General features: G+C 41.4%; 1 protein-coding gene and 1 long non-coding RNA gene across 7 annotated transcripts; one reads left to right on the top strand and one right to left on the bottom strand.

Annotated features, from left to right (window-relative positions):
• The first annotated feature begins 25,395 nt into the window (after window positions 1-25,395).
• IL7R (interleukin 7 receptor) lies at window positions 25,396-62,816 on the top strand. 6 transcript variants are annotated; one of them, XM_089779418.1, is made up of 9 exons: window positions 38,704-40,127; window positions 40,500-40,654; window positions 46,185-46,308; window positions 49,865-50,016; window positions 52,633-52,787; window positions 53,768-53,966; window positions 55,686-55,770; window positions 59,340-59,415; window positions 61,152-62,816. In XM_089779418.1, exons 3-9 carry the CDS (start codon window positions 46,265-46,267, stop codon window positions 61,647-61,649), a joined length of 1,209 nt encoding a protein of 402 aa, XP_089635544.1. In that variant the 5' UTR covers window positions 38,704-40,127; window positions 40,500-40,654; window positions 46,185-46,264; the 3' UTR covers window positions 61,650-62,816. The 6 variants fall into 6 exon arrangements, with proteins under 6 accessions (XP_089635546.1, XP_075788654.2, XP_075788655.2 ...); XM_089779420.1 differs by lacking the exons at window positions 38,704-40,127; window positions 40,500-40,654 and adding an exon at window positions 25,396-25,538; XM_075932539.2 differs by lacking the exons at window positions 38,704-40,127; window positions 40,500-40,654 and adding an exon at window positions 29,014-29,171.
• Window positions 62,817-63,429: 613 nt separating this feature from the next.
• Window positions 63,430-69,454, bottom strand: LOC149524201 (uncharacterized). Its single transcript, XR_016349946.1, has 3 exons — window positions 67,466-69,454; window positions 65,515-65,637; window positions 63,430-63,569 (listed from the first exon to the last, which is right to left on the bottom strand). It is a non-coding gene; the product is annotated as an uncharacterized LOC149524201 (long non-coding RNA).
• Window positions 69,455-72,089: the final 2,635 nt, after the last annotated feature.

Below are 72,089 nucleotides of genomic sequence, written 5' to 3'. Positions count from 1 at the left end.
GGGGAGCGCGGGGCCCAAATGGCTGCTTGCGCCACTTGCTCCCCACAGTGGCTCAGCTGAGCGGCACAGAAATCAGCTGAGTGCCACGGCGCAAGGGGAAAGTGGGCGGGGCAGAGACGTACATGCCCAGGGGATGGGGCCTGGCCATGTACGTCATTGCCTCGCCCCCTTCACCTCCTGCCGTGGTGCTCGGCTGACTTCTGTGCCGCTCAGCCAGGCCACCGCAGGGGAGCAAGTGGTGCAGGCAGCAGTTTGGGCTCTGCGCTCCCCATGCGGCATGGGGAGTGCGGAGCCCAAAGGGCCATTTGGGCTCTGCGGTCCCCAGAGTGAAAGGCAGGAGGGGAAGGAGAAGAGAAAGAGAGAGGCAGGAAGCAGAGGAGAGCTGAAAGAGAGGGGGGGGAGGCAGTAGGAGGAGGAAAGAAAGAGAGAGCTAGAGAGATGGAGCAAGAGACCGGAGGCTCAGGAGAGAAGACCGACATGGAGGAGAGACATGAAAATCCCGTCTTATGATGGACTAATTGTCTAGTCATATACATAATAGCCCAGTGTCTGTGAGTATGTAACGCTGAAATGCTGGCTGTTCCCTCTGGGCAGTCCATGCTGCATGGGGAGTGTGGGGCCCAAACGGCTGCTTATGCTGCTTGCTCCCCCGCGGCAGCCCGGCTGAGCAACACAGAAGTCAGCCGAGCGCCACGGTGGGAGGCGAAGGGGGGTGGAGCAGTGACGTGCAGTGTGACAGCGGCACCAGGCCACGCCCCCTGGCTGTGAACATCATCGCCCCACCCCCCTTCGCCTCCCGCCGTGGCGCTCGGCTGACTTCTGCGCTGCTCAGCCAGGCCGCCGTGTGGGAGCAAGAGGCGCAAGCGACCGTTTGGGCTCCGCGCCCCCCATGCAGCATGGGTAGTGCGGAGCCCAAACAACCATTTGTGCTCCCCGGTCCCCCGAGTGAGAGGCAGGAGGGGGAGGAGAAGTGAAAGAGAGAGAGAGAGAGACGGAACAAGAGACTGAAGGCTCAGGAGAGAAGACCGACGTGGAGGAGAGACCTGAAAATCCTGTCTTATGACGGGCTAATTGCCTAGTTTCTAAATAAGAATGAAATACCACATTGGCAGACCCCACATTGGGGTATATAGCAAATGGCAAAGACTTCTTCTGTCTAACCTTTCTCCACATTGTTGGACTGCACCTTCGGCAACTTGACACAATAGTCTGTTTTCTTTTTGGATATAAAATTAACAACAGTAATTAGAAACATGAGATGGATGGATGAAGCCATTATTGAGTAATTTCTCCTGTTTGATCAAAAATCTTGTAAGTGTTCAGTTGTTTCAATGGCATAACCAAGATGTGGGTTTGTAACTTTAAATTTGTCTGCAGAAGTATGCCTACGGTGAAATGAGGCAATCTTTTCTTTACATGATGTTGTACTTCTTTGAAAGTGATGTTGTCAACGTAAAAGGAAGCTGAAGCTTTCTCAGTTCCAGTCTTTGCATTTCAGTTGTTTTATGGCTTAACCACCCATTGATCTTCACCATTTTTGGATGACAAAGATGAAAAAGGCTACTTCTGTAGGAGGCTGATGTTAAAGAGACACTCAGGGTACATTTACAATGGAATAAAAGGCCCATGGCATGGTTGCAGCTGACCAGAGTGAGGTGACTAAGACACATTGGGCTCATGCAGCGGGGTTAAAAATTGTGAAGTTGAGATTCTGGCTAAGACTGGAGCTTGAGCTCTGGGAGGGGTCTGAGCCAGAACATCTACACAGCAATTTTACAGCTCCCCGTGTCAGCTGACCAGGGCCAAGAGTAGACATTTAATTGCTGTGTAGATGTACCCTAAGGCTACATACATCTAGACAGTGGGGCTATTTCAGGATACTGAAGTATCATGAATAGCAATTCCGCAACTTTAAACATGCCTGTTATTTCAAAATATATTTCGGAATAATGGGCACACTATTCTGGCATCCCTGTAACCCTGATTTCATGATGGTTAAGGGATTTGTCAGACTAGTGCTTTATTTCAAAATTAAATTTTGAAATAAGCTATTTCAAAATTACCTCAAAATAAGCTACACAATTTGAATAGTTGTGTAGAACACCCTAAAAGACCTTGAACAAGAAATAGGTACCTTGTCTAAAGTCTATTGAAATCCTGATTTTCAGAAGTGCTGAACATCCAAAAGCTCCGATTGAGGCTAACGGAGGACTCAGTACTTTTGAAAATCAGGACTTTGCCATGCCTAAATAAGGATGCAGAATAGTAATCTAAGATTTCCTTTTTATGGATATTCTGATCAAAGTTTATTTCAGCGGCCCATTTGATCTTGAACAATCCATAGAAAATGGTTTACTGCACTTTTTGTCATGAGCACAAATCTTTTCTAAATCTTACTACTTGGCACTCTTGATAATAATCACCTTTTACCTTACAAGAAATGTGTTTTCATTACATCCGTCTATTCAATAGTTTGTTTCCTAGCACTTGCCTCAACTTTAGGTTTGTTGATTCGGACAAATTCATACACTGATGCTTGATAATCACTAAACACTACTGTCTGATTGGCAGTATTGTCTAGCAGATTTCACATTTTCTATAGTTAGAATAAGATGCTACTGAATCATGAATACTAAAAAATTAGGGGTGTGTCTACATTGCACCCTTACCTCAAAATAAGCTATGCAATTTGCGCTATGCAAATTGTGTAGTTTATTTCAAGGTAATTTCAAAATAACTTATTTTGAAATTTGGCACTGTCTACATAGCGCCAAATTTAGAAATAAAGTGCTATTCTGACAAGTCCTGTAACCCTTGTGGAATGAGGATTACAGGGATGCTGTATGCATTTAAAGATGTGGAATAGCTATTTTGGGATACTTCCAGTACCCCTAAATAGCGCTGCTGTCTAGACAGAGCCAAGATGCGCTATAACCAGCTTTATGTAAATTATCAGAACCCTGGCTACCTTTTCAGAAGTTTCTGTATTTTAGCAAATCAAGTTCTTCTAATATTTCACGATCACAGCTATCCCCCTTTCTCAGTATCCAATGGCAACTGATTCTATGCTCTAGCCTTGTCTTCCTCACTAATCAACCCATCCCTCTAGTTCAGTGTGCCTCAACCTTTTTTAATAAAGTAGCCCTTTAAAAAAATTATAAGTACCCCCAGGACCTATAGTTTTCAGACACACACAAAAAATTTCTACCATTGCAACACATTTTTTTAAACAACTTAATCATAGCTGGACGGGCGATGAAATTTTTGGATTTAAAAATTACAAAAATAATAAAGCACTAAAACTTAAAACAAAAATTCACTTTTCTCCAAATTTCAGGGGTGTCGACATACCCTCCCAGACTTCTCTTGAGTACCACTAAGGGTATTCGTACCACTGGTAGGGAAATACTGCTCTAGGCCCATTCCACTTTAGATTTTTAATTATTTATATAACTTACTGAATGTATCCTTAATCTTGATGTTCTTATTACTTGCTGTTTAACTTTTTAGAATGGTTAAAGTTTCTATTCACAGACTAACAGAACTTAATGTCTAGTACTGAAAAAAAAATCAAATATATACACCTTCAGAAGGGTAGCCAAATTAGTCTGTAACAAGAAAAACTTAAAAAACAACAATAGATTAGTAGCACCTTAAAGAGCTTTCGTGCGCATAGCCCATTTCTACAGATGACAGGAATGGACTTCTGACACTTCTGTCATCTGAAGAAGTGGGCTGTGCCCAAGAAAGCTCATGATACCATCTACATGATTTGTTAGTCTTTAAGGTGATACTAGTCTATTGTTGTTTTTTAAGTTTTTCAAATATATATATATATATACACACATACTGTGAGGGACTCCAAGAAGATCTCACCAAACTGAGTGATTGGGCAACAAAATGGCAAATGAAATTTAATGTGGATAAGTGTAAAGTAATGCACATTGGGAAAAATAACCCCAACTACAGTATGATGGGGGCTAATTTGGCTACAACAAATCAGGAAAGAGATCTTGGAGTTATCATGGACAGTTCTCTGAAAACTTCCACTCAGAGTGCAGCGGCGGTCAAAAAGGCAAATAGGATGCTAGGAATTATTAGGAAAGGGATAGAAAATAAGACCCAGAATATCTTACTGCCCCTGTATAAAACTATGGTACGCCCACATCTTGAATACTGTATACAGATGTGGTCTCCTCACCTCAAAAAAGATATTTTGGCCTTGGAAAGGCTTCAGAAAAGGGCAACTAAAATGATTAGGGGTTTGGAACAGGTCCCATATGAGGAGAGGCTAAAGAGACTGGGACTTTTCAGTTTAGAAAAGAGGAGACTGAGGGGGGATATGATAGAGGTCTATAAAATCATGAGTGGTGTTGAGAGGGCTGATAAAGAAAAGTTATTTATTAGTTCCCATAATAGAAGAACTAGAGGACACCAAATGAAATTAATGGGTAGCAGGTTTTAAACTAATAAAAGGAAGTTCTTCTTCACACAGCGTGTTGTCAACCTGTGGAACTCCTTGCCAGAGGAGGCTGTGAAGGCTAGGACTATAATAGAGTTTAAAGAGAAGCTGGATAAATTCATGGAGGTTAGGTCCATACAAGGCTATTAGCCAGGGGATAAAATGGTGTCCTTGGCCTCTGTTTGTCAGAGGCTGGAGAGGGATGGCAGGAGACAAATCGCTTGATCATTGTCTTCGGTCCACCCTCTCTGGGGCACCTGGTGCTGGCCACCGTCGGTAGACAGGATACTGGGCTAGATGGATCTTTGGTCTGACCCAGTACGGCAGTTCTTATGTTCTTATATATTCATATTTTTGTTCAGAGTGACATATAAAATAAACCAAACTAAAAAGCCCATGTATCACCTAAAAGTCTCCAGCGGACCATTTTCATAGAATCATAGAATCTTAGAGTTGACAGAGACCTAAGGAGGTCATTGAGTTCAACCCCCTGCCGAAAGCTGGACCTACCCCCAAATAAATCACCCCATCCAGGACTTTGTCAAGCTGGGAATTAAAAACCTCTAGGGATGGAGATTCTACCACCTCCCTAGATAACCTATTCCAGTGCTTCACTACCCGCCTAGTGAAATAGTTTCTCCTAACATTCAACCTAGACCTCCCCTACTACAACTTGAAGAAAAATAAAAAGGGAGTGGGGAGGAGTATTTCACAGTATAACACCTCTGTTCTCATCTGTAACATTTGAAACTTTTCCAGGAGACACAAACCATTTCTCTTATGCAATTAAGAGAAACTTGAGTCCTGATCTACGTGAGAAACATTCAGACCACAGTAATTCATTCTCAAGCCATAAAACCAACAACACATTCTGACTGTATACCAGTGGCTCGCTAGACAAAGCACTTTTAACACATGTAAACCACAGGCAAAAGTGTCACATAAAACCACACCAAAATGGACCCACTCTCACATCTCTAGGGTAGCTAAGATCTGCATTGGTCAGTGTCTCTTCAGCACTATACCTTTATATGTTTTATACAATCAAATAGTCTACAATGTGGCAGGTTGAAAGGAAACGCAAAAATTACCTAATGTTAGCACTGCTTTTCTAAGATAGGAAAGCACTATATAAGATTTTAGATGTAATGAACCTAGAGCTTGTGACAGATTTAGGAAAAATCCAAACTAAATAGTATTGGCCAACTTTTCAGCTGCTGTGAATAGCCGTAGCTTCTTTGAAGTTTCATGGGGCTTTGTGGATTTATGCCAGTTGTGGAGCAGAATAAATTAAGTGCTAAACATTATTACCATGCTTCTGAAATCCATTAATACAGTTACAGTTATTCAATATATTAATAAAAAATACATCTAACAACAAACTTTAGATGGTTTTCCTGCTTGCAAGTCATTCACAAAATGAATTTGCAATTCACAAGAGTTTGCTTAAAAATTTAGACTAACAATTTTCAGTTTATGTGTGGTTCTCAAATTGTGCACATTAATCACATACGTTTGTGACTATTTGCATTGGCTGCATAAATCAGATGAAACTATTTCTAATTAGATAACAGAAAATTTTCAAACAATAATGAATAACAAATGCTCCAATTCATTCAAGAGTACCCCTCTTCGCATACAAACAATGGTCTTTGTACAAACAATGAAAATGCCATGCTTCAAATACTCATACAAGCAAAGCCCTATCTCTGCAAATGTTAGGAAAGGCAGGAAAATAAAGTGGGTTTGAATTGAACTTTTTCAATACTGGGTGAAATCTTAACCCCACTGAAGTCAATGGCAAAATTTTCATTGATTGCAATGGGGCCAAGATTTAATCTCCTGTATCAGTGGTATTCAGCCAGATCTACATATAAATGAAGCAACCTTTATTTCCCCCAGCCAGTAAAATCAGTTCACATTATTACATTTCCTCTGTTCCTGATACCTTCATACCAGATCTTCTGCTGCCGTGAATCAAAATAGCACCGCATGCTGATGTGCCACCTAAAGGTTCTGATGCCCTTCATAGTCAACTGAGGTCTGTTATCCTGAAGCAGGAAGTCTTGGGTATGCAACACAAAAAAACTGGCTAAGTAGATATTAGAAAAAATAGCTTTGGGTTGTTCAAAGCTAAAATAAACTTGGCAAGCCTTAACTGTTGACTCAACTGTGTAAACAGGAAAACACAGTTTTTGTAAAGTTCCCTACCTGAACACCATTTTCTCGTTTGTGTATGCATGTGAATAAATCATCAGGAAACTTCAAGATGCTGTATGTGTTGGTTAAAATACCACTTCTATGACAGTGTAAACCACTGCAAGATAACAAAGATGACTGGGATAGTTTCAGCAGACCTATATGAGAAAAAGTTTAATGTTAGTGGCAAAAGCGTAATGAGACTATGTCATGTTTTGATGCCAAATGGTTTTTCCACTTCACATTGTTTAATGTTGTGGATTGTTACATATTCAAATTAAATTCAGATGCTGTGTTGTAGTTTAAAATGGATGAACTGGTTTAGAGAAAAGAGAAATGTGAACTTCAGTTAAAAACGCAAACCAAACTTTGAGATGCAAAAAACAGTCTAGTTAATTTTTGTTGCAGTTATGTGAACTTCTGTACTTTTTTATTTAGTTTCTCCAGACCAGTCATGATTTTATTGACCTCTATCATGTCTCTCCTTAGTCATCTCTTTTCGAAGCTGAAAAGTCCATCTCATTCTTCTCTCTGCATATGGAAGCTGTGTGAGGAAATGGAAACAAAAGGGTTTTTTTTTTTAACATATTTTATTAAGCACAAAAAGTTTGCTCAGGACTGTCTGAAATATGGAAGAGATCATGAGATAAAATCCTGGCCCTACTGAAATGAATAGCAAAAGTCATGGGACTGGCATTTCATCCATGCTCTCTGCAGCAATGGCATTACTGCTAAAACAACTGATTTTCTGGAATTTCCAGCCTGAACAAAAGTACCACATACTAGAAATTTTCTGTAAAATCTGTCTGAGATTTCTATCCTGATTTCTAAACCAAAGATATTCAGACTCATTCAGACTAAGGGTGGGGAAATACCAGCCTGTAGGCTGGATCCAGGGTTAGCTCCTGGAGGTAAATTACCTGCATAGCTGCAGGTTCCAGCAATTGTAGCTCCCATTGGCCACAGATCGCCAATGGGAGTGGCAGGAAGTGGTGTCCCAGTCTGTGCCACATCCATTGGCTGGGAATCAAAGAATTGTAACCCCCTCTTTCCTCCATGGATTACTCAGGAGCAGGCCACACTCACATCTGTGCCTGGGCACCTGATGTTTTTAACAAGATGAGATCCTGAGTACCCCAGTGGTGATGATGTATAGCTGGAGATTCCCTATCTACCCCCTTTACTCCTAAAGGAATATACAATGGTGGTACCTCCATCTGGCTGGCCCTGTACACACTTAATGGTGTGCCTTGGGAGCCTCCAGGAATAAACTTATTCCAGTAATAATTTGGATTTAACTCCAAAACGACTATAAATAATATATATCTAATTGACTGAATTAAAATTAACACACCTTTACTTAACAACCTAAAGAAATGGGGTTTAACAGATTAAAAGTGAATACAATCAACTAGCAAAGTACACAAAAATAACGGAAACTTATCTAACTGGCATTTACACTGCCACCATTTAACCCACTCCAGCGTGTACATTCCTCTGGATTCACTTACTTGCTGGGTGCTCGCTTGAAGATGTGTAGCTGGAGAGGAGACAGTACTGTGCAGGTTTTGTGTGTGTCAGTCCAGGCAGGCAGCCAGCTGGGAAATCGCTCTGCCACTGGAGCAGGCCCCATCAAATGCCAGCAGCTCTGGTTCACTGGAAAGATCACTCTTGCTCTCTTTGGACCTACAGTCAGTTTGTCTTTTGTGCTCCGTCCCAGGCAGCACTTTCCCAAAGAGCCACAGTTACACATAGTTACTTCTATGCATGATTATGCAAGCCCTTCTCAGCTACAGTTACAGCCAGGGTCTCTTTCCTCCAGGAACAATCACCAACAGCCCCTCAAGCAGCCTGCTAGATCCACGCTCTCAGTAACAGGCTCTAGCTCCAACATAACAGCTCCTGGCCTAGAAAAGGCTCCACACCAGCAATCTGGCTCCTTTCTCCAAAATAGACCCTTCCCCTCCCCCTCTCCCTCTCTCCTTGGAAGAAAGCAAGAGTTTTTCTCTCTTTTTTCCTCCCAAGGGCTCATGGGAGTTACAGTCTCTAGTGCTGGATCCTCCCAGTAAAAGTCAGAGCCTCCTATAGTAAAGGGACCCTCTGGAATCATAAAATCATAGAACACTAGAACTGAAAGGGACTTTGAGACATCATCAAGCCCAGTCCCCTGGCCTCATGGCAGGACCAAGCACAGTCTAGATCATCCCTGAAAGATGTCTATCTAACTTTCTCTTAAATATCTCCAGTGATGGAGATATCACAACCTCCCTGGGCAATTTATTCCAGAATCTAACCACCCAGACAGAAAGTTTCTCCTAATGTCCAAACTAAACCTCCCTTACTGCAGTTTAAGCCCATTGCTTAATGAGAGCTGCGATCACAGTACCTGTGGCTTTGCAGGTAAACATAGTGCAGAGGCCTACCAAGGGATAACCCTGGTGAAATGCCACTGTGTTGTTGCACCCACCTCTGATTCAGACCCTCATCCATATTGTTGGAACTGAACTGAATGCCAGGGTGTTTGGTCCTTCTCCAGATTCTGAGTTTATGTCTCTGTGACTCAGTTCTCTGTGTCTGAAAATGGGGCTATCGATACTTACCTATCTCACATGGGGTTCTGTATTTAATCAATGAGCCTAAATAGGTGGCTTAATTTTCAAAAGTATGGAGTACCCAAGAACTCTTCATCCAGAAGTGCAGGGTGCTCAGCAGTTTTGAAAAGTGTAGAGGGCTAAATATGGAATTAATGTGGGGTTTTCAAAGCATTCAAGTGACCTAGGTGACTTTCAATGCTCCTAAATCACTTGAACATGCTTGATACTCACACCCTCAGATTTCAGAGCCTAACTTTAAATACGCTCACTTATGAAACTCCTGGCGTACAATAACCATAAAATACAGGTAAGAAAATAAAAGTTTATACATGAGGAAATTCAGTTATAACTTAGCTCTGTCTACCTGCACAGAGCTTCCCTCTGTCTTTTAGGGGACAATAAGGCAAGTGGCATGGCAAAATATTATGCTTGTGGAAGAAAGGAGGCAAGACACTGAGGAACATGGAGACTATTAAGCTTTTACATGTGATTTTGTATGTAGGCAGACACTTTTCATAATCATGGTACCTTAGCTCTATAGAACAGAAACCAGCATGTGCAGCATTACTGCTGCTACTCTTTCATCATATAGTCACGTCTTCTAGTGTTTAGCACATTCGGTGGAATCACTTTTTAAGCTACAATTGCTCATGCTTCTTTTTAATACAAGAGTGAAAGTTGGGGAAAGTTTGGTAAATTCTGTGCAACATGAGACAACTGGAAAAAATGTAAAAAGGAGAAAATATGCAAATACTAAAGGAAGTTACTAGCATGAACGTATTTGGATCTCTCTAAACAACGCAATTTACTGGAGCAGAAGTGGGGGCGAGGAAGCAATAGTTTAATATGGGGAATGCCTGAGCTCTACTAAAATATGTTAAGTCTTGCCTATATGAATGGAACCATTTAGGTTATCACCACATTACCAAGCCATGATCCAAACCTGTAATGTCCCATATACACACACTTCGGTCATTCTCTTTAGACTAGGCTGGACCATAATTTGCCCTGAGGGAGGAGCAGCCTGCAACTGAGTGGACCTGGGAACATACTATGGCGCCGACTCCGAGTCACAGTTCATTACCTGGATACTCCCATTCTCTGAAAGAGACGTAATCTGCTATTGAACTACAACAGGTACAGAATACTTCCCTTTCAGTGCTGGTCCAGCTCAGCTTCACTGGTCAGAATGCTGTGTGGACAGAGCCAGGGCTCTGCACAGCCCTCCCCTCTGCTTGCTCACTCTATCCCTCCCTACTTGGGAAGGGCAGTAGCAGCTCCATGGTGTCTGCTCTCCACTCTGCTGTGTTGGTAGCTACATAGATACGGAGACCATATTTCCTGAACCTAAAATAGGAACACATTGGTCACACCCTCAGCCTCATTAACCACACCACATTAACCCAGACTCATTAACAGGTGCCCACCTGTTACAAAGTCCCACCCCTGGAGGTAATACTTCCAGGGTTAAGATGGACATGTGACCGGTAATAAAGGGTGTTGTGTGACCCCTCTGAAAACTCCTCCCACTGTCCTCTGCCAATGGGAATGGGTCCAATAAAACTGCCCTGAGAGCAGATTTGACCTATCAAGGGGAGTTCCGGGGCAGATAATTGGTCCAGAAGTAGGTTGTGTGACCCCTCTAAGAACTCCTCCCACCATCCTTTACCAATCAGGATGAGTTTGGGCCCCATAGGATGTGCTGGTGTATTGTGTGGAGGTGATGTGTTGTGTGGGGGGGGGGGGGGCAGGGTTTATATGATAGTGCTGTGCCTGTGTGTAGTGTGTGTATGCATGAGTGTGGAGATGCTGGTGGCACTGGGAGAGGGTGTGTGGAGATGGTGAAGCATGTAGAGGCAGGGAGGTGGGTGTACTAGTGGTGCTGTGTCTGACGGTGCTGTGCCTAAGGGAATGGAGTCAGTGTGCTGGAGAAGCTGTGTGTAGTGGCAGTTTGTGTGGAAGTGGCACTTTGGGCAGGATACGTGTGGTAGTGTTGTGCACAGGGACAGGATACGTAAGTAGGCTCTGGTGGAATAACAGGATGTGGGAAGGATTGGGTGTGGCACTGAGGGGAAGGGGCAGAGGGTGTGGAGGTAGTGCTGTGCCCAGGGGCAAGGTGTGTGGTGATGCTGAGTGCAGGGGCAGAGTATGTGCTGGTGCTGGTGGCACTGTGCATAGGGGCAAGGAGCTGTCATGGGGAGCTGGTGCTGGCGCCTGGGGTAACTGTGCCCTATGAGTGGGGCTAGTGCCAGCAGCTTAGAAAGGAAGGCTCTGCTCACTCACTTGGGCTGGCAGCAGCTCCTAGCAGGTGGCCGCGGGCAGGAGCTGAGCAATGCAGAGCCAGGGCAGGGGCCAAGCTCCTGATGCTTGGAAGGACACCCATCCTCGTCACCTTGTGGTGAGCTTTTCCCTCCTCCTTTTCATCACTGTGGATGTGCCACTGTCTGTTAATCATTCTATTAAAATTGTATCGTTTCATATACATTTTAACTGTGATTTCAAATACAGTGAAACCTTTGTTATCCGGCACTCTGTTAAGTAGAAAACCATTAACCAGCATTGCCCCCAGCCACAATACTGTCACATCTTCAGGCACACAGGCTTGGCTTGGCTTACCATGATTGGCTTAATTTTTTATTTAAGAATTACTAATAATCTTTAACTCAAAATATAAATGTGAGACCAACTGCCTCACACTACAAAAACTACTAATACTAAAATCTTGAGTTTTACTATTATTGTCCATTGGTTTTTCCTAGGTTGATGGGACCCTCAGATAACCGGAATTTTTAGTTAACTGGAATGCCCTAATTACCGAGTGTGCCAGATAACACAGGTTTTACTGTACCAAGATTATCAAGAATTTACTCCCCTCAAAATTAGTAATGGCTTTCAAATTAATAGAAGTTTTATGGGAAGACAGCTGACATTATGACTATAGTTTAATACTGGTTAATTTCTCATAGCTACTCCCGCCTTGCACTCTGGCAAAGGGTTTTCCATGTAAAGCATATATCAACTTCTTAAAATATCTGATCTCTGTTTGGTGTACACACACAATAGCTAGAGCTTGTAGTTACATGGCCCAAGGAATTAAGTTAAATTTTATTGCCTTTTAACCAAAATACGTTTTGGTTTCTGCCTAATTAGTCTAATGATTTTGAGTAGGAAATAAAAAAGCTTAAAATCCAGTTGACCCACCCATCATTTGTGTATGCAAATGTTGCAGAAATTGTTCTGAGTTTTCCAGCACTTGTTTCATTATTGATTTGGGTCAAGCAACTAACTGGACACTCGGTTGTTCCTAATCCCAACAATAACATGTTGAGGGTTCAGTTTACCACATACAGAGCAGACCCACTGATCAGATGCTTAGTAGCTCCTGCAGATGGCTAAGGCCAAATCCTACCAACCCACAGCCCCTAGTTACAGGCTGGTTACAGTCCAGGCAGCCCAGAGGGTCCTTAGCCTTGGGGCCACTCACCTCACATAGGTGTTGGGCATAGGGTGCCTCTTGGCAGGTGGCAGCTCTCTGGCCCTCCGGAGCACGCCAGGGGCTTGTGCTGCAGCCATAACTCCTGTCGCCACACACTCCCTGTCGCTGCCCTGCCCACGCGTCACTGGGCCCTGTGGGATGAGCCAGCTCCAGCCCCGCCCCTCTGCCCAGGCTCAGTCGCACTGCCCCCAGAACCCACAGCAACCACAACCTCTCAGGGATGTCCTGGAGGCTTTCCCCTTTGCTCCCATTGGTCAGAATCTGACCAATGGGAGCAAAGGTAAATGCCTCTAGGAAGTACTGCAAGGCTGTCCCAGCTAGGGAAAGAGAAATGGCTGCGTGCGCAAGCCACATCTGGTGGGGAGCCATGGGGCTTTCTCCCCTACCTGCCATTTTCCAGGACATTTCAATACCCTATAGGGACACCGGGACAAGAGAATTAAAATCTGTCCCAGAGGTCAGCATACATATAGGGAATCAGGGTGCACTGTCTGCCTCCTGCATCCTTCACATAGGCATATAAGACAAGAAAAAACATTGCTATTTGTCCTTCTTTTTGTTTGCACATCTTTGAATTCTTCTTGACTGTTTTCCCAGCTGTGTCTCACACTGTAATGCATATGCTCATTTCAACAACTCAGCATCTGCTACAGAGAGAGTGTGTGTGTGTGTGTGTGTGTGTGTGTGTGTGTGTGTGTGTGTGTGTGTGTGTGTGTGTGTGTGTGCGCGCGCGCACGATGTTGTGGGGGGTTTTGTTAGCTGCTCACGTTTTATTTGTTATTTCCTCACTTTCTCTTTTCTTAGGCTAAGGTAACACAGTGTAAAGTATTAGAACATGATGGTTGCAAATAGAAGTACAGAACCATAGCTTCTGCAAAAACTGTAACTTGGCTACACTGACAGAGCCTTGTGCACGTAGTGTTTGCAGTAAAAAGTGAAACCAGGTGAAACTTGCCTCTTCTCATGTTTTGTTACACTTTCCAACTCAGACCAAGGTCACCAAAGGGTTGGCTAAATACCACAAACAGTCTGAGCCAACTTGTGCTTATTGTTTTGCATGAACATTGCTCCCATTTGAAATTAACCGTGGCCCAGATTTGAATGTCCTGTATCAGTTTATGGGTATGCTTTGAGATTTTTCTCCTTCATTTGAAATGTAAAGCAAAACTCAGGGCACTCAAACTACCATGGATCAAAAGCAGAGTTAATATTCTTTCCCCCAAAAAACCTCATTGATATTCAAAACTCCACTGAATAGCCTGTGCAGTATTACAAGATTCTGTACCTGAACCTCCTGCAAGATTTGTAGGGAAGCAAAAGAGACTTTCCTGTGTACAGGAAACAACTGTAGACCTCAAGCTCAGGGGAGAACAGAAAAATGTTTCCTCCATGTGTCCTTATTGATATACCTTGCATCAGACAGGGTGGGGAAGGACTGGTGCCACTGCAGAATAAGAGAAGCATCTTATGCTATCCTAAATTCTTGTCCATATTAAAGCTCAGATTGGATGTAGGTCTCTGTGACAGATGGGATAGAACTATCCTTTTCTAGACATCCCAGCCATTAAGATAACTAAATTGCCTGTAAAGGGTTAAACTCACAGACAGTGGGTATCCAGAAAGTGTTGGCAGGGAGCCAGGAGAGCCAATGGGAAGAAAATGAGAGATTTAAATTGAAACAGGTTCTGCCTGCTTCAGGCCTTTTGTGTCAGTTCAGAGTGAGAGCTGGGAGAGAGATGGGTTGAATCAGGAAAAGCATGAAATTTCCAGTGAGATCCATGCCTAAAAAGGATTAAACCTCATAACAAAGGATACGTAAGTGAACAAGGAATGTTTAGTTAGATGCAATCACGTTATTTTCTGGTTTGTGAACCCTCTATGCTGAATCCAGGTAACCCACTCCCCCCTTCTCCATGTACTGTAACTTTTAAACCGAATGCAATGGAAGAAATTCTCTGTGCTTTTAATTGGCCTTTTCCCGGGTGCTCTGTATCATCTGGCAACAAAATACACTTTTCCAAATACATCTTCTTCGTTTTGTTAATAAAACCACATTAAGACTATGATGTAATTCCTGTGTCCTAAAAGTCAGGAGTTCTGTGTGCCTGAGACTAATAAAGATCTACTATTAAGAAATTACTGTTTGTTTTCAAACTCTCTCTTGGGAAGGGTTAAAGAGCTTGGCGTTACCCCCACAGGAAGAAATTCCCAAATGCATCTTCCTGGACTCTCAAGAGATTTTTGCATTTGGGCAGTGGCAGGTCAAGGAATCTTTGCCCCTAGGAAGTTTTTTTTAACAGAAGCCATTAGTGGCAGGGCTTCTTTATGGTCTCTTGTGAGCCCTCACCTTTTGCACTCAAAGTGATGGAGTGGGGAACAACCGTGACATGATAGCAGTGCTGGTGGGATAATTTTGAACCAGGAGCATGGACCTCAGGATTTTAAAAGGACACTTTTTTCCTCTTTCCTTTTTGGCACTTTGAAAGTTTTAGGGTTTTGGTGGTGGTGTTTTTTTTTGTTTTGTTTTGTTTTGTTTTTTTTTGCTGGTGAGGGGCGGAGGAGAGGGACATGAAGAAGGTTCAACTAGCAAAGTCAGAGAGTTCAAACCAAACAGTTTATTTTTTTCTAGCTTTTGGGGCAACTAGATAAGTAGGCTAACGTAGGGCAGGAAAGCAGCCTCGTGCATGCATTTGTGGTCAGGCAGTGTAACCCTGGAGCAACCAACCTTCTCAAAATAGCACACCAAGATGGAAACAGCCCCAGATGAGGACCAGTTGTCCACCTCCATGGCAGACCTGTACAGTGAGGATGAGGGAGAAAAGGATATCCATGAGCGTTCGGTGGCAGGAGGATATGGTGGTGGCCTTGTCCTTCCCATAGCACAGACATCAAGGTGGGAAGATATCTTTAAGGCAGGCAGACCTCTAACTAAGGAGGAGATGGAGTTCTTCCTACAGATGAGGTGCTTGGAAGAGGAGGAGAGAGAAAGAATGACGTACTTAAAAATTGACGCAGAGGTACTTTGAGCTAGAGAAAACTGAGAAGCTGGGCACTCCAGCAACACTAACTAACCATCCTGCTCTAGATAATGCTCCCCAACCCAAGAAATACCCAATGTACAAGGTAGGAGATGATGAAGAGGCCTTCTTAGAGAATTTTGAAAGGGCCTAACTTGGATACAGCATCTCCTCAGACCAACATGGTGAAGGTGAGGCCACAACTCAGTGGACCGTTAGAAGAAGTGGCATCTGAAATACCTAGAGAAAACATGAATGATTATGAACTTTTAAAACAAAACACCAGAATTAGGACAGGACTCACCCCTGGATATGCACATCACCATTTCAGAGCCCTAGAGGTGGAAAATAGACATGACATTCACCCAACATGCCTACCAGATTGACAAAAATTGGAACACATGGATATCAGGAACAAAAGCTAAGACCACGGAAGAGCTATCTTTCCTATTGAGAATGGAATGGAGAGTGTTCCTGAAGAGATACAAAGAAACATCCTAGATGGGAAGCCCAAAAAAATAACAGAGGGAAGGAAAATTACAGCCAGATGGATAGAGGTGACAGAGAGGAACAGAACTAACAGCAGTTGGTTGGGACACCAGGAAAGGCTCCCAGACATGGTATATCACCCCCGGGGGCAATCCAAGGGTCTACATTGCATGGAGGAGCCCTCTGCACTATAAGGGAAGCCCCAGACACCATCTTGTCCTGCCACTCCATTCTCCAGCAACCCATCTTGCACTGGTGACAAGCCAGCTGGACGATGTTTTAAATGTAATGAGCTGGGGCCTGTGAAGGCCAACTGCTCCAATAGCACCAGCAGAGTGCAGTTCATTGCACTGGGGTTACACTAAGTCCTCAGACCCAGATGCCTTTCAAATATCCCAGAGCAAAGGGAGGCCTTTGAGTGTGGGGGAGAAGCTTATTGCATGGAGCGACACTGGAGACAGGTGTCAGCAATTGACACTGAAGCGGTAGTTCTAGGGAACATCAAGGACAAGAGCTTGTGCCAGGCACTAACAGATATTTTTGCCAGGGGAGGTTGGCCCTCAGACATCCTTACAGATTCTGGAACCAATTTCCTGACAGAGACAATGAAACTTCTTTGGGAAGCTAATGGGGCGAACCATTTGATTATCACCCTTTACTACCCAGATGGTCACTCAAACTGCATACGCTGTTTGGGGGAGACTCACTCTTCTCACAACTGTACCCATTGCAATTCCCTGATGGCGAGAGCCAGAAAAGATCATGAGCTCTTCCTCAGGATGATTCTATTTGAAAAAGCTTTACAGCCTGCGGGGGAACAACCTACAGTGCGGCAAGAACCTCCCCCGCCTTCCAGGAATTACCCGAGAGCGAGAGCCTCTCCATCCCGCTCCCTTCCAGCCTCTTCCTCTCCCAAACGTAGAGGAGAGGCACACCAGGCTGGGAAGTCCCCTGCCACTAAGGCTTCGGGGCGATCCTCCCACTCAGCACCAGCATCGAGGCGCGCAACAGCTGAGCGGCCCCGGGAGCACTCTAAGCAGCCAGCATGGCAGGAAAAGCCGGCGCCGCTTCAAACCACGGTGCTGCTTGAAAGCGCGGCACCGCTTCCAGCCCCGGCACCGCTTCAAGCCTCTGTGGCGCCGAAAGCTACAGCACGGCTTAAAGCTGCGGCGCCAATTAAAGTCACGGCACCGCAGCAAAAGGATGGGCAGCCTCTGAAGCCACTGGCACCAGCTGATGCTCCGCTGGTCCTGCCACAGCCAGACAAACAGCCAGATGAGGCTGCTAGGGATCAGCCCCAGCAAGAGACTGATCCACACAGCAGGCATCACTATTCGTGCCTGCCCTCTACTTCTTACTCTCCTGGGAGGTCTCCATCAAGGCAATCCCCTCCCAGGTCGATATCACCGTTATCTCTTCAGGACGGTCCCCTTCCTGATGATGACCACCGCACGGTCTACTCCTCGTGACATCCATCACCTGGGAAGGCTCACTCCCACCATTATAGGGCTCCGCCACAACATAGCCCATGGCACCCATACTGGCCTTACCCACCTCCACCTTATCCACCGTAGTGGGGACCGTGGGAACACTGGAAGCCATATGGACACCACTCCCCACCTCACTCCACTGCATCCCGGAGAAGCTTGCCTTGGCCACAGCCCCTACCTCCAGCAAGTCTTTCGGAGGACGAGGCGGAACGAATCTCAGACAATGATGCAGATACTCAGTCAATAAACATCACACACTCTGATGCCCTTAATGCGCAACCAGATGACGCCGTAGTACCATCAGACACTGGAACAATTGACGATCTAAAACAGTTCCAAAAACTATTCAAGAGAGTAGCGACAAGCCAGAATGTCTCCCTCCAAGAGGTGCAAAAGAAACAATACTAATTGCTAAAGAATCTACATCCCACACTACATGGCAAGATTACCCTGCCCATAGATGAGGCAATAATGGAGAGCTCAGAAGACCTGTGGAAGACACCTGCATCCATTCAACCAACTAATAAGAAAATTGACAGAAAGTACTTTGTCCCCTCAAAAGACAACGACTTTCTCTTCACTCACCCACAACCTAACTCTCTAGTTGTGGACTCAGCACAACAACAAGCGAAGCTTCCACAATATAGGACGGGCAATGCAGACAAGGACCACAAAAAGTTGGACTCCTTTGGCAAGAAAATATACTCCTCTTCCACTCTACAACTCGGAATATCAAATTACTCTGCTCGCTTAGCAAATCACAACTTTGACAACTACTCAAAACTGGGAGAATGCCACACCTCCCCGACTCCAAAGGACCCATCTTGAAATCAATAGTTCATGAGGGCCATATGATCACTCGCACCGCTCTCCAAACAGCAATGGATGTAGCTGACACTGCAGCCCAAGTTACAGCTACAGCGGTGGTGATGCATAGAGCTTCTTGGCTCCAGTCGTCTGGAGTTCCCCACGAACTCCAGCCCAAAGTGGAAGACTTGCCATTTGACAAGCAAAAGTTATTTGCAGCCACTACGGACGAAATGCTCCACAACAGCAAAAATTCTAAGTCCCCACTTCGCACGTTAGGCATGTACACGCCACCCTATAAACGCAGGCGATACACCCCATATAATTAATATATTCGATACCGATATGGACAATACAATCGACCACAGAGGCCTTATGAAGACACCAGACCAGGACAGCAAGGTTCCAGAAGGCGACCCAACCAAGCCCGCCCACTGGCTACTCAACCATCTAAGCAGCAAATTTGAACATTTGGTCGAGGGCCTGCAAGACCTCCCTCACGATCTAGCACCACCTCAACATGGCTATCTATTCAACCACCGCTTGTGCGCCTTCCTCCCACAGTGGGAATCCATAACATCGGACCGCTGGGTCCTAGAGATAATTCGAGTGGGCTATACCATCCCTTTTATTTCTATCCCTCCTATCCTTCCCCCTACCCTGTCCCTTTTCAGGGACCACTCTCACGAAACCCTTCTAAAACAAGAGATCAATCAGCTCCTCATAATCGGAGCTATAGAAAGGGTACTCCAAGAGTTCCACGGGAGAGGGTTTTACTCGAACTATTTCTTGACCGAGAAAAGAACAGAGGGTTGGAGTCCTATATCAGATCTCTGCAAACTGAACACATTTTTCAAGAAACAGCGTTTCAAGATGGTCACTCTCTCCGCAATCATTCCTGTGCTAGATCAAGGGGACTGGTTCGCAGCCCTCGACCTCCAAGATGCCTATTTCCATATAATCATCCACCCCTCCCACAGACGCTACCCACGCTTTGCGCTCAGTCCAGACCACTTCTAATTCAAGGTTCTCCCCTTTGACTTCTCATCAGCTCCGAGGGTATTTTCGAAGGTACTAGCGGTCGTAGCTGTGTACCTCAGGCGGCAGAATGTTATCATATACCCCTACCTGGATGACTGCCTTCTAAAAGGATCCTCATTCGCTGAAACCACCTCTATGATACATAGGACCACGGCCCTCCTCAATCGTCTAGGTCTCCTGATCAACAAAGACAAATCAACGCTGCACCCAGTCCAAGATATAGATTTCATTGGCACACGACTGGACTCCGTTACAGCCCGAGCATACCTACCTCGGCAGCGTTTCGCAACTATACAGGAAATTATAACCGGGATGCTCACAATGCCTACCACCACAGAACTTAGATGCCTCCGACTAATGGGACACATGGCTTCCACCACCTACATAGTCCACCATGCTCGCCTACACTTTCGATGCTTCCAGCTCTGGGTGGCGACCGTTTACATCCCATCACGACACCCTCGAAGCAAAAGGGTTCCTATCCCACCAAACGTGCTTGCATCTCTACGATGGTGGACTGTACCAAACAATCTTCTGGCAGGGGTCCCATTCCAACAAACCGAACCCACTATCCAAATTATCACGGATGATTCCCTCCTTGGCTGGAGTGCACATATGGACAGCCGCGAAGTTCAGGGCAGGTGGTCCCCAAACGAGACACTCGTGCACATCAACCTTCTCGAATTAAGAGCAGTAAGGAATGCTTGCGCACATTTTGCATCCGACATCACCAATCATACAGTTCGCATCCTAACAATATTTGCACGATGTTCTACATAAACAGACAGGGCGGAGCCCGCTCCCGCTCCCTATGCATGGAGGCTATTTGCCTCTGGAACTCGTGCATCTGCAACCAGGTCACCCTCATAGCATCCTACCTGCCAGAGGTGAACAATACCAGAGCGGACTCCCTCAATCGAAACTTCACCTTAGACCACAAATGGGAACTACACACGGAGGTCACAAACTCAGTTTTCTACCAGTGGGGACGGCCATCTATAGACCTCTTTGCTTCGGCCCAGAATACCAAATGTCCCCAGTTCTGCTCACGTGCGGGACTTGGCAAGCACTCTCTGGGGGATGCCTTCCTAATCAAATGGGCAGCCCCCCTACGTTATGCCTTTCCCCCCATACCTCTCATCCCAAGAGTCCTATGCAAAATCCTGAGATACAAAGCCCTAGTCATCCTGATTGCCCCATCATGGTCTTGCCAAACCTGGTACCCATACCTCCACAAGCTAGCGGTCCAGCCTCCCCATCCACTACCATACTGGATAGACCTACTATCTCAGGACAATGGCAGGATACTACATCCCTAACTCCGTACTCTGCATCTTCAGGCGTGGCTTCTTTCTGGTTCTGAGATAGAAGACTGCTGCTCGCAGCAAGTAAAAGACATCCTCCTCCATAGCAGGAAGCAATCCACTGAAAAACCTACCAGGAGAAATGGATACAAGTCTCTCACTGGTGTCAACGCGCCAAAGTGGAACCCCGGGTCTCTCCACTGAATACCATCCTAGACTACATTATGGACCTTAAAGCATCAGGACTGTCAATTTCCTCTCTAAGAGTACATCTCTCTGCAATAGCAGCATTTCATACCTCGGTGGACAGCTTCTCCATTTTTAACCATCCTATCACGAAGAGATTCCTCAAGGGACTCCAAAATGTGTACCCACCATATAAGGCTCCACCCTCCTTGTGGGACCTAAATCTCGTTTTGGACTACCTCACCAGACCTCCTTTTGAACCATTGGCAACAATAACACTTCCCTTCCTTTTTATGAAAATCTGCTTCCTCTGAGCCATCACCTCCGTCAGAAGGGTGAGTGAACTTGCAGCACTAATGTCGGAACCCCCTTACACAGTTTTCACTCCAGTTTAGCAAAAGGTTTGAGTACATTTGGCATGTTAACCATGCTTAGAGACTTGGACAATTTGATGCTAAATTGAAATGCTCCCCTTCTGCCAGTGTCTTCAAATCATACCAGGGCCAGACTGACCCCCTAGAGGTGTCCATGACTGGGGGGCTGAAGGAATTGGTACAGCTGATGAGCTAGTGGAGTACATTTAGAAAACTACCGTTTTCATGAAAGTGGCAGGTTTAGGGAAACTTCTTGCAGCATGGAACCAAGAAGAGCTGATGACCCAGTTAGCTTCCCTCTGTGCAAGGGATCCAGTCTATACTGGGATAACATTGTGTATAGCAGGAGATTAGACCTGGAATTAGTGGCAGATGAATATGAGGAACTGGAACAGAGAGAGGCAAATGCTGCCACTGACTCTCTTTTTGGCCTTTAGACTCAACCTCATTTCCCCATCTGTAAAGGGAGTACAACAGAGAGGAAAAGCATCCACAGGATTAATGAATAATCTAAGGCACTTTGAGGAATACATAATACATTAATGGTTCCCTTGGGGGGTTTTTACTTCTTTCTTGAGAGCATCTAGAACAGTTGGACTACTGGATTAACCAATATTTTATGAATTCCTCTGTAATTAATATAATATTCAAATAGTTATTTTTTCTTTCTAGGTGAAGAAAGCTATTTTTTCCTTTCTGAGTGATTTCTTTTTCAGTCTACAAATGGTTTAGGGCTGTCTTTACACCCATGCTTTTGTTTACAGTTAGGGATGATTTCTCTAAATTTAATCACATTTCTTTCCCTGTGGTTTTCTCAGATAAGGTGTTTACATTTAGTGGCACCTCAGATTCTAGTACTATTCATATTTATAGGAATCAGCTGTGGTGTAATTTGAAGCGCTCAACACCTAAAATCACAAAATGCTCTGCAGCTCAAATCACATGTTTTCTAAATCATATCCTTTTTACACACATACATGATACTGTCTGCTTACAATTTGGTATTCATTTATGACATTTAATTTTTTAACAATTATTTTCCTTTTCTTCCAATTCTTAGAATTTTCACCAGAAAGAGACAGAAAAATTATTCAGTATTTTAAATTTCTTCATTCTCCTTTAATTATGTCCTTGTAGCAATGTTTTAAAATAGTGTGTGTGAGTGTGTGTGTGTGTGTAAATTTGAACAGTTTAGCTTGGCTGACTAAAACTGTTTTTAAACTATGTGCACCTTAAGCAGTAAACTGTGTCATCAAAAACTACTAACGTGGGTATGTTCTTATTAGATGCACGAGTAAGGCACTTATGGACCCATGCTCTCCAATGCAACATAGGCATTGATTGCCTCGCTACCCAGGGCGTGCTTAATACTCCCCCCCCCTTTTTTAACCCAGGTCCTGCCCCCTCTCCATCCCCTCCTCCAAGCTCCTGCCTCCACCCCCTGCTCTTTCCACTCTGCCCTGTCCCTCAGGCACGCTGTTCTGCAGCGCGCAGGAAACGCTGGGGAGGGAGGGGGAAGCTTATCTGAGGGTGGGCGTTAAACACAGACAAAGGCAGCGTCAGGGGGTTGGGTGCGAGGCAACGTTCTCTTTGTGTTGTGAGGTGAACGCCGCTGGCGCGTCCCTTACCTCACGCGCAAGGGTCAGTTTTTGAACGTTAACGACGACTTTGCGTCCCGCGAGTGCTAACCCGCCTCGGCTACTTCCTGCAAGACGAGTCCGCCCCTGTGCCCAGCTGCACGTTGCTCTCCCAAAACAGCAGCCAGGCCCTACTCCACGCTTTTCAGCCTCCTTTTAAAGGGACAGCTCCCATTTCTCTCTCTCATTTCTGTGGCTGTTACCAAAAATGACAACTACATACAAACCGTAGAATAGTCAAACAGCATTCACACTTATTACTGAACGTCAACCATAGGAACCAGTTTCTGACACTATCCATTCCAGGCTCCCCCCACTTCCACTAATACCAACCCTGGTACCTTCCCTTGCAACAAACCCCGTTGCCAGCTTTGTCCACATATTCATTCTGCTGATACCATTATTGGACCTAACCAAGTGAGTTATAAGATCAAGAACACATATTCCTGCGCATCCAGAAATATAATCTACGCTATCGTGTGCCGAAAGTGTCCGTCTGCTATGTACATTGGACAAACATCTCAGACACTTCGCCAAAGGATTAATGCCCACAAAACAGATATCAGACAAGATCACAAAGAGAAAACAGTTTCTTGCCACTTTAACCAGAAAGGACACTCTCTAAATGACTTAGCCACCTGCATTCTGCTACAAAGACCTTTTACATCTGCACTTGAAAGGGAATCCTCTGAACTGTCATTCATGTTAAAATTCGACACTTGCCAACAAGGACTTAACAAGAATTTGAACTATCTCACCCATTACCAAGACAGTTTCCCCAATTATCACCTGTAATACCATTAACTCACAAACATCCCACTCTCCCTACCTTTAATATCATCAATTCACAGACACTTACCTTCCCCTTCTGTTCTGCAATGTGATTTGTCCTTTTCATATTTGTTCATTTTTTTAATTGTATCCTTTGGTATATATGGTTGTGACTACTTTCTTCCACTATTTGATCTGAGGAAGTGGGTCTGGCCCACGAAAGCTCATCATCTAATAAACCATCTTGTTAGTCTTTAAAGTGCTACATTGTCCTGCATTTTGCTTCAACTACCCCGGACTAACACGGCTACATTTCTATCACTATCCCACTTTGGTGGCATTCAATGAGCATGAAATCTCTGTAGGTTATTTCTCTGAATCAGATTTTTATTCTGTCAAGGAGAGAGATTTTATTATTCTTCCCTCTTAGGCACATTACTTCCTTTTCATTAGGAATTTAAACGGGAATCTAGGAAACTGAAATGAAGGTAATTATTAATCATGTCCTAATATTTATTACTTGATTTGGTCCTGTTAGCTAGGACTTAGACGTTCAACTTTCATTTTTAAAACAAATGCAGGCTTCTGGTGACAGCACTGCAGAAGTCATTTGAAACATTGGCAAGCAGATTTCTATGAGCCACAACTGTAGTGCATACAGTTGTCACTCACTATTTTAAATCCTAGTGAAAATGTGGAAGTTTTCCATGTGAGTCAGCCTTTTGCATTTTCATTCTGGAAAATTTATTCTAACAAACAGAAAGCACAGAAGACAGATACATACCCTTGAAGGACCCATTGGCACTTTTGCTCTTGCATAGGTCTAAATAAGAGAAAGTTTCATGCATTTCTCTCAAACAGGAAAATTATCAAAGACTTAGGGGCTTGCTATACTGACTAATGCAGTGTTGCTAGCCCTTGAGATTTTGTAGAGTTTTGCAGCATTTGATATTTTTCTTAAAGCCCCAGTTTAAGTGAGCTCATGAGACTCTCAGGTTTCGTAGTTTGTTTTCAAGAGTACATTTGTATCCTACATATTTGAAGATGAAAGGTTGAAAACATGATCCTATGTGCATACCAAAGATGTAGAAACCACAAATAAAAAGAACACCAAATGTATAATTTTAAAAAAATGGCTGATTTTAAACCAATCTCATGATTTTTTGGGACTAAACTTCTGATTTTTATATGCTTGGAGTTGTCAGTACTGTACTTGGCACAGCATCCACTTCCATCTTTTGCAGAATTTTACCCTAGAAATATTTTAGAGAGTTTTACATATTTTTATTGGTACAATTGTCTTTTTATCCTTCCATCTATACAACAAGGGTTTTTAGCAATATGATACCAACCATCCAGGCCCTAAAGGGAAAGGATATTTGAAACTTCAGAGGCCAAAGGATATTGCAGGGCTAAAATTGGAAAATTTCCCTTTTCAATACTATGAAGCTCCTATTTCTATCTCTGCAGTGTCATGTAGTATTTGAACCTGAAACCTTTCCTAAACGTTTCTCATCTTGCTCTTCAGAATACTGCCATTTTGGAGATAGAAGAAGGAAATAATTGTGTCATGCTGATGTTTAAAAAAAAAAATCCCTGAATGGTAGATGTTTTGAGGTGTGGAATGGAAGACGTAATCTCATCAGAGATGGATTAGTGAGGAAAGTGCAGGTTAGTCAAAAGTACTCATTAGATTGTGTCTAACCACATAAATCTGCAATTTATCACAGGGATATCACCATAACGTGTGTATGAATGGACAATGTGGCATGGATTGTTAAAAGTGACTAGTTATTCTGGGTGCCACTTCTGTTCTAGACCAATCTGAGACAATTGGGGGAGGGCTGATTTTCAAAAACCCTTCCCTAAATTCTCTCATAATGCTGAGCATGTGCACAAACTGGTCATCAAGAAATAAGAAAAACATATATTCTGCAAAGCTTTTTTTTTTAATTTCAGCTCCTTCACCCCATCCATTTTTTCTTTAGCTGGTCAGGAGAGTTCAGGAAAAAGAAATCTGGTATATAAATCCAGTATATATGTTATTCTATGGTCTGACTGAATCCTTTTAGTATAGCTTATGCCTGCTTAACAAAGACCACTATTAATTACTACTATTGATAATATACGTAGGTCCCAATAAGGATTGTGCTAGGGACTGTACAAACACATGTGAAGACTAAGTCTATGGTGTTCAGCATTACTCTGGAACAAAGGTTCTTGAAGGCGATATTGTTTATTCAGTGACTCACTTACCAGTTGCCCTTACATAACAGAGCATTAGATTCTGTAGTGTTCCTCTGCCAGACTTTCTGTCTGGGAGCTTAAATCACTTCAAGGTGCAGTGCCCAATGCCACAAGCTTCTTGCCCAGAAAAGTTTATTCTATGGCATTTCTCTGATCCAGCTCAGAACTGTATTAATCCCCCCCACATTTTTCTTCCAGGTTTTAGCACTCAAAGACCCAGTATTTAAGTTTGTCTCAAAGACAAATATTATTTTTTTCTCCAAGAGCTTTTAACTTATTCTTGAAGCTTCACTTCAAAGGGCCTTAAGTACATATTGAATAGAGCTGCGCTTAAGCAGTTGCCTAAATGTTTTGCTGGACCAGAGCCTTCGTGAAGGGAGACAAAGTCCCAGAGCAGATGAATTTTGAAGTAAAGCTCAGAAAGTGAAACAAAATTTATGTTTGGTTTACAGTATTTCTTTATACTTTTTTTTTCTTTTCATTGTGGTCCCCTGCTTTCCCACCTAGAGAAAATACAAAATGGAAATCCCCTGAACAATATTGTTCTGATAACAAGATTGCACACATTCAACCAAAATATTATGCCTAAAATGCTTTTTTCTTTCAGTTTGCTTTGCTTGTGACAGAAAAGTGAGTGAGAGAGAGATGATCAAAGTGATAGTCCACTTAAATGATAAACAAGAAGAATTTAAAGAGAGATGGTTCATTTTTTGTGTGATTCAAGTTGAGAATACAATTCATGTGTGTTACAGCTGGAAAAGCAGCAAAAATTGTTATTAGCGAAGGGGTTCATGTTCTAATAATTTTGTGCATTTTATTGGCCAGATCTTGGAATCTTTACACAATATTTCCTAAGAGAAAACAACGTAGACCTGGCTATCCATGCAGAGTTGGGGTTAGAGATATAAGAGGTCACCTCATACAAAGGGCCTGAGCAGTGGAGGTTGCATAATTCAAAGTTGTTTAATCCAAAGCCCATTTGATTTGAGTGGACTTTGGATCATCCCCATGGAATCCCAAAAGAGGAACTAGAATAATGGCTTTGCTCTCAAAATCCCACAGTCAGTGAATGGACTGCTGAGGCTAGAGACTTCTCAAGCAGTGACATCAGCAGAAAGGGTGCAAACTGTCAGTGGTGGCCAAAGTGACAGAATAGCTGGTTAAAATTGTCTAGAGAGGGGAGTCTGACTGAAGAAGAGTTAGTAGAACCCTGAGGGAAAAATGTTGAGAGCTTAATATAGTGTCGTGAACCCCAAAAGCTCTCCACCTCTTAGATCATGATACGCTCCAGAGGGGAAAGGGTCTTCAGGAGAAGGGGCCATCCTATAGCCATCCCAGTAACCTAGCACCAAAGACTGGCACTGAGAGATGACATCAAACATAAACAGGTCATGGTACATTGTCTGTATATATTTGTAAATAGGTAAGCTCAAGATAAAGCAGTAGATTATATTTTATTCTTAGCAAAGTAAACAAGACCAGTTATTTTCTTGAGATCTTCATCTAGCCCTGATACATGCTACTGAAGGGTTGGCTCCCCTACCGTTGGGATTGATGCTGCAGTGATTGATCCACCGGGGATTGATTTAGTCAGCCCAGTGAAAACCCACTAAATTGCCTCCCGATCACTCTCCCATCAACTCTGGTATTCCACCCAAACAAAAAGAGTAAGGGAAGTCAATAAGACTTCCCAGACTCTCTGATCCACCCAGTATGGTGTGAGCCCCACACTAAGTAGATCTGCGCCATAGCTGACTTGAGTTACACTATTAATGTGACTCAAATTGCATAGCTTAGTTCAACTTTTCCGCATAGTGTAGACCTGCCTTTAGTTATTTAGACTTTTCACTCCCACGTGTTAAAGTAATGCTACCTAATTACCACATGCAAAAGGGGCTTCCCAGTTCCTGGAGATTAAAGGCAAAAATTGTTTAACTCTAAAAGTCTAGAGGAACCAAGAAGTGAATAAATACTTGATGGTGGCAGCAACAATACAAAAAAAGAGTCATTAAATAGATTTGTGTTTATGTGGTGGTTCGCTGAAAGGGAAGCAAGGCATCACAGAGACTCAGAAACACTAGCCCACATCACTCAATGACTAGTCTGCCCCTGAATTATTTTAGTGTATTGGTGTGGAGGAGTTGGAGACACAGAAAGAGGGGGAGGAAATATTTAACACCTCTTCTGTTTGACTCTGCAATTTGCTTCCTTTGCATCTGTCTGTTAGGTCTTGATTCTGAAAACTGTGAGTAGTCCCACTTCGTATATAGACCAGTCACATGAGTAAGCGTTTGTGGACTGACCCTTTGCATTGCAATCTGTTTGGGGCAGGGAGTGCCTTTATTTTTGTCTTGTACAGTATCAAGAAAGTTGTTGGTGGTTAGCAAGTAATACATAATTGCATTTATATTTATCAACAATTAAAGCTCAACTACCACTTTTAGTCTGGAAGATCTCACGGTGCTTTACAAATTCTCTCTCCTGGACAAACATGTATTCACAGTGGGTTCCGTGACATGATATAGCTGTAAATGAGGGCAGAATTTAGCCCCTAGTTCTGTGGTATGTCTGATCTCCATGGACTTTAGCCCACCTCACATATGGGCCCTATCACATGCTCACGAAAATTACAAATAAAATCCCACTGATGTCAGTAGGAACAGGATTGCGGCCACATTGAACCACACTGAAATCAGTGTGAGTATGTTTGCTGACTTCAACGAGCTTCGGATCAGACCCTTAGATGGAAATCAGAGGCATTTTTAAAATAAAAGTTCCACGAGTATTTTCACTCTGGTTTCCTGGTTCACTCTCTGCCGCTTGTCATCCTTTTCAGTGTGTTTACACTTCCCCCTGCCTGCGGTTGCTTTATCAGAGCAGTGGATTCATACTTCACCCTGGGTATAAAGCAACTGAGTGAGCTCTTCTCTCACACAGAGGCACACACACAGCCAAATGTGCTCAGAATGACACGGCTCACCATAGCGTTTGGCATTTTACTTTTTTTTCTTCTTCACACCACTTCTGGAGAAGATGGTTCTTCAGGGGATGAGGATGGTGAGTCATTTCACATTTGCCTTCAGGATCATGAATAATTTGAAAAGGTGATTTTAATGAACTCAAACTTCTACAACATGCAAGTGCAGCCGTTAAACAAGAAGGGGTTAACATTTTAGTTCTTAAGTTAGCTGCTCTAATATTCATTATTCATGGGATTTTTTTTATTCTGGTGAATTGTTTATATAGATATCTATGCCCAGTCCTGCATCCTTGTGCCCCCTCTAACTCATATTAACACCAGTGAAAGACTGGTTTGCAGAAGGAATGCAGGATATGCCCTAATTAGCCACTCTCATTATTGTTAGCTTCTGCATAAGAATTACTATTGTTCAAGGCTTGCAAGTAAAGAATTAGTTCAATCCATTATGGTTTGGAAGTACACGAAAATGCCATGTGAAAAGGGTAAGGCACTGACTCTGCTCTCAGAATCTTCATAGGGAAAAATAAATTGCTAGAAACAATCCAATCTGCTCCATACTAGAGGCAAAAAAATCCTATTCAGAATATTATTTTTGAGCTCCAGAGATAGGTTATCTCAAGCAGGGAGTGCCTCTATGATGCAAGGGATGCTTTCTAATCTCCTCCTTTCAGCAGGGGAGGACAGCATTTAAACAAGGGGCTTCAAGGAGCTACCTGCAGTACATCACTGATGTATGTTTATCATAAAAACACTAGAATTAAATCTGTGGCATTACAGTAATAATGACCTTCGTTCAATGAATTGAATTATTTCACTTAGACAGTTATAAGTATTTTGCAGCAGAAATCATCTCATTCATAAATATGCCTCACAATTTAGACATTTTATACATATTTCTGCACTGCAATCAGGAAAATTTCCCATTGCTTTCGATGAGAATATTGCCTGACGCACAACTTGAGCCTTAGGTCCTTTAAATTGCCTAGGACTGGAGCCTGAAAGCCTTTACTCACATGAATAATCCTCACTCATAGTCATAGGAGTAGTCCTTTTAAAGTCTGAGGCAATGTGTAGATAAGGACAAAGGACTAGTCGCTCTCAATTACCAGTCATTTAGGTTCTTAGCATTTTGTTTTTAAGTGATTAATGGCCTGAGTTCAGTTTTTAATGGTAGGGTAAGTACTATGTACCTATGCAAACTTTTAACTGTAATCCTACTAGTTCTCTCTGTTTTTCCCATCTGAAAGTGAATTATGTATTTATTACGCCAGAACAAAGATGTGATACGTGGCAGATTATCTAGTTAGAAGCATATAAAGAACAAACTGGTTTACAGTTTGTTTTCTCATGTTACATAATTTGTTCCTAATCCCCCAATCCCTTTCTCAGGTGAGTGGTTCCATTGACATCAACATTAATAAACATACATTGAAATCTCTGAAATCACTGGGACCACTCATCTCTGACATTTATTATTAACCCTGTCCCCTTTCAGTCACAAATTCTTTGCCATCAGCTACAAAGGGAATGGGATTGGGCCCTTGTTAAACACAGAAACAGACCCTGAAAACTCTTAGTAAATAGTCCCATTGACTTCAGTGGTCCTGCTTTCAGGATAAGTGTTTGTAGGATGGGGTCAGCTCACATAAGAAGTATTTTAACAGTTTATTTTCCACAGATAACTTCTAAATACAGGAGATACTCTTTCAGATGTCAGCAATACAAGAAAGACTACTCAAAATATCCCTCATGGTTCAAAGTAATGATCATTTTGGTCTATGGCAATTTAAGACCCTGATCCTGCAGCCATTTACCCATTTACATCTGTGTTTAATTGTTAACCAAAGCATTTTAAATACATATTAGAATATTATGTACTATATATATATTTATATTGAAAGAGTACATGAATATTCTTTTTAAATCGGATATTGCATGTTAATTATTAATCTAGTATTTTAATTGATCATTTTTCATTGCTACATATACTTCTGATGATTCAAAAAAGTTGCATTCTTAGTGCAGGCATTCAGCGCCAGACATTGCGCACTGCCGTTTTGCTTTATGTAGACTTCCACCTCTATTCAATCAGTCCAAAGCCAGTTCTAGACTAGTACTGACTGGAAACTGCCTCTCTTTAATAGTCTTGGTGAAATAAATGCCTTACTCCAGCGCCAGATATCCATGTAAGAAAAACTATTTCCACTTCTGTTGGCACAAACTGGCAACCTTGGGGCGTTTATCTGCAAAGGAACCAAAAATGGAATGGACACAGAATGATTACTGCGACTGATAGCTCCTTTGCCCCTACACATTGGATGTAGTGCTAGACTTAGGCTAAGTCTACACTACAAGTTTTCGTGGCAAAAAATGTGCTAAAGAGAGACTAATGTCCTTAAGTCATGATCTCATTTGCATATATTCTGCCCATCCATTTTTACACTAGGGGATTCTGTGCTAAAACAAGCAGTGTGGATGTTTTCTTTTTGCGCACACTCCTTGTTTTTGAAGAAAACCCCCTAGCGCAAAAATGGATGGGCAGAAAATATGCAAATGAGATCACGGCTCATGCAAATGAGTCCCTCGTTAGCATTTTTTTTGCCGAGAAAACAGTGTAGATGTAGCCTTAAAGAAAACATCCTTTTAACATTGTTACCTTGTCTTATCCTATCTCCGCCCTGTTTGCTTGTTCCTTTCACCCACTTCTGAGAACTTGTCATTTAGAATGTAAGCTCTGAGGAGAAAGTGCTGTCTTTTACAATATGTGTGCACAATGTCTAGTACAATGGGGCCCTGGCTTTTGACTGAGGTCTCAAGGGCACTAGTGTAATATAAATAATAATGAATAATACCTCACTCCAGCGATACTCCCTTCACTTCAGAGTTGAGGCACATTGGCAGGGCTGCTTCCCAGGCTGTACCTGTTCTGTAGATAAAAAGAAAACTTAATTCTGCAAGGGCATCAGTCCTACATCTTTCTTCAGCATTCAGTTCCCTTAAGTTAGAAGATGGCGGTCCAAGGATGGGGCTTTGGAGGACAGCGCTTTATATTTCATCGTTCCCATCTCCAGAAAGCAGGAAGGAACAGAAGTTAATACAGCCTGGCTTTCAGACAGCTAATGCTCACAGGGCCCACTACAGAGAACAGTGCTATTCCTTCTTACCCACATTCTTGCTGGCTTCTGTGCACAGATACCAAGGGGAGGAAGCTCTTTCCATTCCTCCCGGTGGACTTGCCCTGGGGCCATTCACAATCTAACCCTTCACTGTCAGTTCTGCTGAACTTGGGATGGAATTATTTCTCTCAGAAGTTTGTTTATTTTGCTATCCCTGGTTTGACACGCAAGAGCTTTTGACATGAAACGCTTATCCAGTCAAACAGCAATTGTTTTATGACTCATCAAGGCAAACTTTGAAGAAACTGTGCTATGTGACAAGAAGTTCAAGATTTCCCTGCAAACCTAATGGTATGACATTTGACAGAAACAGATGGCACAGTAAAAATGTTCTGAAGTGCTCAATCACATGTACCAGCATGAGGTGATTTGAAATGAGATCTCTAAAAACTGAGCCTTAATTTTCTATCTCTTGTTAATAATCTGACAGCAAAACACAAGTATTGGTTCCATTTCACATACTTTTTTTGGGCGGGAGGGAGGGCACAAGCTATTGTGCAGAGATAGGCTATTGACAAATTGTAGAGGGCTCAGAGAAGAGCTGCAAGGACTAGAAAGGGTTAAAGGAATAGAAAACATGCTCAATAGTGATAGACTCAAGGAGCAAAATCTTAGTTTAACAAAGAACAAGTTAGAAGGTCATTTAATCACCATCACATAGAGAACAAATGTTTAATAATGGGTTCTTCAATCTAGCAGAGAAAGGTATAACGTGATCCAGTGGCTAGAAGTTGATGCTAGACAACTTCAGACTGGAAATAAAGTGCATATTTTTTATTGTGAGGGTAATTAACCATTGGAACAATTTCCCAACGGTCATGGTGGCTCCTCTATGATTGGCCATTTTAAAATTAAGAATGGATGTCTCTTTAAACAATTTGATGGTGGCATTATTTTGGGGAAGTCCTGCGGTCTAAATGCAGGAGGTCAGACTAGTGATTACAATGATCTCTTGTAGTCTATGAGTAGTCTCAGACAACTTGGGCCTGTCTAGACAACTATTATTTGTACCTGTTTAGCTACAATAATGTATTTACTCTGGTGTATCTTTCAAAGTAGATGTGCTGCATCAGAATAATAAGGGGCTTAGGTCAGTTTAAAACATCAAAACCATTAGCCCTAGTATAGAAAAGTTCTAGGTTTTGGCCCTTCTATTTCAGTCCCAAACAGTAACTTTTTTGATGTTGTATGAGAAATGGAGTCTAGGATGTGTCAGTGAAGCTAATTTTCCAAATAAGACTTAAGACTAGAGATCTGGGGTTCCTGGTTTGCTACTGGCACTCTGTACATATTTCGTGCTATGCCGAGCATGTCATGAGATATCACACCTTCAAAATCACAGTATCATGATTTCTAGGAAATGTTGACAGATTTTGAAAATGGTTCCCATTTTGCTCTTGGTAGGAGGTTTGTACATGATTCTTACAATTAATATATGACTACCTATGAACAATATGGCTGTTTCAAATTCATGCAAATTTACATTCTGTACTGTAACAACACACTGCATATATATTGCATAGATCAAAGGGAGTTCTATGTATAGAGGGCTTCCAAGATCAAATCAGTACTCACTCTTTTAATGGTAAAAGCCAAGATTAGGCTCTCTAAACCAATTTTAGCCCCTTAATGATGGAAAGTAACAGTTGATACACTAGCTATCCTGTTTCTCCGTGAATATGAGTGTCACAATGTGTGGAATTCACCATTTGTGCAGTGAGTTGCCATTTATTAAACCCAGAAAAGAAGAAAAAAACCTATTATTTTATAAAACTAAAATGTTGAACTTAAACTCCTGTAAAGCACTTTTAAGGAAAGAGCCTGTTTCATAATGAGACTACCAAATTGTATTTCAAACAAATTTGCTTAATTAATATTCCATACATTTTTTGTATAAATGATGACTTAGACCTTGAAACTGAATGTTTCAGCCAACTGGAATTCATCCACAGTCTAACATGCAACTTCATGGAAGTGAACCTTAACAGCACTAACATTAATCTTACAGTATGGTAAGAAACTATACTATATGTCTGCAATCACAGTACTACAGGTTGGAATACATGGATGGAACAACTGGGGAAAGATCTGATTCTGAGTTTAGTATTAGTTTTGAATGCAATTTTCTGGAAAATCAGGAGTTCCATGAGTCAGAATCTAACCCCCAAATAGGAAAATAAATCAGCTAAAAGGATATTTTAGCAATATTTTTAACTCTGTTTTTGTCACAGAGGCAGATTTTTGTCAGACTCTTGGTTCCTAGGTTTACTTTCGCTTTATCCTTTGGCTTCTTTTTCCTGAAACTGCAATCAGTTTTCCATCAGCAAAGAGGTGGATTGTTCAGCATCTAATAGTATTTCACACTAATTGTTCATTGTCAGGATATAATATTTTAATTAGGGAAGATTTTTCTCAAAATCATCTTTATAATCAGCTGTATGACAGCCATACCCTGCCTCAGTTTCCTCTTTCTTTTGCCCATGAAAAGACCACCATTAGAAAGTCCACCTCTGGACATAACAATTAGAGACACCAGTGGAGTAATTCCCCCAAAACCTTTGTAATAAAGCCATTCTCAATAAACATTCAACAGTTTTTCCAGTCTCTTCATAGTAATCACAGTTTAAATGCGAGATAGCATCCAATCAATGTGGACACTATCTTTCAAAAAAGCAGATTGCTTTTTCCTTGCACTTTTGCTGTGTGGACGCTCCCTTTCGAAAGAAGTTTTTCTGGAAGATCTCTTCCAGAAAAGCTTCTTCCGAAAGAAGCCTGCAGTCTAGATGTAGCCAAACAGAGCATCTCAGTGTTCCACTTAGCTCAGGTTTTCCAAGCCTGGTGCCTTTTTTGAAATAACTATCCCAGGAAAACAGGGAGGCTTTTCTCTGCATGCTGCCAACAGTCCAGATTTATGGGCTCAGGATCATTTTGGAAGTCTCAATTTTTTGTATCTCAAAAATGGCAAATCCTGTTCCTCTCCTGATACTTTCCTGCCTGTCAGTCCAACCCTATTCAGGGAATAAATGACCAGAACTGATCCCTTATTCTGGGGCTTCTACCACACTCCTGCACTCAGACTTTTATGCTGTGGGCTCCCCAGAGAGCTCCCTCACACGGCTTCCTGCCTTGTTCAGGGCACATCCCTCCAGGGCCCATGATCTTGCTTCCACTTACCAAGGAGGATTTTTCCCTTTTGCCTTTCTCCAGGCCTGTTCCTTGTCAGGTGTTTACAGCTTTGGTTCTCAGCTCAGTTCTCTTCCATAATTCTGCACCAGCTCTCCTTAGAGCTCAGCTCTCTTTGCAAGATCTCCTGTAGCTCTTCTTTACTGCTTCCTATCTCTGATTTCTCTCACACTCTCAGACAGCACTCATCAGCCAATCTCCCCTCCCAAAAACCCGAGTACCCTCTGTCAAAGCCCAGTTAGGAGGCAGCTGATCAGTCACTGGTGAACTGGACTCCACTCTATCTTAAAGGGGCCAGTCACCCTGGGCCACTCTTTTTTTCCCAACTTCCAGCCTTCTGAACCAAACATCCTCTCTTATGCAGTGCATTTTCCCTAGGATACACCACACAACGCTCCCTGCCTCTACTGTCTTTTTGTCTGCCACAAATTATTTCATCTTACAACCTTCTAAAATCCCCAATCTGTGCTCATTGTCTACTTGTAATACTCTCTACATTCTGTGAGCTTTGTTGAGCTGTGAACGGCACAGATAATCAAGTGTGGTTCAAAAAAGTGTAGTCAAAGCCAGATTATCAAAATGAACCAGTATCATCTAACGTTTTCCCTAATTTATTATAATTATTGTTTAATTAACATGGTGATTATACCTCTCCTGCCATCAATAGGAAATTTTGCCATTGACTTACATAGGATTAGCTCCCACAAGGCTCATTAGTAGTATATTTTAAAATTGTGATAAAATCTATTATAAAAAAGAGTTATTTTAACACTAACATCTCAAATTAAATGATAAAATCTCTTCTCTGTTTTCCTTAAACAGCCCTGCTAGAACTCCTAATGTGATTTCACAGATATACCTTTTGATCACTTCACCCAGAGATCCAGAATTTAAAAAACGGTATCTATATTGTGATCCCCTTATTTACATGGCATAATATAATATCTTATTCCATAGGGAATCTCACTGATGTTCATATAAATAGCCCTTCATAAGGATTGTCAAAGTGAGATTCTGGAAGCCAGCAGGGGAAAACAGCTGCTTAGATCCGTAGTTCCTGTTCAGCCACAATAAAATCCACCATTAGCGAGTATACTAAGGCCACTGGTTTTTTTTCTGGATGGTTTGTCTTGTCACTTCATAGCAGTAAATGGATTCAATGTTGACACTCCCTGTCTCCCGCAGACTCCCCAAAAATCACTAAGAAACAGAGGGTCTATGGCAGTCCTATGCAGGAAGAAAGTGGGTTCCCAATAGGACTAGACTAAGACTATAAAAGGCTAAATCAGACATCTTCAGAGAAGAGCCTACTCAGGAAAATACCAGAGCATTAAATTAATCCTAAAATTAGGGTCATGACTGCAGCACTCTAAGGGTACGTCTACACAGCAGAACAAAAGCCGAATTAAGCTACACAACTTCAGCTACATCAATTGCGTAGCTAAAGTCCAAATAGATTAATTCAGCTTTTGGTGCTGTCTATGCAGCAGGAAGTTGAAGGAAGAACATTCTTCTTTTGACTTCCCTTACTCCTTGTAAAATTAGGGTTATAGGAGCCAGAGCAAGAAGTCCTCCATCTCAACATTATTTTGAAATACAGGCAGTCCCCGGGTTACGTACAAGATAGGGACTGTAGGTTTGTTCTTAAGTTGAATTTGTATGTAAGTTGGAACTGGTACATATTGTAGGGGAAACTCTAGCCAAACATTTTTCCAGAGCTCAGTTTTATTCTCCCACACCTCACTTCCCTCAATCCTTTATTCTCAAGCTGAGGTGTCTGCTGAGAAAAGCCGCTCTGCGTCTCCCTGGTCTTCTGGGAGGGGGGGCACTAGCTTCACGTCTCCCTGGTCTGCTGCGGGGAAACAGCTAGTGCGGGGTTGCCTCACCCCGTTTGTAAGTAGGGATCTGATGTAAGTCGGATCCATGTAACCCGGGGACTGCCTGTAATGGCTTGCTGTGTAGACGTGCACTGTGGTATTTTGAAATAACTTCAGTAAATCCAAAATAATGCTGCTGTATAGACATACCCTAAGTCAGTTTGAAGAGGCTGTCCTCCAATAATAAGATCCTCTTTCAACATTCCTCTTTTTCTTCTGATTTTCTCTTCCCTCACCCCAAAAGGGGATAATTCTAGATATGAGTTTATGATTTTACTTTACAATGAATCGCAGATTGGGGCTGAATAAAAAAAATACCACTGTTATTACATAACTACACAGTTTAATCTCCTTAAACAGTTAACAGCTGTCTTTAGTATATTATTCTTTGCCTTTAATAATTAAGAAGCTTGATTGTTACCTACCTTGTGGTATAATCTGATAATGGCTCTACTCCAGGTTACAGAACTTCCTTTTCAATGTTATCTTTCTTAGCTATGTTAAAATAAACAATACAAATGAATTTTAAAAGTCAAGTTGTAGGGACCAATTGTTCAAACCAATATTACAAAATTACTTACAAGTGTGTCTCATTTCTTTGATTTCAAAGAAATGCTGTTTGATTGCAAATACTTGACTATGGGCTTAGTAGTTGCATGTAAAATTGAGCTTGTGTTTTTCCCTATAGACCTAAGTGTCTTGGAACTCAAAAATCTAAAATCAGATATGTTGGGAAAATATTTAAGGATTTTTTTTCATTACAACTGAGAAGAAACTAACTCTGTGTCATGTTGGATCGATAGCACTACCTCCGAAGAGCGTATATTCTCAACTATGGAGAAACAAGGAAGCACATATTTTTTGTATCTCTACGAAATCATCTCATGTAAGGAGATTTGTGTGGTCCTTGAGTCTAAGAGAAAGGACTGCAAGAGAGTGACTATAACTGATATTGGTAAGAGGCCAAATGCTTTACCCAGTAGTAAAAAGTGTAAACGATTGAAAAAAAATGTGCCAAAACCAACATTCACTCCAGATAAAGTTGGAGAAGATGATAGATGATTGAGGGGTCAAGACATGGCGAATTAAAACAATTTCTGGCCCTAACCACAGAAAATATGTGGATATTCCTTACTAATCCCTCCCATCAAATCAGACATGATTGTATTTCATTCAGTATAGAGGACTTAGATGCTTGCCTATTCTCCTTTGCTTTTAATCTACTCCAATCAGTGGAGAGACTTGTGGATAGCAGATATTGCTCTTAAAGGTTTGTCTTCCTTTGCCAAGAAGCTTTGTGATTTAGGGCTGTTGTTAGATGATCAGTTACTTCCAAAATCCAAGGTGGCTGTGACAGTAGCTAATTGGGATAATTGCCTTCCTGCAATTATCCTTACTTTATCAACTCCACATGAAATGTTGTAATGAACTGTATAGTGCAAAGTACAATAGTCTGACTGCTGTATTGGGATTGGAAGCACATTACAACAGTTCTCCATATTCTATGTTGGCTTCTTATCTGGTTCCAGACACAATTCATTGTTCTGATATTGTGCTCTAATGATTTGGTTCATAGGTTCCTGAGACACTGTCATCTTTCCCTGTGTATCATTGATACTGTTAAGATTAATTGATTCACTCTCAAAGCTAACAGTCCCTTAAATATTTGGGGCCCCTTGTCAGTATGTTCTCATGTGAGGATCCTTGATTCTTGAATTCACTTCTATTCTGTTCAGCTTTATACACTGCGCTGTACAGCAAATACTAATGTGTGTTTAATCCTCAAGACACTGGGCAAATAATGGGTTGGTCAGACTTTCCTCTGAAGAATATGGGGTTTCAATTCAATTGTGTTCAGCTGTCCCTATTATTTATACACTTGCATATCTTTCTGAAACATTCTCCTTTGAGTATGAAACTTTCCATCCTTGGCTTTTAGCCCAGGGGTAAATTGTTTATGAATAGCTTGAGAGAGTTCCCTTTTCTAATTTTTCATTTATGGCTATAGTGTGTGATGGAGAATAAATTTTTCTTATAAAAAGTCAATGTTTATTCATACATGAAAATGACTACATGAGAACACCTTCAAATTTGGTGTATGACCAGACTGTCCACACTGAAAGTATTTCCCAGATAATTATGGGGGCAAAAGTTCTAAATTAAGAATTTATTAGGCACTTAGTATGCTTGGCCGTGCACTTCCGCTAAATCTAATTAAGATCAGGCCCCTATTGGCTTCACTAGAGAGTGAGGTCATGTTATGACACAACTGGAGATTTCATATGAACTGGCATGACTTCATTTTCTAGTTAGGAAAATCCCCCCCAAGTGATATCCCTGAAAGAACTGAACATTCTGTTTGTGCAAGGTCCACTCTGGGACAGAAACTGCTGCTTCTCACACTACTAGCAGGACTGCTCCCATCAATATAATATTAAAAAATATATAGATTTTTTATTCCAAGAATAACAAAGAAATTGGCCAGAAAGAATATCAAAGCTTTGAGATCAACAAAAGAAATTTGGTTGAAGATTCAAAACTTTCCCCTTATTACTGATTAGCCCTAATTAGATCTGGAAAGACACCAGTTTTTTTCACCTTATACTTAGATGACCTTATCACTTCCACACTGCCTTCATTACGGCAAGCCTATCACTAAGGGAAAGAGAAGCCACAAGACTATTTATACTTACAACAGAAGTGACAGGCATAGCAATTTATGGCATATTGTTTACTGAAATGCCATGGTGGTATTTCAAAATCTGAAGAGTGGACCCAGTCTCACAGTACTGATCAGGTAAAGCTCATTTTTTACTGGTACATGTTTTGGAATTACTTTCCAATGAAGTAATGTTACAATGCAGGGGGACATTATCTCTACAGCAGGCACCACAGGCCTGCTGTGGTGCCAGATTGTAGTCTGAGCTATGACTGAGAAGCACACAGAATAGCTCTGGAAGGAGGTACAAAGCAGACATGAAGTTCACCATTGCACTTCTCCAATCCTGGGCCAGCCACTTGCTGGGATGCTCCTCTGGAGCAAGTGAGAACTTCCTAGCGGTTGTTTTGAAGTCTTTTTTTTAAGTATATTGACTTATTAAAAAGATACATATAAGGGTTGTTCACTGTGTGATATATTGACTTGTTTTCCCCATATCATCACTTACAGTGAAACCTGAGGCTCCATATGGCATAAATATCACATTCCAAAAGGATGCAGATGAGTATCTTATTCAATACAGTACACCACACACAAGGAAGAAATATCTAAAGGACAAATTAATACATGAAATAGCCTATCATGAGGGAAATGGGACTTGGAATGTAAGTTAAAATGTATACTGATTTTCTTTCTAACTGCCAAAGCCTAGCTTAGGAGAAGTACTAATGCCATATGCAAACAATGTACTTAATATCTATTGTCCCTTAGCGGAAAGTTTGAAAACAGCAGTAATTGTGAATAGATCATTCACTTCAAGGTTACCATTTCAAATCCATTCCAGACTGATAATGACTGAAAATAGTCTGAATCCATTTGACCACTTGCAATATCTCCTTCACAGGATAGTCTAGAATTAATTGGTTGATTGATTGATTAATGCTTATTGCAATGAAAACAGAAGACATGAAATCAATGCTAATAATTGTGATCCTTGTTACATTTTTATTTGTATTTTATATACATATCAATAGATAGGTTGCATTACACATATGCTTTTCATTACCATATTTAAATATGTATAGTTACAGTGGGGTAGTAGCAACAATGGCAGCAGGGAGCCCCGGTCTCTTTTAAATTGCCAGGTCTCAGGGCTCTCCCTGTACTGCTCACCTGTATCCTTGCCAAAATTGAAATTGCTAAATGGGGTGCCCCCTCATGCCCCTATTCTTCTGGGAAACTCTTGCTGCATCCCCTCCTCCACGGGCACCAATCATCTATGCTCTGAATAGCTAGGATTTTGAATAAAATTTGTCATGTAAGAGCAGAGTCTGTTTCTCTAGTCCTATTTCACATTAAATAGAATTGTCCTGCCCTTTGGAAATGCTTTGGCTGGGCAGTAGCCGCAATGTGAATAATTGCTTGTGTATTGCTCTCCTATTCTTATGCATTTCCCTGAACTGTTACTGGGCTGTACTCAGAATTTTCACCCAACATGTTAGCCATAGCAGAGTTTGAGCTGTACAGAAGGATCCATCTCAATATTGCCCATTGTAAAATGCATTTTACCTCATTTTAATCACAAACTACCTTGTGGAGGAAATTTCACCATTTCAGTTGCATACCTCAGATGAGATGGCATTGTTTTCCTGATGCCATAGGCAGCCAATGCAGTTTAGAACAGCCTTCAAACTATTCTAATCTAGACTAGGAGACTAGCCTGGTGTTTAGCCAAAGATCAAGGCGCTGAAAACCACCTTTTCCCCTCTCCAGACAGATGGGAGAATTGAGGTAGCTGAATCAATACATAATTCCAAACTCTATAAAATATATCACTATCCCCCAGTAATGTTAGGTTGTTTTTCTTAAAAAAGACTTTGTCGTGATAGTGGACAATAATAACTACATATAGAATAAACAAGTTTGACACTATCAGAGTGGGTCTTAATAAAGACTGGGAGTGGCTAGCTCACTAGAAAAAGTAATTTCCCTTCTTCTTGTATTCTCAACTTCTGATCAACTGTTGGGAATGGGCCACATCCACACTCATTGAATTGACTTGGTTAGCACTGGTCTTCTGCATAGCAGTGTAACACTCCCATCTTTACACATGTGTATCTAGTCCTGCCAAACTGAAGATTCCACTTGTTTAACTTTAAAAGTCTAGAGGAGCCAAGGAGTGAATAAATACTTCATGGTGGCAGCAACAATACAAAAAAGAGTCACTAAATAGATTTGTGTTTATGTGGTGGTTCACTGAAAGGGAAGCAAGGCATCACAGAAACTCAGAAACACTAGCCCACATCATTCAATGACTAGTCTGCCCCCGAATGATTTTAGTGTATTAGTGTGGAGGAGTTGGAGACACAGAAAGAGGGGGAGGAAATATTTAACACCTCTTCTGTTTGACTCTGCAACTTGCTTCCTTTGCATCTGTCTGCTAGGTCTTGATTCTGAAAACTGTGAGTAGTCCCACTTTGTATATAGACCAGTCACATGAGTAAATGTTTGTGGACTGACCCTTTGCATTGCAATCTGTTTGGGGCAGGGAGTGCCTTTTATTTTTTTCTCGTACAGTATCAAGCAAGTTGTTGGTGGTTAGCAAATAATACATAATTGCATTTATATCTATCAACGGTTAAAGCTCAACTACCACTTTTAATCTGGAAGACGACTCAAAATAGCCCTTATGGTTCAATGTAATAATCATTTTAGTCTATGGCAATTTAAGACCCTGATCCTGCAGCCACTTAACAATTAAACACAGATGTAAATGAGTAATCAATACATTTTATATTCATATTAGAATATTCATGTATTTATATTGAAAGAGTACAAGAATATTCTTTTTAAATCAGATATTGCATGTTAATTATTAATCTAATATTTTAATTGATCATTTTTAACTACTACATATACTTCTGATGATTCAAAAAAGTTGCATTCTCAGTGCAGGCATTCAACGCAAGACATTTCACACTGCCGTTTTGCTTTAGGTAGACTTCCACCTCTATTCAATCAGTCCAAAGCCAGTTCTGAACTAGTACTGACTGGAAACTGCCTCTCTTTAATGGCCTTGGTGAAATAAATGCCTTACTTCAGTGCCAGATGTCCATGTAAGAAAAACTATTTCCACTACTGTTGGCACAAAGTGGCAAGCTTGCGGCGTTTATCTGCAAAGGAACCAAAAATGGAATGGACACAGAATGATTACTGCGACTGATTGGCCCATTGCCCCAACACATTGGATGTAGTGCTAGACTTTGGCTAAGTCTAAACTACGAGTTTTCTTGATAATGAGAGACTAATTTCCTTGGGTCGCGATCTCATTTGCATATTTTCTGCCCATCCATTTTTGCGCTAAGGGATTTTGTGCTATAACAAGCAGTGGAGGGGCAGAAAATATGCAAATGAAATCACAGCTCATGCAAATGAGTCCCTCGTTAGCATTTTTTTTTGCCGAGAAAACACATAGTGTAGATATAGCCTTAGAGAAAACATCCTTTTAACATTGTGCTATCTTTTACAATATATGTGTGCACGATGTCTAGTACAATGGGGCTCTGGCTTTTAACTGAGGTCTCAAAGGCACTAGTGTAATATAAATAATAATGAATAATACCTCATCTCCAGCGATACTCCCTTCACTTCAGAGTTGAGGCACATTGGCAGGGCTGCTTCCCAGGCTGTACCTGTTCTGTGGATAAAAAGAGAACCAAATTCTACAAGGGCATCAGTCCTACATCTTTCTTCAGCATTCAGTTCCCTTAAGTTAGAAGATAGTGGGCCAAGGATGGGGCTTTGGAGGACAGCGCTTTATATTTCATCGTTCCCATCCCCAGAAAGCAGGAAGGAACAGAAGTTAATACAGCCCGGCTTTCAGACAGCTAATGCTCACAGGGCCCACTACAGAGAACAGTGCTATTCCTTCTTACCCACATTCTTGCTGGCTTCTGTGCACAGATACCAAGGGGAGAAAGCTCTTTCCATTCCTCCCGGTGGACTTGCCCTGGGGCCATTCACAATCTAACCCTTCACTGTCAGTTCTGCTGAACTTGGGATGGAATTATTTCTCTCAGAAGTTTGTTTATTTTGCTATCCCTGGTTTGACACGCAAGAGCTTTTGACATGAAACGCTTATCCAGTCAAACAGCAATTGTTTTATGACTCATCAAGGCAAACTTTGAAGAAACTGTGTTATGTGACAAGAAGTTCAAGATTTCCCTGCAAACCTAATGGTATGACATTTGACAGAAACAGATGGCACAGTAAAAATGTGCTGAAGTGCTCAATCGAATGCATCAGCATAAGGTGCTTTGAAAGGAGATCTCTAAAAACTGAGCCTTAATTTTCTATCTCTTGTTAATAATCTGACAGCAAAACACAAGTATTGGTTCCATTTCACATACTTTTTTGGGGCGGGAGAGGGGGCACAAGCTATTGTGCAAAGATAGGCTATTGACAAATTGTAGAGGGCTCAGAGAAGAGCTGCAAGAATGACTGAAGTACTAGAAAGGGTTAAAGGAATAGAAAACATGCTCAATAGTGATAGACTCAAGGAGCAAAATCTTAGTTTAACAAAGATGAAGTTAGAAGGTCATTTAATCACCGTCTATAAGTACCTACATAGAGAACAAATGCTTAATAATGGGTTCTTCAATCTAGCAGAGAAAGGTATAACGTGATCTAGTGGCTGGAAGTTGATGCTAGACACCTTCAGACTGGAAATAAAGTGCATATTTTTTATTGTGAGGGTAATTAACCATTGGAACAATTTCCCAACGGTCATGGTGGCTCCTCCATGATTGGCTATTTTTAATTAAGAATGGATGTCTTTTTAAACGATTTGATGTTGGCATTATTTTGGGGAAGTCCTGCGGTCTAAATGCAGGAGGTCAGACTAGTGATTACAATGATCCCTTGTAGACTATGAGTGGTCTCAGACAACTTGGGCCTGTCTAGACAACTATTATTTGTACATGTTTAGCTACAATAATGTATTTACTCTGGTGTATCTTTCAAAGTAGATGTGCTGCATCAGAATAATAAGGGGCTTAGGTCAGTTTAAAACATCAAAACCATTAGCCCTAGTATAGAAAAGTTCTAGGTTTTGGCCCTTCTATTTCAGTCCCAAACAGTAACTTTTTTGATGTTGTGTGAGAAATGGAGTCTAGGATGTGTCAGTGAAGCTAATTTTCCAAATAAGACTTAAGACTAGAGATTCTGGGGTTCCTGGTTTGCTACTGGCACTCTTTACATATTTCTTGCTATGCCGAGCATGTCATGAGATATCACGCCTTCAAAATCATAATATCATGAATTCTAGAAAATGCTGGCAGTTTTTGAAAATGGTTCCCATTTTGCTCTTGGTAGGAGGTTTGTACATGATTCTTACAATTAATATATGACTACCTGTGAACAATATGGCTTTCTCAAATTCATGCAAATTTACATTCTGTACTGTAACAACACACTGTACGTATATTGCATAGATCAAAGGGAGTTCAATGTATAGAGGGCTTCCAAGATTAAATCAGTACTCACTCTTTTGTGCTATGATTAATGGTAAAAGCCAAGACTAGACTCTCTAAAACAATTTTAGCCCCTGAATGATGGCAAGTAACAGTTGATACACTAGGGCTGTGTCTACATTGGCAAGATTTTGTGTAAAATCTTGCCGTCTGTCTACACTGGCCACGAGTATTTGCGCAAGAACACTGACGTTCTAATGTACGAAATCAGTGCTTCTTGCGCAAATACTCTGACACTCCCGCTCAGGAATAAGCCCTCTTACACAAGTATTCTTGCACAAGAGGCCATTGTAGACAGACAACGTTAACATCTTTTGCGCAAAAGCACATGCCAGTGAAGACACTCTCTTGTGCAAATACTTTTAACAGAAAATCTTTTCCTTCAAAAGTATTTGCGCAAAATCATGCCAGTGTAGACGCAGCCTAGCTATCCTTTTTCTCCTTGAGTATGAGTGTCACAATGTGTGGAATTTACCCTTTGTGCAGTGAGTTGCCATTTAATAAACCCAGAAAAAAGAAAAAAACCTATTGTTATAAAACTGAAATGTTGAACTTAAACTCCTGTAAAGCAACTTTTAAGAAAAGATCCTGTTTCATAATGAGACTACTAAATTGTATTTCAAACAAATTTGCTTAATTATTATTCCATACATTTTTTGTATAGGTGATGACTTAGACCTTGAAACTGAATGTTTCAGCCAACTGGAAATTAAGGAATTCAGCCACAGTCTAACATGCAACTTCATGGAGGTGAACCTTAACAGCACTAACATTAATCTTACAGTATGGTAAGAAACTATACTATATGTCTGCAATCACAGTACTACAGGTTGGAATGCATGGATGGAACAACTGGGGAAAAATCTGATTTTGAGTTTAGTATTAATTTTGAATACAATTTTCTGGAAAATCAAGAGTTCCGTGAGTCAGAATCCAACCCCCAAATAGGAAAATAAATCAGCTGAAAGGATTTTTTGTTCACTTTGTAAACTTTGTATTGTAGACAAGGGGCTTGATCCTGCTCCGACTGAGCCTGAGTCTACCTGGTCATGGTGCAAAATGGGAGTATTGCCACTGAGTTCAGCAAACCAGGGAGATGCGGAGCAGCTTTTCTCGCCCCAGAGGATGCGGGCGTCTGCCCACGTCCTCCGGGGCAAGAAAAGCCCCATTTGTAACTGCGGATCCAACATGAGTCGGATCCGCGTAAGTCGGGGACTGCCTGTACAAAGATGTGCTCAGTTCTCAACAAAATGCTTCGAGATGGGGTCAAAGCAATATTTTTAACTCTGTTTTTGTCACAGAGGCAAATTTTTGTCAGACTTTTGGTTCCTAGGTTTACTTTCGCTTTATCCTTTGCCTTCTTTTTCCTGAAACTGCAATCAGTTTTCCATCAGCAAAGAGGTGGATTGTTCAGCATCTAATAGTTGTGTGACTTGTTTTCTCATTAGTTAGAATAATTCTATTTTCCTGGAAAATAAAATAAAAATTAAGACACAGTGCTTCCAATCAATGGAAATAATCAGCTTAAAAATTATCATTTTAGAAAATAGAGATTCATTAGCTGATTTGATTAATAATAAAATGCATTGTATTTTTGGTTTCCTACATGCATAATTATCACTAATGTTGCATGACTATGACTTCCAAGAATCTGCTGGAAAAAAATTTCCAACAATGTCTGACATGGTCTTCAATATTTATTAGACTGTTGTTTTGCCAAATTACTTCATAATTTCAGAACTGTACCTCCTCATATTGCTAGATCGAGTTCTTTCTCCTGGTCTCACCTTTTGAAAAAGAGCATTTGTATCTATGGATTAAAGGTATTTCACACTAATTGTTCATTGTCAGGATGTAATTTTTTTTAATTAGGGAAGATTTTTCTCAAAATCATCTTTATAATCAGTTGTATGACAGCCATACCCTGCCTCAGTTTCCTCTTTCTTTTGCCCCTGAAAGTACAGTCTTTCAGTGTCCATTAGAAAGACCACCTCTGGACATAACATTTAGAGACACTAGTGGAGTAATTTCCCCAAAACCTTTGTAATAAATCTATTCTCAATAAACATTCAACAGTTTTTCCAATCCCTTCTTCAGGGACAGAATTTGCAAGTCTCTCACCAAAAATCACTGGTAGCACTGTGTAGCCTATTACTTTTACCCTGATCCAAGGCCTCCCTCACCTGGCCTCACTTCAAAAGAGTGACCAGACTCCTGACTACTACCACAGACCCCTACAATTGGGGTATGTCCACACTGCAGAGTTTTTCCGGAAAAATGGCCATTTTTCCAGAAAAACTACACTTACGTCCAAATTGCAATTGTACTATTTTGACAGAAAGTTGAAAGAACAAAGAGGTTTTTCAGTCAGCAGTAAACCTCTTTCTACAAGGAAGATACCTTTTTCCAAAAAGGCTCTTTCGGAAAAGGTGATTTTGGATGGGGAAGAGGGATTTTTTTCTAAAGAAGAGGCCTCCAGGGAAAAGCACAGGTGCACTGGTGACCACTCCGTCCATAGTAATCACAGTTTAAATGCGAGATAGCATCCAATCAATGTGGACACTATCTTTCTAAAAAGCAGATTGCTTTTTCCCTGCACTTTTGCTTTGTGGGCGCTCCCTTTCGAAAGAAGTTTTTCTGGAAGATCTGCTGTCTAGATGTAGCCCAAGAGAGCATCTCAGTGTTCCACTTAGCTCAGGTTTTCCAAGCCTGGTGCCTTTTTTGAAATAACTATCCCAGGAAAACAGGGAGGCTGCTCTCTGCATGCTGCCAACAGTCCAGTTTTATGGGCTCAGGATCATTCTGGAAGTCTCAATTTTTTGTATCTCAAAAATGGCAACTCCTGTTCCTCTCCTGATACTTTTCCTGCCTGTCAGTCCAACCCTATTCAGGGAATAAGTTACCAGAACTGATCCCTTATTCTGGGGCTTCTACCACACTCCTGCACTTAGACTTTCATGCTGTGGGCTCCCTGCCTTGTTCAGGGCACATCCCTCCGGGGTCCATGTTCTTGCTTCGACTGACCAAGCAGGATCTTTCCCTTTTGCCACTGTCCAGGCCTGTTCCTTGTCAGGGGTTTACAGCTTTGGTTCTCGGCTCAGTTCTCTTCCATAATTCTGAACCAGCTCTCCTTAGAGCTCAGCTCTGTTTGCAAGATCTCCTGTAGCTCTTCTTTACTGCTTCCTATCTCTGACTTCTCTCACACTCTCAGACAGCACTCATCAGCCAATCTCCCCTTCCAAGAACCTGAGTACTCTCTGTCAAAGCCCCGTTAGGAGGCAGCTGATCAGTCACTGGTGAACTGGACTCCACTCTATCTTAAAGGGGCCAGTCACCCTGGGCCACTCTTTTTTTCCCAACTTCTAGCCTTCTGAACCAAACTTCTTCTGTTATGCAGTGCATTTTCCTGAGATACACCACACAACACTCCCTACCTCTATTGTCTTTTTGTCTGCCACAAATTATTTCATTTTACAACCTTTTAAAATCCCTAATCTGTGCTCATTGTCTACTTTTAATACTCCCTACATACTGTGAGCTTTGTTGAGCTGTGAACGGCACAGATAATCAAGTGTGGTTCAAAAAAGTGTAATCACAGCCAGCTTATCAAAATGAACCAGTATCATCTAACGTTTTCCCTAATTTATTATAATTATTGTTTAATTAACATGATGATTATACTTCTCCTGACATCAATAGGAAGTTTTGCCATTGACTTAAATAGGATTAGCCCCCACAAGGCTTATTTGTATTTTAAAATTGTGATAAAATCTATTTAAAAAAAAAGTTATTTTAACACTAACATCTCAAATTAAATGATAAAATCTCTTCTCTGTTTTCCTTAAACAGCCCTGCTAGAACTTCTAATGTGATTTCACAGAAATACCTTTTGATCACTTCACCCAGAGATCCAGAATTAAAAAACGGTATCCATACTGTGATTCCCTTATTTACATGGCATAGTATCTTATTCCGTAATCTGATAATGGCACTCTACTCCAGGTTACAGAACTTCCTTTTCTATGTTCTTTCTTAGCTATGTTAAAATAAACAATACACATGCATTTTAAAAGTCCCATTGTAGGGACCAGTTGTTCAAACCAATATTACAAAATTACTTACAAGTGTGTCTCATTTCTTTGGTTTCAAATAAATGCTGTTTGATTGCAAATACTTCACTATGGGCTTAGTAGTTGCATGTAGAATTGAGCTTGTGTTTTGCTCTATAGACCTAAGTGTCTTGGAACTCAAAAATCTAAAATCAGATATGTTGGGAAAATATTTAAGGATTTTTTTTCATTACAACTGAGAAGAAACTAACTCTGTGTCACGTTGGATCAACAGCACCACCTCCGAAGAGCGTATATGTTCAACTATGGAGAAACAAGGAAGCACATATTTTTTGTATATCTACGAAATCATCTCGTGTAAGGAGATTTGTGTGGTCCTTGAGTCTAAGAGAAAGGACTGCAAGAGAGTGACTGTAACTGATATTGGTAAGAGGCCAAATGCTTTACCCAGTAGTAAAAAGTGTAAACGATTGAAAAAAATTGTGCCAAATCCAACATTCACTCCAGATAAAGTTGGAGAAGATGATAAGTGACTGAGGGGTCAAGACATGGCGAATTAAAACAATTTGTGGCCCTAAGCACAGAAAATATGTGGATATTCCTTACTAATCCCTCCCATCAAATTAGACATGATTGTACTTCATTCAGTATAGAGGACTTAGATGCTTGCCTATTCTCCTTTGCTTTTAATCTACTCCAATCAGTGGAGAGACTTGTGGATAGCAGATACTGCTCTGAAAGGTTTGTCTTCCTTTGCCAAGAAGCTTTGTGATTTAGGGCTGTTGTTAGATGATCAGTTACTTCCAAATCCAAGGTGGCTGTGACAGTAACCAATTGGGATGCTTGCCTTCCTGCAATTATCCTTACTTTATCAACTCCACATGAAGATATGCTTGGAGATCAGCTAGAACAGCGATGGGCAGCGTAGGCTAGTGAGTGGGCCACAAGATTGTCATTACCAAGACAGTCTCCCAAGATAGGGTAGCTTTTTTTAACTGCACTTGCATACCTAGAATTCGTGGCACGTACTGATTGAACCACAGCAGCGCTTTGACTGGATGCATAGGAAGTGCTTGGCTCTCACAGTGAGTATTGTATACAAACAGCACGCCCCTTACCTCAGGTCCCCTAGCCTTTTCCAGTGTATCACTTTAATAAAACCAAAAGGGAAAAAACTTCATGGATGAAAACTTGTGGAATCTGGCAACTCTGTGTGTGAGAAGGGATAAACAAAATGTCTTGTGGGCCATACATAGATTCTCGATGGTCTGCAGGTTGCCCACCACTCACCTAGAAACTCCAACTAGTGCAAAGTACAGTAGTCTGACTGCTGTACTGGGACTGGAAGCACATTACAACAATTCTCCATATTCTATGTTGGCTTCTTATCTGGTTCCAGACACAATTCATTGTTCTGATATTGTGCTCTAATGATTTGGTTCATAGGTTCCTGAGACACTGTCGTCCTTCCCTGTATATCATTGATACTGTTAAGATTAATTGATTCACTCTCAAAGCTAACAGTCCCTTAAATATTTGGGGCCCCTTGTCAGTATGTTCTCATGTGAGGACCCTTGATTCTTGAATTCACTTCTATTCTGTTCAGCTTTATACACTGCGCTGTACAGCAAATGCTAATGTGTGTTTAATCCTCAAGACACTGGGCAAATAATGGGTTGGTCAGACTTTCCTCTGAAGAATAAGGGGTTTCAATTCAATTGTGTTCAGCTGTCCCTATTATTTATACACTTGCATATCTTTCTGAAACATTCTCCTTTGAGTATGAAACTTTCCATCCTTGGCTTTTAGCCCAGAGATAAATTGTTTATGAATAGCTTGAGAGAGTTCCCTTTTCTAATTTTTCATTTATGGATATAGTGTGTGATGGAGAATAAATTTTTCTTATAAAAAGTCAATGTTTATTCATACATGAAAATGACTACATGAGAACACCTTCAAATTTGGTGTATCACCAGACTGTCCACACTGAAAGTATTTCCCAGATAATTATGGGGGCAAAAGTTCTAAATTAAGAATTTATTAGGCACTTAGTACGCTTGGCCGTGTACTTCCGCTAAATCTAATTAAGATCAGGCCCCTATTGGCTTCACTAGAGAGTGAGGTCATGTTATAACACAACTGGAGATTTCATATGAACTGGCATGACTTCATTTTCTAGTTAGGAAAATCCCCCCCAAGTGATATCCCTGAAAGAACTGAACATTCTGTTTGAGCAAGGTCCACTCTGGGACAGAAACTGCTGCTTCTCACACTACTAGCAGGACTGCTCCCATCAATATAATATTAAAAAATATATAGATTTTTTATTCCAACAATAACAAAGGAATTGGCCAGAAAGAGTATCAAAGCTTTGAGATCAACAAAAGAAATTTGGTTGAAGATTCAAAACTTTCCCCTTATTACTGATTAGCCCTAATTAGATCTGGAAAGACACCAGTTTTTTTCACCTTATACTTAGATGACCTTATCACTTCCACACTGCCTTCATTACGGCAAGCCTATCACTAAGGGAAAGAGAAGCCACAAGACTATTTATACTTACAACAGAAGTGACAGGCATAGCAATTTATGGCATATTGTTTACTGAAATGCCATGGTGGTATTTCAAAATCTGAAGAGTAGACCCAGTCTCACAGTACTGATCAGGTAAAGCTCATTTTTTTACTGGTACGTGTTTTGGAATTACTTTCCAATGAAGTAATGTTACAATGCGGGGGGCATTATCTCTACAGCAGGCACCACAGGCCTGCTGTGGTGCCAGATTGTAGTCTGAGCTATGACTGAGAAGCACACAGAATAGCTCTGGAAGGAGGTACAAAGCTGACATGTAGTTCACCATTGCACTTCTCCAATCCTGGGCCAGCCACTTGCTGGGATGCTCCTCTGGGGCAAGTGAGAACTTCCTAGCGGTTGTTTTGAAGTCTTTTTTTTTTTAAGTATATTGACTTATTAAAAAGATACATATAAGGGTTGTTCACTGTGTGATATATTGACTTGTTTTCCCCATATCATCACTTACAGTGAAACCTGAGGCTCCATATGGCATAAATATCACATTCCAAAAGGATGCAGATGAGTATCTTATTCAATACAGTACACCACACACAAGGAAAAAATATCTAAAGGACAAATTAATACATGAAATAGCCTATCATGAGGGAAATGGGACTTGGAATGTAAGTTAAAATGTATACTGATTTTCTTTCTAACTGCCAAAGCCTAGCTTAGGAGAAGTACTAATGCTATATGCAAACAATGTACTTAATATCTATTGTCCCTTAGCGGAAAGTTTGAAAACAGCAGTAATTGTGAATAGATCATTCACTTCTAGGTTACCATTTCAAATCCATTCCAGACTGATAATGACTGAAAATAGTCTGAATCCATTTGACCACTTGCAATATCTCCTTCACAGGAGTGTCTAGAATTGATTGGTTGATTGATTGATTAATGCTTATTGCAATGAAAACAGAAGACATGAAATCAATGCTAAATGCTAATAATTGTGATCCTTGTTACATTTTTATTTGTATTTTATGTACATATCAATAGATAGGTTGCATTATACATATGCTTTTCATTACCATATTTAAATATGTATAGTTACAGTGGGGTAATAGCAGCAATGGCAGCAGGGAGCCCCGGTCTCTTTTAAATTGCCAGGTCTCAGGGCTCTCCCTGTACTGCTCACCTGTATCCTTGCCAAAATTGAAATTGCTAAATGGGGTGCCCCCTCATGCCCCTGTTCTTCTGGGAGACTCTCGCTGCATCCCCTCCTCCACGGGCACCAATCATCTATGCTCTGAATAGCTAGGATTTTGAATAAAATTTGTCATGTAAGAGCAGAGTCTATTTCTTTAGCCCTATTTCACAGTAAAGAGAATTGTCCTGCCCTTTGGAAATGCTCTGGCTGGGCAGTATCTGCACTGTGAATAATTGATTGTGTATTGCTCTCCTATGCATATGCATTTCCCTGAACTGTTACTGGGCTGTACTCACATTTAAAGTAGGGCAATTGTCCCTGTTAGATAGTGAAGGTTTCAGAGTCCATAAATCCTCCCTACCAAGATGATTTGCACATACATAACCTTTCCCTTACCATGAAAAATATAATTTTCCATTCTGACAAAAAATAATCAGATCTTTCACTCTTTAGACAATAGATTCTCAGTATCTTCAGATAAAATTACTGGGAAAAAACCTTCAGAAGGGTGCAAGTTATGAAGTGAAAGTGCGATCAAAGCCTGATGGCAAGTTTTTCAAGGGTTTCTGGAGTGAATGGAGCTCCTCTGAATACTTCAAAAATGCAGTGGGACATCTCGAACGGGAAGATAAGCCACAGGAATCCAACTTCAGTAAGTTTGCAAAAGCCTAAAACCCGACTAAGTCACTTAGTAAAGCAGATCAGATGTGAGGTGAGGCAAAGAATCAGGGGCTCCTAATGACTCCCTGATTCTCTATCTAGCCCTAGTCCTGCTTCCTGTGCCAGCTGCCAATGATGCTCCACCGGCCACCTTTATACCCTTCACATGCTTCTGCCTTTTCCCTGCACTGGCTTCTGGAGGGAGACTGACATAGGAGCTGCCTGTCCTAGTTCTGAGCCTGTTGGTTCCTTCCCAAAGCCATCTGAATTTGAAACAGGGATAACAGTGCCTGATTGCATCCTGTTTATACTAAGGATGGCACAATGTGGACAGAAGGGGTCCCATTCAGTTTTTTTGATGACTTGATGAGGCTCCAAAGATATAGGGCAATTTTCACCCAACATGTTAGCCATAGCAGAGTTTGAGCTGTACAGAAGGATCCATCTTAATATTGCCCACTGTAAAATGCAGTTATCTCATTTTAATCACAAACTACATTGTGGAGGAAATTTAACCATTTCAGTTGCATACAACAGCAAAACCTGGGACAAACACTGACCAGCAGTGATCTCTGGTAAGCTGTGTGCTTGTGCAGCGGCTCAGGAGAGATTCAAATGCTGTCCAGGTGATCAGCAGAGTGCCCACAGCTCAGTTTTTATCTATATTGGGGTGCACATTCTCACATGTTTGAGAGCACACACAAATGTAGTGCTTGGGACTGGTTGCCCTTGGCTCCGCCCCTTCTTCACTCAGTCCCACTCTCTTCTGGGAGCACGAAGCCATCACCCCCCCCCCCCAAAAAAAAACACACCTTGCTCGGGGGCCTGTGAAGGCTATCGGCTGCTGTTGCTGAGCTACAGAAGGTTGAAAATATGTCCTTCTCCATCAAAGGGTTTGATCCTGAGTTTTGGCTGAGATATAATCAGTACACCCCCCAAGGTAGATATGCAAAAGTTGCTCTACACCATCTTTAAATTCCTCAAATTCCCCAAGGCAGGGCATAAATCAGTGGAGCGATACCTCAGATGAAATGGCATTGTTTTCCTGATGCCATAGGCAGCCAATGCAGTTTAGAACAGCCTTCAAACTATTCTAATCTAGACTAGGAGACTAGCCTGGTGTTAGCCAAAGATCAAGGTGCTAAAAACCACCTTTTCCCCTCTTCAGATGGATGGGAGAATTGAGGTAGCTGAATCAATACATAATTCCAAACTCTATAAAATATGTCAATATCCCCCAGTAATGTTAGGTTGTTTTTCTTAAAAAAGACTTTGTCGTGATAGTGGACAATAATAACTACATATAGAATAAACAAGTTTGACACTATCAGAGTGGGTCTTACTAAAGACTGGGAGTGGCTAGCTCACTAGAAAAAGCAATTTCCCTTCTTCTTGTATTCTCAACTTCTGATCAACTGTTGGGAATGGGCCACATCCACACTCATTGAATTGACTTGGTTAGCACTGGTCTTCTGCATAGCAGTGTAACACTCCCATCTTTACACATGTGTATCTAGTCCTGCCAAACTGAAGATTCCGCTTCATGCATCTGACAAACTGGGTTTCAGCCTCTAAAAGCTTATGCTAAAGTAAATGTGTTAGTATTAAATAAAGCACCACAGGACTATTTGTTGTTTTTGCTAAAGCAAAATAACACAGCTCCCTTCTGACACCCACTTTGGTATTTATTGGTTTTTTTTGTTTTGGTTAGGCATCGGAATGCTCGTGGTTACAATATCTACTGTGACTTTCGTTTTGTTGTTTATCATACCCGTCTTGATCTTTTGGGAAACCAGGTAAATTTGAATCATCTTTCCTCAAAAGTGTATTAAGCTAATTGTACTGTGGAGACCTTATCTCCTCTTTTTACACTGTCTAACAATTCTCACCCCATCCCCTGGCCTCTCCTGCAATGTGAACATGCATAAATCAGAGAAGGGAGAAAGGAAATAAGGTAAGATAAGAGGTGGGCAAAATTAGACTGGATGGTGCCTTTACACTTCCAGATTAGCTTGCTGTCACATGCTCTACATCCTAGGGTCATTCTGAAGGTGGTACAAAATTCTGCAGGCTGCTTATTGAGTAACATGGTTCAATGGGAACACATTAGGCAAGTCTTCTATGGTCTTATCTGACTTCCAATAAGCTTCTGAGAGGAATCCGTGGTGCAGGCTTTCACCTATAAAGCCCTGACCTATAAAGTCATGGTTGGAAGATGGTTACCGGGGAGTTTACCACTCTTCCCATGATCCACAGCCACAGCAGCGATTGTCAGTCTAGAGCTTGTAAACGAAACTGTTCCAAGGTGGCACTAATTTTGATTTCCTCAAACTTCTGGGACCCAACTTGATAGACTGATTTACTGTGATGCTGAACATCTGTGATTCTCATTAACTTCAGCTGAAATTCCAGCTACTGAACACCTTTGAAAAAACAGGACTTAGATGTCATAAGTTGAACACCTGATGAAAGTGGCATCCAAAACTCATGATCACATTGATAAATTGGGTGCTTAGGCTCTTTCCCTCAAATCGTGTTGGAAAATAGGATTAACATGATTAACTTACATTGAATAGTCCAGGGGCACCTTAGAGGCTAATAAATATATTACATCATGAGCTTTTGTGAGTAAAATCCACTTCATGAGATGAATCCGAGTGGAAATTGCAGAATACAAGGCATATATAACAGCAAAAGCAGTAACCTGTCAACTGACAATCTACAGCTGGGGTGGGCAAGAGGCTGCCAGTGGGCCAGATCCGGCCCATCAAGTCAATGGATCCAGCCCACAGCTGCCTCGCTGGGACCCTTAAGCAAAGCACAGCAGCAGTCACATTGAATGTGGCTGCTGTGTTCTGAGAGGGTATGTCTAAACTACCACCCTAGTTCGAACTAGGGTGGTTAATGTAGTCAATCGAAGTTGCAAATGAAGCCCAGGATTTAAATATCCCAGGCTTCATTTGCATCTTACCGGATGCCGCCATTTTTAAATCCCCAGTAGTTCGGACTCCGTGCCCGCGGCTACACGCGGTATGGAGTAGGTAGTTCGAATTAGGCTTTCTAATTCAAACTACCGTTACACCTCATTCCACGAGGAGAAAGCCTAATTCAAACTACTTAATCCGTGCCGCGTGTAGCCGCGAGCACGGAGTCCGAACTATCGGGGATTTAAAAATGGCGGCACCCGGCAAAATGCAAATGAAGCCTGCGATATTTAAATCCCGGGCTTCATTTGCAACTTCGACTGACTACATTAACCGCCCTCGTTCGAACTAGGGTGGTAGTGTAGACATACCCGGAGTGAGGAGGGAGGCTTTGTGCTTTGTCCTATGCCTCAGCAAAATCTCTCAGCTCCCATTGGCCAATTTCTCACTAATAGTAGTTGAGATATTTTTCTGGCAGCAGGGGCAGCCAATGAAGCCTCCTCCACCCTGCTGGAGCAGAGCCACATGGAGCAACTTGCAACTGAAGCCTTTAAGTTCCTTCAGGACTGCTGACTGGGAGCTGCCTAGGTAAGCGCCTCCCAGCCACAGCCTACCTCTGGCACCCCCATCCTCTCCCCACCAACTACCTGCCCCAGGCCACCCTCCAGACTCTCTGTGCTCCTTTTTCTCAGGCCACAACTCCCAGACTCTGCAGCCCCTCTGAAAGGCCAGAATCCTCTCCTGAACCCATAGCCCCTCCCTGACCCTGCACCCCATTCCCCTGCCCCAAGTCATCACCCAAACCCTCTGTACCCTCTTCACCAAGGTCACAATTCCCTTCAAGGCCCTGCACCCTGTCCCAGAGCCCTTCCCTCAAGTCAGAATTCTCTCCTGCACCTGTACTCCCACCTGGACTCTGCACCCCAAGCCTCTGCCCTGCTCCAGATCACAACCCCCTCCTTCAACCAAACTTCCCTTCAAACTCCACACCCCCTCCTGCACCTAGTCTCCTACCTCAAGCTCCCTTCTGCACCCAGCCTCTATCCCAGACCCCAAATCCCCTTGGTAGAAATGTGGCCCTTGATCACTTGCCAAAATCTTGGAGTGGTCCCCCATTAAAAATTATTGCCCACCCAGATCTACAATCTGTCCTGGAAAACAATCCCTCACTCTCACAGACTTCAGAAACAGGCCAATCCCCAGTTTCAGACAGCCCCCCACCTGAAGCAAATACTTATCAGCAACCACACCACCAAACCCCAGATATACTCATCCAAGAACCTACCACTGCAACAAACCTTGTTGCCAACTATGCCCGCATATTTATACAAGCAACACCATACAGGACCAAATAAGTCACATAAGTGGCTGATAGAACTGCACATCCTCTAACTTGATATATGCCATCATGTGCCAGCAATGCCCCTCTGCCATGTATATTGGCCAAACTGGACAGTCTTTGTGACAAAAGATAAATGGACACAACTCAGACATCAGGAATAATAGCACATGTAAGGGGACCATTTTAAGCTCCCTGGACATTCAGTAATGGATTTTAAAGTAGTCATTTTTGGAGACTGCTGAACTAGAATTAATTTCAAGTTTCACACTACTAACCTGGACTTGAATAAAGACATTAATTGGTTTAACACACTACAAAGACAATTTTCCCAGTCTTTGATATTCATATTTTCACATCAATAGCTATGAATGGGACATATACATCTTACTTAATTAGCTTCATTAACACGGGTCCTACAATTAACAGGTAACTACTTTTGCTGTTATATATACCTTCAATTCTGCAATTTCCACTCCAGTTCATCTGATGAAGTGGGTTTTACCCATGGAAGCTCATGATCTAATCTATTTGTTGGTCTCTAAGACTACTAGTTGTTTTTAAAGATACAGACTAACAGAATTACCTCTCTGAAACTATGTACCTAATTGTCTCTATCACTACAGTGTTTTGTGGGTTAATTAGCCAATAGTTTGTGAAGAACATTGTATATGAAAACGTCTATTCACGTAACAGTAGATCTTATCACTCAAAGGCAGTGGAAAAAGACACATTCCACACCACTCATGTCCATCCTCTAGCTTTACTGTTAGAATGAGTTCAGATATGGTTTTATATATCTCATGCTGAATAATACAAAACACCCAGATAGTCTACAAGAATAGAAAAAATGAGCACAGGATCTGTCGAAAAAGCTCCCCGCTGTCGGCAGAACCGGGGCTACACAGCACTTTCACTTTTGAAATGGTGTGTGATCGGCACAGCATTGGAACGTGAGTATGCAAATGAAGCCCGGGATATTTAAATCCTGGGCTCATTTGCACTTTCGAAGTGCTTTATTTGCATCCCTCTGCCTTTAATTATGGAAATTGCCACAATCCCTTCTTGAATACTTTTGTTGTTACAACCTATCTCATTTTAGAATCAAGCCGCTTTTTTGGCCAGAACTTCCTGATCATAAAAAAACTTTGGAGCAACTGTGCAAGAAGCCAAAAAAGGTATGTCTTCCATTGCTGTGATTACCTGAGTCTGTGTACAGAGAACATAAATAATACTCTGACATGCAATTTAGGGCCCTGCCAAATTCACAGTCCATTTGGGTCAATTGTAAATTTCATCATTTCACTTGAAATTTCAGCCTGAAATTTCACAATGTTGTAATTGTAGGAATCCTGACCCCAAAAAAGAGCTCTGAGAACTTTGTGTTGATGTGTGGATGAGTAGGGGTGGTATTGTAGCAGGAATTGTAGTGCTGCTGCTCTTACTTCTGTGCTACTGCTCATGGCAGGGCTGTAATAGAGCTGGACTTCTGGAAAGTGGTGGCTTCTGGCTGGGAGGCCCTCTTCAAAAGCAGAACAATTGCCAGCAACAGCACAGAAGTAAGGATGGCATGGTATGGCATTGCCACTCTTATTACTTCTGAGCTGCTGTCTGCAGAGCTGGACCCTCAGTCAGCAGCTGCTTCTCTCTTGTCACCCAGACCTGTAGGCAACACAGAAGGGTGGTAATAACATGAGCCCCATCCCATTAAATAATCCAGCAACCCTCCTGTAATGTCTTTTTGGCCAGGACCCCCAATTTGAGAAATGCTGGTATCTCCCATGAAATCTGTATAGTATAGAGTAAAAGTGCACAAAAGACCAGATTTCATGTCTGTGATGTGTTTTTCATGGCTGTGAATTTGGTAGGGCTCTATCCAGGGCCGGATTAAGACCTTTAGAGGCCCTAAGCACTGAAAAGATTATTGTGCCCCCCCCATATGTAATTCAAAATAAAAACAATGCTATATCATATAATCTCTTTTTTTCCTTTGGTGCCCCTGCTTTGCTGGTGCCCTAAGCATGTGCTTAGTCTGCCTATTGGGTAATCCAGCCCTGGCTCCATCTATAATTATATACTGGGCCATGTTTTCAAAGGAACTTCTAAATTTGATTAATAAATGCTACCATTTGCATGTGTAAATGGTATTTGCATATGTAGATGAAGTAGTCAAACATTTAACTATTCTACTTGAGATTTTGCTTGTGAAAAATAATGATGGCACTTGATGGCCCTAAATTGTGATTTATTTGGAAATTCGTACCATGATATCCTTCCATTTTTATGTAGTCAATATGGTTACTCACAGTGTACAAAGTTAAGCAGGTACATTAGCCTTTGGCTGACTGGAGCCTAACTGACTACAGTTCCAGCTGTAAGGTGTGTAATTAGCCCATTGATTTACAATTAGCAGTGCTAGTTTTCCTCCCTGGCAATGTAATAGTGCTGTTTCATGAGTGGAATAACATTCTCCAGAAAATGTATCATCTGAGAGTACTAAAAAGCCTGAAGCCTTTGGCCCGTTGCCTTACATCTAGGTCACAAACAGATGTTTGTCATGGCTAGACTCCTTTTTTCTTTGCTGCTGAAGTGGAAGTAGCCTTGACAATCTTAGCTAGTTGAGAAGGGACTGGTGAGTGTAAAAGGTTCAGAGTCACTGCCTTAGGTAAATCTCTTATAAAGGTCAGTCTGTTATGAGTTAGTTTCCAGATTGCACCTCGGTCTGATTTTGATTCAAGATTGTTTGTTTGTTTGTGTAGTTGGTGGGTTGAAAGATGCTAGTTCTTTTTTTTTTAATGAAAATGTTAAAGGACACAAACACAAATCTTCTAAAATCCGATGACTTGTGGAAGTGTGTTCCCTTAACTTAGCACCTGCAGTTAACTGAACCTATTATCCTCTTTGTCACACACAGAATTTTGATATAAGCTTTAACCCGGAAAAATTTGGGTATGTTCATATTCATAAAGTGGATGGCATTCAAGCCAAAACAGAAGTGGAAAGTTTTCTGCAGCCATCGGCTCCTCTAGATGTTTCAGAAAAAGTTAGGAATGAATTGGATATGAAGAAGAGCCCTACTGATGTAGACAAAAGTGTCCTAAAGCTGCCTGTGACTTATGGAGGATTCTGGCCATCTGACACGTTAAGTGAGCACTTGTGTGAGACTCACCCTTTCATATTGGATGGATTCAGCAATGGCATCCCATATAGGCTGTGCAGTAGCAATGGTACACAACTCTATAACTATGGTCTTATGACACATTCCAGCTCTCCAGCAGACCTCACTGTTCAGCCCAGACCAGGACCCATAAATACCGACACAATGTCCCATATACAGCCCAGTAATGGAATTAGGTCATCAAATAAAGACGAAGCATATGTCACAATGTCCAGCTTTTGCAAAAATCAGTAAACCTCAAAAATAATAAGAACATAGAATTTGCTATAACAAAGCAAACATTTGGTTCTTCTTGTTTGGGTCTTCCGCCTCTTGCTGATTGATTCAGAGAAAAATAAATTCTATAATGTACCTATCCCCATCTTGCAATGCTCTAAGCAATTTGGATGTATTTTTCTTGGCCTCTAAGGACAATGGACCAAATTCTGTTCTCAATTACACCAGTGTCAATGAGGAGTAAATCTTGTGTAACTGAAAACAAATTTGGTTCAATCCATTTAAGACCTTAATCATGAGAGGTGATTAATCTCCGACAACAATATACTATAACCTTGTACTTCTCTATTGCGCTCTATCCAATGATCAGTGAGTGCTTCACATTTGTTTACTCTCCTATCAACACCTCAGTTTATACAGCTACAGATTTTGTTAATGGACATAATATGACTGCAGAGTCTAGGTAGGTTAAGTAGATTCTGCTCTCATTTAGACTGGGTGAATAAATCAGGAGCAAGAAGTCAGTGCCATTATACCAGTTGTCGAAACAGAGTAAGTGATATCAGAATTATCCTGTATTCATTTGGGATTCAGGATCTGAGCTTGGTCCCCAACCAGCAATGTCTTGAGGCAGAATGCTCAGCTCCCAGGGGAAAGAGAGAGCACACAACATCGCTTTCTAACAAGCACTGATACACTCCCAAGATAGCAGCTCCCATCCTAACACAGCCACAGCAAGGACTGTGCTCAGGCATGGCTTGTGAGACTGTGTACAATAATAAGCAAAAATTGATGTCTTGGTGCTCAAAGGCTTTAAATAAATTAGCTACACCTGGAATTCATGTGTGGAAGAGGGTTGAAGGTGGGAGCAGAAAGGTGGATAGAACCAGGGCTAACACATATAAACAAAGTAATAGTGGTTCAATATAGGGATGAGTCCCTCCCCCCCCATGCCCTGATTTGACTCTCCCCTGGATACTAGGAAAGTTCAGATGCAGAGTCAAACTTAGTAGCTCAGCCCAGTTGCTAGTTTGCTCTATTACCTGTCTTTATTACTACTGTACCAACAGTTTTTATTGTACAAAACAATGGGCCAGATCTTCAACTAGTGTAAATTGGCTTAGCTTTGGTAACATCCAAGGATCAATGCTGATTTACATCTGCTGAGGGTGTGGCTTATTGCTCCATGACTACAAAATAAAAAGATACCTGGGGACATGATCCCCAGGGCCAGTTAAAACATACTGCTAAAGGAGATGCAAAAAACAAGTCACTGTTTTATTTGTTGTTAATCTAAACAGAAAAATACATGTAAAACTAGAATAGTACAAATACAGCATGAAGCAAAACACATGGCATGATATTTGATTGGTGATTCTCAGTTGTGTTCATGTTGATCAGCACTGATGTGCCTTAAAACATGGTGCCAGACCCTTAACTGTTATAAATAGGCATTGCTCTCTTGCAGGGCATCAGTGACATGCACGACACCTTTTTTCTCTGCCCTCTCATGCATATGTGAGTGTGGCCTGTGAGTTATTTCCCAGGGCTCCCTTTGTCATGGGTACCTGACACGGCCTTATTTTTTCATTATCACCAGTCACTGTAGGTAAGGGCGAGTCAGCAGGTTTTGTACCAGGGCTGGCAAATTTTCCTAACTACTTTGCAAAGCTGGTACCTCTATTAGATCAATTTTCTTACAAACTGTTCAGTAACAATGTCAGAGGAGTATTTAGCTTTCTCCAGTAAGAGGAAACCTTGCCTCTTCCCCTCTCCTTACTCCACAATTCCATGATGTACTTTATATTCTGTCACCAAGGGATAGTTGATCCAGGATGTAGTTCCACTGGCCTGGCCATTGCTTGATGGGGAACTGGTGTGGAGGAGTTGCAGGCGCTGCTACAGCCTCAGGGTTGCATGACCGCCAAGGAATATAGTCTGAAGAGAGAAAAGCTGCTTAGCTGTGCTCTAGGCTAAGGGTTTGCCCTTTGTGAGGTATCATGTCCTCTAGCTGCTTTAAACTCCCTTTTTGGGAGTGGCCTGATTAGTGCAATAAGAAGTAACTTCTTCAGGTCATGTACTTTTTAAAAACTAAGTACATGGGAAGGACTAAACAAAAATCCTCCTTTCATTCATTTTTCAGACTAAACTAAAAAAAATAGAAAACCAGTTATTGTTCCAATCTGGCCATACCAGATTCTAGACACCTATGTTTAATTTGACCTCATGGTCCTGATTTGGCTTTTGCTTCCAAATTAAATGGACTAGAACCTTTTGGTTTGGTTGAGATATGCTTAGCAGAGAACCATGGGAATGGAAATTGTGACTCCAAGCTACAAGGCTGCTTTTAACTTGCATTGGCTAGTTTCAGTCCCTGAGAGGCTATTACATTAGCCAGGGACAGCTGGAGCACAACAGCAATCTAATCATGAACCCCGTGTTCCCAGTCATGCCCTCACACACCCTGCACTGTGGCAAACTTCAGTCAGGCACAGCATTATGGTATGTTTATGCAGAAAGGCCAAGGACATGGCCCAAAGTATTCGATGTATCACATACTTTTTTTATTACTGTTTATCACATAGTAGTAAGATGATATAGTAGATAAAATTGAACTAAAGCACTGGACTTTAGTTCCTTTGCTTTATACTGCTCCTATTTCATAAAAACAGCTGCTAATGCTTAAAATATGCAGACTTGCACAGTGCAAATGTAGATGCAAACAAACTATCTCAGGAAGTGATTCTGTTCTTTTACCACATTACCAAACAGGAAAAAGAATGCTGTATAAAAGAATAGGTTGTATGTAGGTAGCGTTACACTTATTTTAAACTCACACATACACAGTGTTAAAAGGTAAAAGGATTATATAAGCATCTGTCTGCAGTTTTAAACAATAATGCACATATCAAAGAATAGTCCTACTATTCCTACTAGGATACAATGTTGCTATTTTATATTGTAAGAGTGGATTATTGCAAACATTAACCACTACTCTACCTAACAGCAAATTCTCATACAAAGCTTCCATATGCATTAGATATATTTTTGCATAGCTGCTAACGTCTGAGTACCATATTTCTGTCTTATTTAATGAAAGAACATGTACACCTCTTTTGTAAAGTTTTAGCATATTAAAAGGATATCTATTTGCATTATATATTTGTAGTTCTCATTTTTGTAACAACATAATTGACTGCTAACATTCAAGCTGTGTCTGATTCTGCACTTACTGAAACTGCTTTTCTATGGGTATAACTCCAGTGAGCCAGTTCTGATCCCCCTCCAGGCAGCATAAATCAGAAATAACTCACATTAAGTCAAAGGAATTAAACCACTGTGAGATCAGAACTGAGCCCAGACTATGTCCTTACACCGTGTCCTGCACTGCATGGTTTTAAAATATGCTTTATTCATTGTTCAATGAGCAATAAGAGAAAATGGGATTTTTTGACCCTGAAACCTCTCACATACTGCTTTTACTACAGTGTCACTGCATGAAGTTGAGTCCTTACTTACAATTTACTCCCTCATATGTTATACATTCTGTTAGATATAGCCAGGAATCTGTAATTTCCCCTCCAACTCATCTGATGAAGTGGGTTTTACCCACAAAAGCTCATGATCTAATATATGTGCCACAAAACTGCTCGTTGTTTTTTAAGTTACAGACTAACATGGCTGCCCTTCTGAGCCATTTTCCCTCGTGTGAGTTGAGGGAACCTGGGATCTATACTGTAGCACTTACCAATGTAGAATTATGTTTTGTGTCTAATATCGGTAACACTCATGGGCTTGACCCTTGGTTAATGAGGGTTGAGGGCATTCAGCAGCTTTCACCTCATATTTAGAAAAAGTCTGTGGATTGTGAACTGAAGATTACCATTGGGGGCTGAAGGAATCAAGATGACTTTTTACTTGTCCAAGGAGAGATGATATAGTTGACTGTTAAGCACACTGCACACTCCTGAAAGGCATGGATTGAGTCAGCCCCTGTGTCCATAGTCTGTTGGCAGCAGAATTGTACATTTGTGAATAAAAGTTGGTGCATTACAGTGAGTCATTAATTTTATGTCTCTGTCCTCTCATTTGCCCTCCTAAGATAAGAACATGCACAAGTATAATAATCTTTCGATGTCACAGCAAAATATTAGTGCCTGTCACAACTTAGGATGTAGTTCAGATAAGTGAGAGCTTATGTCACAGCTGTCCTGTAATCTGAGTGCCTTAGTATGTGCTGCTGCTATAGCTGCTGGATGAAGGCTCTGAGCCAACATATTCACATGCATGAAGTGTCTGTGTGTTTAGCAGCTCAGATTCAGCAACTCTGGCTCCCATAACCGGATTGTTACACCACAGCCACACACTAGCCTCCATGAACCTTCTTTACCAAGAAAGCCCAGCCCACTCCTTAATTCCAAATTCCCCCCCAAACCATCTGCCTTGAAATGTCTGTGCATCTTCTGGAATATTCAGCAAAGTAATAAGGACTATTGCTCTTTTAAAGAGGTCAAAGCACAGCAGCTTGTTACTTTAAATGGAGTTAATCACCTGTAGTCAACACAGTACTGAGTTGATGTAGAATAAAAATGACACACGTTTATTTAATCAATAAGAAAGTAGATTTAACTGAGGTCAAGTATGAGGACTAGTCAGAAATTCTTGGTTCAAGGAAAGATTCTTACTATATCTGCTTCCAGAAAGGTGACTGATCTCTCTCTTGGCCAGGATTGCCCACAGAGTCCAAAAAGCTCAGTTCCTCTGTCTTCATAGGTGAAAGATTACTTGGGTTCTTTATCCCTTTCTTCTACAGTCTAGTGAACTTTTGAAATATATCCTTCTCAAAGTTCAGTGCCCCCACTGTGAGCAAAGTTCTCTGGAGACTGATAAAGAAGATTTCACCCTAGTTTCTTCCCTGCTACAATGCAAAGGGATCCATCCGTATAGCTTCTGATGTGCCTGTGAATGGCCACTTGAGTATATTTGCACCTGGATGGAGGCATTGGCCTCTATTTTGTCTGGAAAAAGCCTGTTTCAAACACATCTTAGTTCCATTTTTCTTCACATTTGTACAGGCTTTTGAGTGTTTACTATATATGAGCTCTGCAAAAATGTTAATGATCATTGTGTTACTTGTCTGCTAATGGTACTTTCACAACACACTCTGGACGGAAATTATGACAGAAGTAAATTTGGTATGCTGGTATACTTTTCTATATTTATGGAGGAGGTGCAGGGTCTGGATGGAGGTTGGGCGCAAAAAGGGAGTTCCAGTTAGGCCATTGGGATGTAAGAGAGAGTGCAGGATTTGGGGGGGACTAGGTGTAGGAGAGGATTCTGATCTGGAGGAGGTGTGTAGAAGGGGGGGGTGGATTTTGGGAGACAGTTTGAATGTAGGAGAGGGTTCTGACCTGGTGCAGGAGAGGGTTGTGACCTAGGGTAGGGGGTTGGGTGCACAAAGGTATGGAATGCCAGGTGCAGGCTCTGGCTGGGAGGTACTTACCATAGATGGCTCCCAGCCAAAAGAAGAAAAAAATCTGCACCAAAAAATGTAATCACTATATTTTAAATTTCTGCAAAATTCTGCATATTTTATCGCTCAAAGTAACACAAAATAATCACGACAGCTTCCAGTTATTTACTTTAAACCCCCAGGGGTCTCTGACTCCCCTTCCTCCTGCCCTCCTGTGTTCCTGAACTCCCATTCTCATTCAGCCGCGGCTTAGTGCTATCCCTCCCAGCTTCTGTGCTCAGACCCCTGTGCCCAGTCTGTCCCTGCTCACAAGCCCTTTTATGACCTCTGGCAATTCCCTCGATATCCTCTCCCCTCTTACCTGGCCCCCACAGGCATGTTGCTATGAGAAATGCAGCCACTGCTCTCTTCCTCTCAATAGCTGGCTGCTCTGACTCATGAGTTGGCGGTCCACTCTTCTGGTGCCACAGCAGCCCCAGGCGGGTGAAAGGTGTAATTGCAGTGCCTCTCAAGAAGCAGGTATAATTCTGCTGAGGAAAAAATCTGTAGGGAACATGAATTCTGCGCCAGAGGTAAATTAAAGTTGCAAGAAGAAGTCAGGTCCTTGCTGGACATTGACTGTACATCAAATAAATCCTCATGTGTATTTTTTGTATTAAGTGAATACAGGCAGTCCCCGGGTTACATACAAGATAGGGACTGTAGGTTTGTTCTTAAGTTGAATTTGTATGTAAGTCGGAACTGGTACATATTGTAGGGGAAACTCTAGCCAAACATTTCTCCAGAGCTCAGTTTTATTCTCCCACACCTCACTTCCCTCAGTCCTTTAGTCTCAAGCTGAGGTGTCTGCTGAGAAAAGCCGCTCTGCGTCTCCCTGGTCTGCTGGGGGGGGGGGGGGGCGCTAGCTTCGCGTCTCCCTGGTCTGCTGGGGGGAAGCAGCTAGTGCGGGGTTGCCTCACCCCGTTTGTAAGTAGGGATCCGATGTAAGTCGGATCCATGTAACCTGGGGACTGCCTGTACATTAAATCTATTGTGTTGATTACATATATTTCTGCCTCTGTTGTTTCAGACTGATGAAAGCAAATGGCTGCTATGGAGAATTCAACCTTTGTACTAGTAGTTAACTGCTCTAAAGAATTTCTCACCATATAATTTCCCTCCCCCCACCTCTCTACACACACAATTTTTCTTTCCATATTTTTAAAATTTAAATGTGAAACCAATGAAAGTTTTAACAGATTTTTAAAACCCAATGAAAAGGAGAATGCATTTAGATTTTTTTAAATTACAAAATTTATGTAAGTGTAGCAAACATCTCTTTTGTTTGTTTTGTGTCAGGAGTTAAATTATTTCTAGCTTTAGTCTTTAAAAAGGGTAGAAAGACCCTTATGAAAGTCATATTTAACCTTTATGTCAATCTCCCTTATTTCATCTACTCAAAGTAATGTATTTATAACCTTTTAAATTTGTTGGAAATTTGCACCTGTTGACTTTAGCTGTAAGCAGGCTTTTAATTTAAACTTTGTAACACTCTTTTGCAGGATATCCATTGTAAAGTGTGAAGATTTGGGGGGGGGGGTGAATGTGAGTCCTATCATTTACAATCAACGTTTTTAAAAAAGATAAAACCATGTGGATTGAGTAACTGCAGGACAAAATAAGATTAAGATTACCTCCCCTGTCTACCCATGTCATCTGAAGCAGTTAACTTTTGAAACAAAATAATTTTTATTAGAAATAAAGGACTATTCGCATGCTTTTATATTGACTCTACACATAACACTAAGAAAGCAGCATTTTGAAACCAAGAGGTACCATTTTGTCACAAAGCTATATTTTTCTAACTGTACAAAGCAGTAAAAAAAAAGACTGCTTTCTCTTGTTATCTGAAAAAACAGTCCCAAGACTCTCTCTTACGCAACTTTTTTCTTAATTTAAAACTATGTTCTTTTGCTGACATATCTTTTTTAAACATAGCAAATTTAACATGAAAAAACAAGCACTGATGATTTTTTGAAAGGTACATTACAAAGTGATCTGGTTCAGGAGTATTCTGTAGTGTTTTAGTGCAATAAAAATCACTACCCTATCCTTTTAAACTGCCACGCCAAAATAAAAAAAAAAAAAAAAAAAAAGCTACCATGATGGATGACTGCAAAGTCAAAACAAGGTGGCAGGAAGCAGCTTTGGCTGCCTGAGGAAGCCTCTGAATGAAATGAAGGATGGCCCACAAAATTACAGGAAAATAAATCACTTGCATTTTTAAAGTTGAAAGTTTTTAAATGAATGTATTTTTATTATAGAATTATTTTATACCTGTTCAAAAATATTAACATTCAAGACAAATAAATAAGGTTCACAGCACTGTAGCCAGTCCCTCAAAAATAAATGGAATCTGAAATGAGGTAAAATGATACATGTGAAATAAATTAGTTTATTAATTTAGTATTAGACAGAGAGAACGAGCAAAAGCCAAAAAATTGAAATAATATATAAGCCTCTTTATACACAAAAAGAGCCTGACCTGAACAGAGTAAATATGAGGGGGAAAACATGAAATTAACAAAAGACTGTAGAGCTGTAATAATCTAATCTCATCCCCACCTCCACACTTTCCACTCACCACCTCACCGTTTTGTATGATTTCCTGTGAGGGAAAAAGGACAACTCTTGTCCCATTCTCTGTGGAATTTCCTTTTAAGAAAAACTTTGATTTTAGGGTTTCTGCTCAGGAACTCTCTCACCCCAATCACAGGTGAGGGCAGGGTAAGAGGCTCCCAATTCTGATAGGAACCTCAAACAGCATGTGCATACATGTGTGCTCATGCACGCACACACACACGCATATATATCCCAAGAGCATGACAGAAAAATTTCTGATCTATCTGGACCTGCTTTCTTTTCCTTACCAGCCTGAAGCTATGTCTATATTACCAGGTTATTATTTTGAAATAACTCCCACTCCCAAAATAACTATTTCTAAACAGCTTCAGAGGGGATAGCCGAGTTAGTCTGTAACAGGAAAAACTTAAAAACAAAATATAGTGTAGTAGCACCTTAAAGACTAACAAAACATGTAGATGGTGTCATGAACTTTTGTGGGCACAGCCCACTTCTTCAGATGACCAGACTGTTGCAAGTCCTGATCCAACAATAAGTAAGGAAAGGAGGGAGTGGGGAAGAAGGAAAAAAATTGAAGGGGAGGAAGAAAAAAAGACAGTAAAGTAGATAAACTTCAGAGGGATAGCCCTGTGAGTCTGTAACAGGAAAAACTTCAAAAACGACAATTAGTCTAGTAGCATCTCAAAGACTAAATAGTTAAAAGACTAAATAGTTATCAGCTAAATAGTTGATAAGATTTCTACATTACAGGGAAGCCTCGAAATTAGTCTGAGGCAGGTTCCCTTAATGTGGACACGCTATGTCAATTTAGAGCCCCAGGGAGCACTGGGGAATAAATACTCTGAATGACTCTGGGGAGTAGTTATTTCGAAATAGCAGCAGCTAATCCTATTTTGAAATAGCAATTTTGAAATGGGCGTTATTCTTCATAGAATGAGGGATTGTTATTCCAAAATAACAAGCCCCTCTATGGACACTCATCTTGTTATTTCGAAATAACTCTGTAGTGTAGACATGCCATGACTGAAAAGGAAGGGTCCAGCACCCTTGCTACATCCAGTGCTACATGGAAATTGCTATATACTTAGGCCAATGGTGCTAGCCTAAGTTGTCCTTGCAACAGTAATTTATTCCCTGGAAATGGCTTGCCATATCTGCGGCTGCAGGAGTTCAGGAGGGCCAGAAGAGTCTGCAGGCCTGCAGCTCCAGAGGTTACCGACAGTAGCAATAAGCAAGCAGCCCTGTAATAATACAAACATGCCTTTCAGTTTATTACTGTACATGCCGTTGCTGGATGCTGGACTCAGCGACGCTACTTAGTTAATGTGTCAGCCTACAATATTTTTTAACTTTAAAAATAATTTAAAAGGAAAACAGAGCTTGGTGTCCTCCTGAGGTCTCTTCCAGCTCTATGATTCTATTATTCTATGATTAACACTGACTGCCTACAGTAGTGTGCTAATTATACATATCACAACCCAGAATCAATACACATTAGCCATATGGGGCTACATTTTCCTGTGTGGCAACTGAAACATGAAATGCAGGCTATATAAAGAACAATTTCCATTACAGTAGTGACCAATGTACTAAAAAGATAAGATTTTTAAAAGAACTCAGCACTCAACAGCTCCTATCTGGGAACCTAAATAAGTCTCCCATCTAATTTCCATTGCAATCAGTGGAAAGGCTCCCATTGGTTACAGAGCATATTGGATCAGACCCTTCATGCACAGGTTTATGGAACAGCTCAGCTTCTATCTGGGCATTAATATGAAAGGATGAGATCATTTGACATGTGTGGCACCCAGCAGCTGTCACTTTGGCTTTATTTGAAAATCTGGCCATTAGCCATTATTTTGGCTTCTAACTTAGTGATTTTCAGAGGTGTTTGCCTTCTTTGCATGTTGGCATTTTTTGTGTATATGCTTGCACTTTTGGGGGGAGTGTATCCCTGGAAGTGCAAGTATCATCAGATTTATAAAAAATATAATGGAATAGTTTTTAGATACATTTACAGTTCCCTTTTTGGAGAAGAAAATCTACTTCAGAAAAGTGACACTATCAGCATTTTTTATGTGATACCAAATTCTGGCTGACATCATGCTATGATGAATCCCACAAGCAATGATGTCAAAGTGTGTCCCCACCAACCCCTGTAATAGGGTCTCACAGCAGTTACAAACATTCATGCAGTTTCCTTAGTTCAGCTGAAAGGTGAAGGAGTTTGCTCAGCCACTTCTCAGAGATCATCAGGCAGGCTCAGGTACTAAATAGGTCTGCATGTGCCAGATTAGATATAATATATGTACACATTTTTTTTCAGCACATCCTGTTCAAACCACACTCTTTCTCTTGTGATA

The sequence above is a fragment of the Pelodiscus sinensis genome, chromosome 6, assembly GCF_052426305.1.
Source record: "Pelodiscus sinensis isolate ZL-2025 chromosome 6, ASM5242630v1, whole genome shotgun sequence".
Taxonomy (NCBI): Eukaryota; Metazoa; Chordata; order Testudines; family Trionychidae; genus Pelodiscus; species Pelodiscus sinensis.
Note: the sequence above shows the minus strand (reverse complement) of the source record. Positions and strands in the feature narration are given on the sequence as shown.

Excerpts from the sequence above, each read along its gene's own strand:
- IL7R (XM_075932539.2), top strand. The coding sequence starts at position 29,081 with ATGACACGGCTCACCATAGCGTTTGGCATTTTACTTTTTTTTCTTCTT. Across the intron at positions 50,017-52,632 it reads AGTGACTGTAACTGATATTG|TGAAACCTGAGGCTCCATAT; the intron begins GTAAGAGGCCAA and ends CATCACTTACAG. Across the intron at positions 52,788-53,767 it reads AGGGAAATGGGACTTGGAAT|ACAATAGATTCTCAGTATCT; the intron begins GTAAGTTAAAAT and ends TTCACTCTTTAG.